The sequence below is a fragment of the Hypomesus transpacificus genome, unplaced genomic scaffold (genome assembly GCF_021917145.1).
Source record: "Hypomesus transpacificus isolate Combined female unplaced genomic scaffold, fHypTra1 scaffold_30, whole genome shotgun sequence".
In the NCBI taxonomy this organism is placed as follows: Eukaryota; Metazoa; Chordata; class Actinopteri; order Osmeriformes; family Osmeridae; genus Hypomesus; species Hypomesus transpacificus.
In genome coordinates, this window is record NW_025813826.1 from 160,069 (window position 1) to 221,016 (window position 60,948).

The window sequence follows — 60,948 nt, forward strand, 5'->3', positions numbered from 1 at the left end:
GTCTAAATGCCGAAAAACCTAGCAGCCATTTGGATATACATTGATTCCAAATAAACATTGATTAATATGACTGATATTAAATCAGCATATACACTTCTGCCATCCCTCAAAATCTCCTGCCACCCTCTTGCCACACCATGAATAATTTTCTAGATCCGCCCCTGAGACAATGTTACCCATGAATGTTATCATTCACACTTATACTTGTAGATAGTAAAAAGGTGCTATAAATTGGGATGCCCAAATGTATGCATCATATAAGATTTAATTGCTCAGAAGTCCAGTACAGACAATTAAGCCCTAGCACAGCTCTATGAAACCTGAACCAATTACCTACGTATAAAAAATGTGTACCTACCAAAGCTGGGACCAAACCTACGCCCTTGTTACAGGCGCCCAAAAAACGGGGCAATTTTACATTTAAACACAAATGGCTTGATGAAATTGTTCAAACGGACACAAGCGATGGTCTAGGTACGCTGATGAAGCTTTCTGATATATTTAGCTACGAAGAAGCTAGCGGAGTTCTTTGCAAACTTTGCTCAGAGTACTGAGGTTTGCGCTCAGACAGATTTCTATTTGCTCAGTGCGGAAATCTTTGGGGGGAACATTGCTCAAGACTTGGATATACATTGATTCCAAATAAACATTGATTAATATGACTGATATTAAATCAGCATATGCACTTCTGCCACCCCTCAAAATCTCCTGCCACCCTCTTACCACACCATGAATAATTTTCTAGATCCGCCCTTGAGACAATGTTACCCATGAATGTTATCATTCACACTTATACTTGTAGATAGTAAAAAGGTGCTATAAATTGGGATGCCCAAATGTATGCATCATATAAGATTTAATTGCTCAGAAGTCCAGTACAGACAATTAAGCCCTAGCACAGCTCTATGAAACCTGAACCAATTACCTACGTATAAAAAATGTGTACCTACCAAAGCTGGGACCAAACCTACGCCCTTGTTACAGGCGCCCAAAAAACGGGGCAATTTTACATTTAAACACAAATGGCTTGATGAAATTGTTCAAACGGACACAAGCGATGGTCTAGGTACGCTGATGAAGCTTTCTGATATATTTAGCTACGAAGAAGCTAGCGGAGTTCTTTGCAAACTTTGCTCAGAGTACTGAGGTTTGTGCTCAGACAGATTTCTACTTGCTCAGTGCGGAAATCTTTGGGGGGAACATTGCTCAAGACTAGTAGCTAAAGATCCCCAGACCCTGAGTGACACTGACGCCGATTAAAGGTTGTCGTTGCCATTGTTGCCGACACAAGCAGCCACGACTTGACTTTCAACAGCAGGTTACCAAAAAGAGATAAGCAGGCTTGTAGGAGCATACATAGTAGAGAAAATTTTACTATTTAAAGTTTTAAGCATCATTTTATTTTGAGACATTTTGCTTATTGCCAGTACTGTAGCCTTGTTATGCTTGACAACTTTAAGGTTGATGTTCACAACTTTTTTGTCAGCCTAGTGGTATTAAAAAGCATAAGAGATATCTTGTGTATGTCCTCATTATAATAAGATTGATTGATTTGGAATATATATGGTACATATATTGTTATTTGGCAAGTGCATCTCAGTAGTAATCCAAAAGTAATGTAACTAGTAGTACAAGTAGTTACTATCAGAAGTAAGTAATCTAGTATAGTAAAGCATTACTTTAAAGAAAACAACAACACATTCTTCTGTGGTGTGATGAACTTAAAACTCTTTTTCAATTCCACTTCACAGCATCTTTAAAACAGCGCCTTGTAAATTTGAGAATATCTCCGCGGTGCATTATGGGATACAAAATGGCTATTTCACTAATAAACAGAAGAGTGGAGTGTGCAAGCTAATCCTCATAGCTTCAATAATCTAAAGGCTGAAGTCCACGATATATTGTAAAATGATGAAAGTGTTTCTACTTAGCATAATAACTAATGGATACGAGTCGGTAACGTTATTTTATGTTGAGTAATAAAATCAACAAATAGCTACCATGGTAAGTTGCTACTACTAGCCACTTCTATCGCTAGTTTAGCTAGTTCTAGTTAGCCTATATTTTGCCAGCTCACACTAGGAAGATCAAAAATGTAGTAACTTGCTCTGTTTAGCCATGCGACTTCGTGGTGGTTAATTCCCCATACGTGCATGGGTTGTAAAGTTTCGAACGCGTTTTGTCACCTTAGGTTGGCTAACTAATTAATCTATCCAATCATTGCCCATGTAGCCAACCTAGCTACCTACTATTTTAGCAGAGCTAGCCTCTGTTCAGTAGGCTACGGCAAGCGCTAACGGGATATATCATATTATCTAGATTGACCCAGGTAGTAGTTCCTGAACTAGCCAGTGTTAGGTAAATACATTTATCTAATGTCTTAACTGATACACTTAGTTCTATATTAACTAGCCTACAGTGCCAGTTAGGTCATTGCAATGCAATTCATATGTTGACAGTCTCCAGAAAAAAAGACCCGGTGCAAAAACATCGTGCTACATTGTAATGTGTGTCAATTAAATCAATTCATTTTAATTTGCTAATCACAAAATAAGTTGTAGAGATCACTGTAATCGTAAAAGTGGTTTATTTTATTACTAGTCAGCACAATTGGAGTCTACAATGAGGAATGAATCCAGCGCGAAAGGGGACGAAGGTAGAGGATCAAGAAGCAGAGGTAAAGTTAGCACTCAAGCAGGGTCGGTCGACCAAACTAAATAGTTGTTTGATTGGTTCTTGCAAAACAAATTGGTCACATTATTATTTATTTACTAATCGGAGGGTCCCCAACACTAATTTTGTTAGAGTCCCAAAACCTTAGGGCCGGCCCTGCACTCAAGATACTCCAAATTTAAAAGCTAACTTCACCTAGTGTCCAGAAGCGAAACTCTTCAGGTGACTATACCCGCTGCTTCATGCTGTTTTCTTTTAACTGTCCTTTTGACCCAGGGAAAGAAAAGCGAAAACGAAAGCGCAGCCGCAGTCGATCATCGTCATCCTCTTCCAGCTCATCTTCCTCATCCTCTTCTCCATCCTCCTCTCACTCTTCTCACAGTAGGAGCAGCAGCAGCGGTCAGTACTCTGTAATTATGTTTTCCCATTGGGTTGGCTCTGAGTCATCTGTAGATAAATGCTAAATGTGTATATATATTCAATGAACTATCAACAAATGACAAATAACTATTAATTAACACAAAACATTACCAGGTACTGAATATCAGCGGAGCATTGTGGACATTATGTTAGTCGTACAGGAACCTCTCAAAACTCATTTTCAAAGTATTTTGTATAAATGGTAAAAGACCCCATAGAGTTCATCTCAGTTGAAAATAAATTGTAATTGTTTCTCCTCTTTAGATTCAAACAGCAAGTCCAGAAAGCATTCCAAAAAAAGGAAAAAGGAAAAAACGCACAAAAAGGTTATCTAACAAAGTCTGTTGTACAGGTTGTGAAATGTTTTTAAAGATGTACCGATACTCAGGGAGGCTTGGTGCTGAACAGATGTGTGACCAGTGTGAAATGTTTTTAATAGAAGGGGAAGAAAGAAAAGAAACGTAAGCGAAAAAAGGACAAGAAAATTAAAGGAGAGGAGGAGACCTCGGGACCTGTACAGATTTCGAAGGTATAATGAGTTTGTTTGTGTGATCTAAAAGTGTACTTTATCTTTATCTTTTACATATGTCTTATCTGTCTTTCAGTACTTGAAGGAGCGAAAGAGAAGTGGCAAGTACAGCATGATCTCAGGGAAGAAAATTAAACTGAAAGTGAAGAAATCAAAGAAAGACAAACAGGTGATTCTCTTCATATTTCATTCAGGTGACATGATTATGAGTTGTGTTGGTATTTGTGAACAGGAGTCTGTTTTCCTTTTTGTTTTCATCAGAGAGACAAAAACCGTGCAGAACTGCTTGAGTTCCTCAACTCTACACTTTGATGTGAATGCCCTCACCATTAGTTTTGTTCCGGGCTCTTCCAGACTATCCTGAACAGTCTTGTTTTGTTTTATAGAAAGTAATATCACAATTTTATTAGAAGGTTTATTGCATTTAAGACTGTCACTGTTTCCCCATATATTACTGCTGCACTGTGTGTGGCCCAGCAAATGAGTACAAAAACCTGTTAAGCAATCGTGGATTCAACGGCTAACATGATTAACAGGATGTCTATTCAGATTATTCAAATTTAATTCCAGTTTCTATATTGCATTGCTAGACTTCTTGTTTTAAGAAAGATGTTATATTCAATTGACTTGTGTAAAATTATGCTATGGAAATCTTTGCAAGATGATGATGAATAATTTAAAGTCAGAAAATATAGCATGTACACTTTTCAAACCTCAAACTGTATGTCATTCCCATGTAACACCAACTTTCCTTGGATAACAGCATGGGTATTTTATATTGTGGATTTTTAGGTGGTAAATTGATGCAGCTTAACCAGTTAGAAATGTTTTTTCTCCCAACAGCAATGAACTGCTGGAAATACGGAAACTGTAATGTGTAATGTTCCACTGTTCAATAAAACATCACTGTCCTTTGAGAGTTCTTTATTGCTGTCATTGAAAAAAAAAAGATGAGTCAGTGATCCCTGAATGAAGTACTCTGACTGTAACTTAAAAGAGAACCTCCTGTTCCACAAGTAAACAGGATTACATTAACGTGAACCATTTTATAGAATACCATGAAATATAACACATTACCAGTACTGACTTGCCAGAAGGATGACAATAAAGCCTGTTTACTGCCCAAGGGGAGTGTCATAATTATAGTAGTGTGTATTGTTGGGTATCCCTCCTGGAACTGATTAGAACATGACTGTTATGTAATAAAGAAAATGGCTTTGTAAAAATAATCTGATGCCCTCAAAAATAGCATTGCAAAGGTACCAATAAATAAGTGCAATACAAAGCATAGCAAAAAAAGTAAAAGTATTGATGAAAAATGACCAATATTGGATCAAGTGTTATTTGACCATGCTTCATGATAGAGGCTGAGAGGCAGCATTCTGCTGATCAGTCTGGTCAGATTCTAGAGATGTGTCCTGCATCCCTGACCAGATAGTTGCCTACTGCACGACACCTTTCTGAACTGGACCAACACACTGTCCTGGGGGAGTCGCCATCCATCAGACCACTTTACCACTGAGGCCTTTGTGTCTAAAATCAGGCATGCTCCATACTCTCTGGGCCTTTTCTGGTCCCTCCTGGCCCTTCTCTACGTCCTCCGACACTGTCTTCAGGTCACCGAAACCAGTCCCCTGGTTGGCAGCGGAGGAGGTCAGGCCCATGGTGCTGCCGAAGGGGTTGATCCTGACGCGGGACTTGAAGCTCATGAGGGACATGCTGCTCATAGCCCGTCTGCTGCTCCACTGGCGGGCCAGGCGCTGACCCTCCTCCTCCTCCCGCATGCGCTCCAGGGCCTCCAGGAGGACGGAGCGAAGCAGGCCTGCCATCTCCTGTACCTCCGGCTCATTCTCTACCACAGCCTGGCGGAACCTGGGCAGAGGAGACAAACGAGAGCTTTCACTAAATACAGAACTGGTTTAATAAGACCTGCATTGATGTCAAACTTCAACCTCTCCCATGACAGTGAACAGTATTCTTTTGAAATGCCGTAAAATAATTTAAAAAATCTTACCAACACCTGTAGTTGGTTTTGATAAAGTCTTTACTTTGCTAAAAATTACAGATTGGGAGAAAAACCATGTGTTGCTAATTTCTGAAGATAACCTCTCAAATGGGTCAGAAAGTGAACGATTCAGGAGAGACAGCTCTAACATCGCCCAACATGACACCACAACTGCACTCTGAAAAGCTTTTCTCCAAAATGTCTCCTAGAGTTTCATACTAGATTTTTTCTGAGCCTGTGTGACATTATTGGGGCTCCTAAAATGCCCTTGTTCATCAGTGGCCGGTGGATAATGGTAGGACTTCAAGCTAGTGGTCTTGAGAAGCAGGCGTTCCAACCAAAGCCACTTACCCCCCTCCCTCTGCCTCCTTTCCTCCAAGCAGCCGATAAGTCTCATTGTCTTAAAATAGACAACACACATTGGACTTCATTTGTTGATGTGGCCAATTTGCCCCCTGCTCTCCTTCCTTGCCCGACCTTACAGTTTGTATTTTTCTCTTCTACTGATTATCAGATCTGCTGTGATGGTTGCCTACAATATTTTTTTTTTTGTATTTAAAGCATAATCCAAGCATCCTCATGAGTCTCTAACCCTTTGCAACCCTACTGCCAAATGTTTATATTTTCATGTCCAATTGAGAGGACATCTTGGGCTTTCTAATGATGTCACAGATTTGAATTACCTCAGGAATCACTGTATGATTCTAGGTAATTAAGTTATAGATGCATAGCTATAACAAATAAGAAAACCATGTTCCAACATTTATTTTCCTCAGAATATTTTATAACCCAAATGTTTATGGTGTGTAAAATATGAAATAAAAAATATACTGGGTCTCAGGAGGATATATCACAAGTAATCAAGCTAAACTTTCACTACATTTCTTGTGACATTTCCTATTTCTAACCATTCAAAAATAATGATCAAGTCAAGTGTGTTTGGGCAAACACCCATTATCACAGATTTGTTAAGGACGTCAAAGGTGCAGAGCCTTTTGTAATCCCATCTGGCTTGTGCACTTGAGTGTGGTTTTCAGTTAGCGCACAGTCACAACTCCATATCCCTCAGGCTCCACAGCCAGGCATGTAATTACTGAGAGAAGCAATCAACAGCACCACATTTCACAACAGGTGCCTAATTTGCTGGTTAGAGAAGCAGGGACCATGGTTTGAGGGTGAGGATGCACCATGGGATCAAGACTGATCAAAGCCAGCTGAGTGAAGTTGAGGCTTTTAAGAGGATACATTTTTCTGACTTGGTAAGTTGGATGGAGAGAGGTCAGGATCATTCCTACTGATTACCTCAGTATGATGGCTCCGCAGTAGGGAGGGTGTATTTTGGAGCAGAGGTCCTCCAGGCCCAACCTCTCTCCTGCAGAGATGTCGAAGGTGCCGCGGGGGGTGTTGACCAGCCAGCTGTAGTCCACTCCTGTCTGCATCCGCCGGTACTCGTTCTCCCTCTCCCGCTGCTGCCTCCCGGCCTCCTTCAGCTGCCAGCTCAGCTCCAGCATCAATGTGTCGGTCACCACGTCAGCCGGGTCCCTCCGGGGGGTCCGGTAGTGGGGCTCACTCCAGTTAAACCACGAGGCCATCTACTAGTCTACCTTACTGCCTGGGCTGGGAGGAAGCAGTTAAAAAGGACTTTACTTCACTTAGACACACAGAGGTATGATTCTGACCTCAAGGAAGACATTTGTTTTCAAGTAGAGAATGCAACTCAGGGCTTATAAAGACTCCAGTACAGTGTTTGAAAGTCTACTAATAACAACAGGTATATATCAAGAACTCAGTCTGCCAAGTTGGCTGGAACAGCGTGAAGCCTGATATACCTTAACCAAACTCAGAACCTCAGATCTAAAAATACAGCAAGTACTAAAACAAAAAGGTGTTTACACCCACACGCCTGTTATTCAGCTGTTAGTAGTGGTCCTTCACACAGTGCTGTCATCCATGTGTAACTTCCACAAACTGTCACCCATGGATGATTCTTGAATGTTTAGTCGGAACAGCAGAATACATCGATGTCTGGAGTGTTTCCTTAGTTTGGATGGCTTTTACTTTTGAGGCAAGGGCAGGTAGATACTCTCACAGCTCGTCCTACATAGCTTTATGCCAGAGAGAGACAGACAGAGAGAGAGACAGAGAGACAGGAAGAGAGACAGAGAAAGAGACAGAGAGACCATGACTAGTCCCAGCACTGCCCAGAATGTTAGATGAGTCTTTAAACGAGTACATCCTACCTGACTAGTATGTTGTCATTGATGCCACAGCAGAGGCTGACTTAGTTTTAAAGTTAGGTAAAAACTGGTAAGAATTTCCCTCCCCCAAAAAACATGTACACATGTTGTGTAAGCTCATGTGTAAGCTCCTCGTTCTCAGTGCCAGTGGAATGTGAAATTGTAATCTTTGAAACGGTCTGCTATTTTCCTGCCAATTAGGTTCCAGCAATCCTGTTCCAGCTAATCCCCTGGCGAGGGTGGCCTTCTTCCTGCTCTTATTTTGTGAAATCACTGTAAATCAAACTCCAGCTGGAGGAAAGAACCGAAGTTCAGACAACAATTGGGGGCACCGTTTCCCATATTACAATTTATTTTACAATGCCACCTTTTGAAGCTTAAAAAAAGAAAATAAATACATATATATATATACCTCTGTTTGTTTGCCTTTGTGTTGTTAAATGCTGTCATCGATTTACATAAACAATTAGGTGTCCAGTAGCTCAGAAATATACACAAATTATTTCATCATGTCAATCTAATAAAACATTTTAAACTGAAATTCTAATACCATTAAATGTGAATTCAGATTGTGTAACTTAATTTGCTTACCAAAATGTTTCTTTTAGTTCTTAGTCCTTGAAAAAGGGATGTGAAAAACAGTTACAAAAAATGTTTGAACATGAGAATAAAAAGGTATCAGGAATCATTTAAGGAGGTTTTTCATTTACTGAAACCATGTTTTGTGAATAAATGCACTACTGCCCTATATCCAACTCTCTTCCTATTCTCAACTGGCGCTTTCTCCCTTAGGTTGCTTGCATTTGCATAGGAACCAGTGAATTTTCACAAGGCACCTGGTGTGCCCTACTCTTATTTGTACTTGTGGTCCCAGTTATGCTTTAATTACACTAAAGAAACTCCCAGACTACCACTAACACATTGTCTTAAATAGTCTAAAGCGGCTTTGTTTTGGCTATTTATGAGGCAGCAATTTCACCCATAAAATGAAGGCAGGTTTTACAATTTGAAGTAGTTTATTTCTATAGCTTTGACTAATCAAACTGTTCTTACCCCAAATTCACAATAATCTATTCTACATTTCCCATATCAACCAAAAAAGTACTGGTTAAATTAAATCTGCTTACCTTAACCCTTGTTTGTTTAGGACTCAGTAAGTAAATGTACCAAACTGGTGGTTTGTTATGTTAGTCAGATCCGAGTCAGATGAGTTGATGTGCTGCCGGTGTCTTCAGATGGTTCCCTGCTTGCTAGTGAAGTATTTGAGCACACTCTCTCCCCCCTTATAATTTAAACTGCTTTGACACACTGCACACACACACACACATACACATATACACAAACACACACACATACTGCACACACAGTCCCCTCCTCCTCCCAGTGGATATCTGGCCTGTTGTTGCTTGCTCCTAGAGGTTGGCGGCAGTGTCTCAGAGGGGACAGTTGGATCTCAGCCCCTGCTAAAGTAGTCACGTAACCCTTGTGGTTCACTGTTGCCATAGTGATGCTCCTAAGCCTATTTGGCCACAATAAGCTCCATCAGCTGAGAGGGAGGCAGAGTGATAGAGAGGGAGATAAAGAGGTGGGGGGTTGAAGGTAAGAGAGAGCGAAAGAGAGATGATGAGAGTGATTGTGTAACATGGCTGCTTCATAGGACCGCTGTATTAGAGGTGGGTGGTCTTGTTACACTTTCAAAGGTTAGCATGTAATATTCTCCTAAACCTAATGAGTTCTACTATCAGAGCACTTCTTCATGTGCTGCATCAATGAAGGATAATAACAGACACATATGAGCATTTATTTGCACGTGTGTGTGTGAGAGAGGGTGTTAGTGTTTGTGTGTAAATGTGTGTGCAAGCATGGATTCATACAAACCTCTACTGTGTGTACATATCTTGTGTGGGTGGCTTTTTAAATGTGTGTGAGTCTGTGTATGGCTGCTTGGTTTATTGTGTAGGAGGTGAGCCTGCCCATGAGGGAGCACCAACAGTATATAATCTACACAGAGGCCTCTTTCACTCTCTCTCCCTCGACCCCCATCCTGACCCAGCAGCGCTTCTACTAAACCATCCTGTCAGCCAGGCAGCATGTCCACGTCTGTGATGGCGCCATACCTCAGGACCAATCCAGACAGATTTCTATGTGGGTAATCCTCAGGAACAGCTTTCATACTCCGCCCCTCCTCCTCCTAGCTGAGCTTACCTCACTCTGGACTCAGTAAACATATGCCTCACGTATGGCTGCAGGTGGTGGATGTCCAGGTGGTAGTCTGTGGACTGCACCTGAGGAGGCAGGGTGTTTCAGGTGTAGCTCCCCAGATTACATGCCATCTCTTGTGTCATCCTTAGTTGGACCATTTCTGGCAGTCAGAGAAATGTAGAGACAAGAATGTCAAATTCTACATTGTTGTAAAAAAAAAATATAAGAATAATAATTATCATGGGTTTGCTTTTTTTGAGTGGCTTGTTTCAGGATCAATTTGTATTTGATGTCAAATAAACCAAACTAGAAACATAAATGATCATCCACCCAGGAATACTGGGAGCTAAGCACATTCTTCAACCTAATAACTAGTGCTGTCAGTTTAACGCGTTATTAACGGCGTTAACGCAAACCCAAATTAACGGCGTCAATTTTTTTATCGTGCGATTAACGCTCTTTTTGGCCTAGCAAACTTTGTAGTTTTTTTCACATGCTGTTGCAACAATTACCGACGTTAGAAAGACTACAACACCACACCGGATCTATCTAGACCGGAAATAAAACAACAGGCACGCCACACACACTTGTTTGGCTTGCGAGCCGGCTAAAGAGTAGTAGCAGAGCCCTTTTACGGATATTAGACATTCTCTGGTAGTAGGCTAACGTTACGTTTTGAGTGGATGGCGAGCGCGAGACGCCGGAATGGATGCCAATAAGATTCTGAATGGAAAGTTTACTTTTAAAAAGTTGCCAAATGGTTCCATTGACAAGACCAAAGTAATCTGTGTGTTTTGTCGTTGTTAACTGAGCTATCATCGCAGCACGTCCAGTCTGAAATACCACTTGATGGCCAAGCACACAGCTGATGCATTCATGCGAATTCTCCGCCCCTTCGTCAAAACCAGGCGATTGCAATGTTGTTTTCAATAAAAAAAATATTTGCACGTAGCAATCCGAACCACTTTTCCATGTTGATAAGAGCTTTAAAATTTGAAAAAAGAATGGGACAAAAAGAAATCAAGGGACATTTAGAATAGATAAAAATGTGCGATTAATTGATTAATCGCGAGTTAACTATGACATTAATGCGATTAATCGCAATTAAATATTTTAATCGTTTGACAGCACTACTAATAACACATGAAACAAGTCCCATGTATTCCTAAAGACGTTGTCTCAAGTCCACCACTAGAGAGAGCTCTCTCACCACTTTTGAATCTTCAACAGGGAGTCAAATGATTTGCCAGAAGTTGTAATGTCAAGTTGTCAACTTAACCTCAACACTTGGTTTTGACAAATTGATCAACATTAATTGTTGTGTGTGAGGTTAAGTTATGTGGATGTTATTAGGCTGAACATGAACAAGAAAATTACAGCAATTTGAGATATCACTCTATCACTCAAGAATAACTCAGCTGAATTAAGCCACACGCCAACCCCTTAATCAAACAATTTGTCTGTGTTCATACCCATCCCTTGGTCAATAGGCACGCAAAGAAAACAGCTGAGTATCTAACTGTATACTGCAAGAGCCTAACAGATCATTCAGTACAGTTAACGGGAATTACGTGTCTCCTCCACAAACTTCTCTCCTCCCTCACTTTCCCTTCAAAGGCTTGCACATTATAAAACAATCAGTCATTCTCTCAATCACTGGACAGACAAAGTAACACACTACGCCACACAGTTGGGGAGAGAGTAGTGGAGTACTGTGGACACAAGCAGACTGAATAAAACCATTGTTCCATTGTCTGTCTGATCCTCATACAGCGTCTATACCCGCATCTGAACATTGCGTCACTGTCCACTGGCTTGCACACTATACTGAACGGTGCAGTCACATGTTGAGCCCATCGCCACCATGAGTCAGCTACTTGTGTCCATATTGGAGTCACATTTCGTGTGGTGGGGAGAGGAATAAATAAAGAGAGATCATGAAAGAGAGGGTAGAAAGAGAAGATAAAAGGAGAAGGTAGGGGGGTGGCAAGAAATGTGAACCTAGACTTGAGTGAGTGTACGGAGGATGGGTGTGTGGTTCTGCCCAGTGCTGTGTCTATGACATGAGTGCAAAAGAAGCACCTGACTGATGTCCTGATGACTGTTGACACCAAAGCCTTTCCATCTTGATAGGCTGTTGTCATTTGAGAAAACTGAGGGAAATCTTAAGACATGAAATGTATTCGTCATGCATGGTCTTTTTCATAATGTTAATTTCTTATCCAATTATTTCTTATCAACAAAAAAAAGTCTGACACGACAGTGAGTAGGACAAATTAGACCATACGAGAAGGAAAACTTTAAAAGAAAAACGTCTTTAGGCACAAGTATACCAATCAATAAAAGCAGCTCAGGGTAGAATCTCTTGACTCATCTCTTACCAAGCTCCATGTTTGTAGTCATCCAACTCTAAGGATACTCACCACTGCTAAACATGGCTGATGTGAGAACGGGAAGGAAGCCTGATAGTCTGATCACATGAGGCCCAGAGAAAAAACCCACGTTTGCTGACATCTGCTTTTTTTTCATTGGCCTTTGCCCAAGGTGACGTTTCAAAATTTGGATCCTCCATGGATTAAGATCTAAGGTCAGTATTTCTGTTAACTCACTCCATATTAATGCACAGTTCAATGTTGTTGAAGAAGTCTGATAAGATACGTAGGAATGTTACAAATTTAAAAACGAAGGTCACACTTGGGAAGTTAGTGTTATATAAATTCAAGGCTAATAGATAAAAGCACAAATCTGATTTATATTGATTAACAAGGTCAGTGGGGGGAAAAATTAAGACATTTGAAAGAAAGAACACTAACGTTTTAACAGTTTTAAAATCTAATCCTCGACAGTGACTCAAACAATATACAAACTGACACACTTATGAGGCAGATTACTTTTCATGCAAAGCTGTGGGTTTGTTTGATTAATATATTTTTCTAATATATATAAGTCCAGTGAGTGGAGAAAAACATGATACAGTCACAGAAGATGTGTTCCCTGAGGCCAAACTCAGCAGATGGCTTTCACATGCTATTACATACAATTCTACAATAAAGTGGCATACAATTCAATAAAGTAGACAACATGCTATACACAACAAGTACAAGTATAACATGTATACAAAAAGTATACAACATGTTGTACATTTTGAAAGCAATGATCATGGAGAGCCAATGACCTTGGGGTAAAAATGATCTCACTGTTGGATCGAGCACTTCTGCCCAAACTAGGCGGTGTGTCATTCTTGCCTGCAGGCACAATGTTGTTTTCCTCCAGTGTCCAAATAACTGTGTTACACTGCCAAAGGTGCTTCATTATTTCTTCTAACGCTTTCTTTTTCTGTGGGACACAGTTGCAACATCATTGTGTGATTTAACATTGAGTCACTCAAGGCAGCATTTATCCCGTAGCCTTTGGCTTGTAACCTGAAAACATTGTCTCAGTAAATTACTATACTTTATTTAAATGAAAAGGTTGAATGGGCCATTAACAGAATGGGAATGAATGGGATTAACTGATAAAGGGAGTTAAAGCCGAATTAAGCCCAATTTATACTTCTGCGTTTTTACGGACACACACACAGGGAACGCCCTCTCCGTCAAGGAACTCCCTCTCCGTGCCCTCTACGAACCCCTCGGAGAGCTCTGCGTGCACCTCCTGATTTTCCTGACTATCCGTCCGTCAGTCCGTAATTTTACAGATACCCCTTGGCTGTGATTGGTCCGTATTAGGAACCGCTTGCGTCAGGGGCAGGGGCGGGGTTGCCGTAACCAACAAGACGAACAGAATCCTTCAAGAGTGTATGGCTGCAGCCTGCAGCCTCCCGCTTCATGCCCTCCCGTCTCATGCCCTCCCGTCTCATGCCTCTACTTTTCAAAATAAAAGCTTGTCTGGTCTGCTATTTCTCCTTCCTACTTTGGTGTTCGTGTTTTTTTTTGCTAGACTACAAACTAAAATCCATTCTACGGCTGCAGCCTGGGAGGCCCGGTTGAGTTTAGGCGTCACAACGACGGTTGAGGTTAGGATTAGTTTAAGGCCAGGAGTCGTAGCAGAGGTCGAGATTAAGGTTAGGCACAACCACGACGGTTGGGGGACAATGATGGTCGGTACAGCACACCGCGCATTTTGTCACCTGCGGTGTGTTCTTTTTTTGAAAGACACTGATGTGTACCTTAAAGAAAATCACAAAAAGAAACCATCAAAGTCTGCAAACATAAATTGCTGTAGGTAACGTTAGCTAATGTCAACATAAAACGCTGATGCAGTTTTAAATGAAGGTCATCGCAGGTTTCATCAAATATACGTTAACATCAGGGACAGAACAATAACATCCAAAAATCAGTAAATAATATATTGATAAAAAAAAATCAATTTCAAGTTTTTCAATTTATTGCAACAAACGTGCTCATGAACTTACCTTTAACTCCATCCGTAAAATAATTCGCGATTTAGTATTTTTGACCCTCTGAATTTACCGTTGGAGAGCTTGGGCATGAGACGGGAGGGCATGAGACGGGAGGCTGCAGGCTGCAGCCATACCCATCTCGAATCCTTTGACCGCCATTGCTTTAAGTTTACAATTCATATTTCAGCTAAACAGTACATGTAAATCAACGTCTGTCCGTAACGGAGTTGGAAAAGTATAATTCGGCCTTTATACTTCTCCGACTCCGTTACGCACGCACGGAGTCGGACGGATAGGTTGAATTTATACTACTCCAGAACAGTAGATGGCGCTGCACTGCGATGCTAGCTAGGTTTACATTTACATTTAGTTATTTAGCAGACGCTCTTATCCAGAGCGACTTACAGTAAGTACAGGGACATTCCCCCGAGGCAAGTAGGGTGAAGTGCCTTGCCCAAGGACTCGTCATTTTGCTCAGCCGGGATTCAAACTGGCGACCTTCAGATTACTAGCCCGATTCCCTAACCGCTCAGCCACCTGACTCCCCGAGGTTATTGAAAAGTTAGAGCAAATGTACAAATTAGTCGTTTCATCAATAAAATAAGCACATTTTCAGCAACTACACTGCCCATTTCTCGTCACATTTTAATTCAGATGCTGATTTACATGTACTCTATAGATGAAATATGAATTGTAAAAACTTACAACAATGGCGGTCAAAGGATTCTGTTCTCTTGTTGGTCATGGCAACCCCGCCCCTGACGCAAGTGGTTCTTAATACGGACCAATCACAGCCAAGGGGTATTGTCAGGCCAAATAGTGTCCTAGGGCCAAATTGTCACGACGTGAGGTGGGGTTGGACCCAAATGCAGGGGAGTACCGAGGCATAGCGAGGAACACCGGTTTAATTCTCAAAAACGGAACACAGACAGGGTACACTCAGGGACAAAGGACAATCTAAGACAAAGACTGGACACAAAGCAGGAACCTAAATACACAGAAACAAACAAGACACAGGTGAACACAATGAAACTAACGACAACTGAACGAGACAGGTGACGACAATGACAGGGAAACACTAGGGCAGGGCAAAACCAAAAACAATAGGGGGGCACGGCTGTGGCCGTGACAGTACCCCCCTCTCAAGGGACGTCACCCGACGACCCATTAGGCAGGGCAGGGGGTCAGGGCAGGTCCGGGGGACGACCTGGAGGCAGGGCAGAGGGTCGGGGCAGGTCCGGGGGGCGGCCCGGAGGCAGGGCAGAGGGTAGAGGCAGGTCCGGGGGGCGGCCCGGACGCCGGAGCACGGGCACGGGGGCACCTGGGAGCGTGGACGAGGAGGCGCCTGGGAGCGCAGACGAGGAGGCGCCCGGGAGCGCGGGCACCGGGGCGCATGGGAGAGCGGGCACCGGGGCGCATGGGAGCGCGGGCACCGCGGCAGGCAGCAGCCAGAAGTCCTCGGGCGGAGGAGGAGGCCAGAAGTCCTCGGGCGGAGGAGGCGGCGACCAGGAGTCCTCGGGCGGAGGAGGAGGCGGCCAGGAGTCCTCGGGCGGAGGAGGAGGCGACCAGGAGTCCTCGGGCGGAGGAGGAGGCGGCCAGGAGTCCTCGGATGGCCTGGCACTGGGCGGCACAACCTCGGGGCGAGGCAGGGGCTCAGGGCAGGAACGAGGCTGGGGCACAGGGCAGGAACGAGGCTGGGGCACAGGGCAGGAACGAGGCTAGGGTACAGGGTAGGAACGAGGCTGGGGCACCGGGCAGGAACGAGGCTGGGGTACTGGGCAGGAACGAGGCTGGGGTACAGGGTAGGAACGAGGCTGGGGCACCGGGCAGGAACGAGGCTGGGGTACTGGGCAGGAACGAGGCTGGGGCACAGGGCAGGAACGAGGCTGGGCTACAGGACAGGAACGAGGCTGGGGCACAGGGCAGGAACGAGGCTGGGGCACAGGGAAGGAACGAGGCTGGGGCACAGGGAAGGAACGAGGCTGGGGCACAGGGAAGGAACGAGGCAGGGGTACAGGGCAGGAATGAGGCTGGGCTACAGGACAGGAACGAGGCTGGGGCACAGGGCAGGAACGAGGCAGGGGTACAGGGCAGGAACGAGGCAGGGGTACAGGGCAAGAAACGAGGCAGGGGTACAGGGCAGGAACGGGGCTGGGTTCTGGCGGCAGGCGGCCGAAACTCCCTGGCAGGAACAGCCTTGGTGGTCTTGGTGCTGGGCGGCTCAACCTTCTTCGTCCGGGCGCAGGGCGGCACAACCTCAGGATGAGGCAGGGGCACAGGGCAGGATCGAGGCAGGGGCCCAGGGCAGGACCGAGGCTGGAGTCGGGGTTCCGGCTGGGGCTGGAACCAGGACTTGGGGTGGGCCTTGAGCTGCAGGCTTCGGGGTCCACCAAAGGCCAGGCGGGTCCCTAGGAAAGGGTTGGGTGAACTCTCTGCTGGGTCCCATCTTGGTCTTAGCATTCTGTCACGACGTGAGGTGGGGTTGGACCCAAATGCAGGGGAGTACCGAGGCATAGCGAGGAACACAGGTTTAATTCTCAAAAACGGAACACAGACAGGGTACACTCAGGGACAAAGGACAATGCTAAGACAAAGACTGGACACAAAGCAGGAACCTAAATACACAGAAACAAACAAGACACAGGTGAACACAATGAAACTAACGACAACTGAACGAGACAGGTGACGACAATGACAGGGAAACACTAGGGCAGGGCAAAACCAAAAACAATAGGGGGGCACGGCTGTGGCCGTGACACAAATAGTGTCCTACCTGACGTCACAATGCCGTTCCGAAGCAAGTACGCGTCCGTCGCTATGCCGACCTTAAATTCCTGAGATATTTACGCGTGCTAGCAGGAAACTGTCATGGTTGCTATACTGGTTACTAGGTAGGAAGTTTTGTATTTAGGCTTATGTAAACCAGTTTATTCTACTCTACTATTTAAAGTTTTCACTCGTTTGATAGCTAGTGCTAGCTGGCTAATTGTTTTCGTCAAAAGAATTCACTTATTTAGCATCAATTTTAACAGACCGGGAAGGCAACACGTATAGTATTCTACCTGCGCGCGTTGCTGTCTCAGGAATGTCGAACGAGTGAAAACTTTAAATAGTAGAGTAGAATAAACTGGTTTAAATAAGCCTAAATACAAAACTAGTAACCAGTATAGCAGCCATGACAGTTTCCTGCTAGCACGCGTAAATATCTCAGGAATTTAAGGTCGGCATAGCGACGGACGCGTACTTGCTTCGGAACGGCATTGTGACGTCAGGTAGGACACTATTTGGCCCTAGGACACTATTTGGCCTGACAGCATCCCTAAAATGACGGACTGACGGACGGATAGCCAGGAAAATCAGGAGGTGCACGTAGAGCTCTCCGAGGGGTTCGGGGAGGGCATGGAGAGGGAGTTCCTTGACGGAGAGGGCGTTCCCTGTGTGCGTGTCCGTAAAAACGCAGTATTTTTAAATTTACACCAGTATAAATTGGCCTTTACACCAGAATGATTTACTTCACACCAAAGCTCATTCAACAAACTCAGCTTTGGTAAGTAAGTAAGTAAGTAAGACTTTATTTATATAGCACATTTCATACAAGAATTGTAGCTCAAGGTGCTTTACATAAAATCAATAAAAACAATAATACAAGTGATAAAAGTAATAATTAAAATACCAACAATAATATAATTAATAAAAGTAGTAAAGCCCTTCTGAGATAAAATTACTTAAATGCTTCGGTAAAAAGGTAGATTTTAAGCTGTCTTTTAAAAATGTCTAGCGTGTTTGCTTCCCTAATATTTATGGGTAATTTGTTCCATAGTTTTTTAGGGAAGACCAGTGAAAAGTGCGTTACAGTAGTCCAGCCGGCTGGATATAAAAGCATGAATTACTTCTCTGCATCATTTTGGTTCATGAATGGTCGTACCTTTGCTATATACCTCAGGTGAAAGAATGCTGTTTTGGTCACTTTATGTGAAAGTTGAAATTCAAATCTGAGTCCAGGATTACACCGAGACTTGTCACCTCTGGTTTAAGACAGGGGGTTAAGCCTCCTAGATTCTTAGTAATAAGCATCTCTCTTTTGGATTTGGGGCCACATAGTAGGACTTCGGTCTCTTAGCATTTTAGCTGTCATTATTGTGTCATTTTATGGTTTACTTGTAGAAAATATAAATAAAGCATTACAGAAATTAGTAAAATTAGATGTCTGAGATGCATTAACTCATTGGCTGAGCCACTACTACTGTGCAATATTGTAAATGACTGTATACATGTCAAGACATTACAGACACTGTGGAGCTGAGATAGAACTATGTGCTTGGTATTTCCTTCTTTTTACATTGTTTGCCTAGCACTAACTTCTGCTCATCCTCGTGATATAGAAAATGGAAGTGTATGTGTGTGTGTGTATCTGTGTGTGTTTACGAGCACTTAAATGGATTTGAGCTTGCATTTTTCAGATAAAAGAAAACACATTTCTTCCTAGGTTTCCAACTTACACAGAGAGCATAGAAAGAAATGGGGGGAGCAAATTTGTAGTCTGGTATATCTGTATTTTTCAGCAATCAAAAAGTCACAATGTCAAATGTATCACTAAGTACTTTGATGTAGTTTAGGTATTTTCCCCTTCTGCTATTGCGTGGAATGGGAAGTATCAAAAGTAGCATGGCAGTTCTGCCCTCCCCTGCCACCCAGTACGTCGCCAGCTCTTTTCAACCTGGGTTTAATGGGTCTGTCAGAGCACACAGTGGGGTCGTGGAATGCAGTCAGCAATACGCCAGTCCAGCAGTTTGAACAGCCTGACAAACAACACATCCTAGATTTTGTGTGCAGTGATATGGTATGAGTAGTTCAATACCGTGGTCTAATCCTCTTTGTTTAATTCCTGGAACACATGTGGTGGTATTCCGAACATTGGTCTATGGGAAAAACTGAAAACTTGAATAAAATGTCTTCAATGAAAATGAAAAAGTTTTTAACTTTTGTTCATTTTTGCTGACTGGTTAGCAATCAATTTAACAAAGCAATTGTGTATTGTGATCAGTCTGCTACCCTTGCTCGCAAGGTAACAAAACATGTAGTCTTGTTTAAGTCTTGGAGTTGATGTTGTGATGAAGTGGCTGCTAAGTTGTCTTTCAAATGGACCAATGGAGAACACCATCTCCAAGACGTCTTTATCTTTATAGTGTGCTAATAACATCGATGGAAAGAGAGAGAGTAAGCTTGTGTGAGGTTTATTTCTTCTGTCTTTGAGCTGGCAGTTGGTTTATCAGTGAGACATTCGTTATGGCAGGCTGACCCCACTCAACTACGTGATCAAAGTCTGAAAGATTGTTGAGTGAGGCATAAGCCATCCTGTACTCTCAGCCAGTGAAAACATTAACCCCTTCTGTCCTACACCGGTTCCCATTTCCGGTCTGTCCTACAGTTGCAATATGAAGTGGGTCTTCAATTATTTGTTTTTCTTTTGAGTGGACAAGGACATATCTGCCAGGAAACTGTCGAGAGGAACAGGAACAAGAATTACAATGTGCCTATACTGGTTGCAAATGGCAAATAAACGTATGATGGAATTGACAGGTTAAGTATGAAAGGGGCCCTCATAATTGAAGAAGGGGCCTGAGGGGGGGGGGGACCATTTTTCAATTAATAATTTAATTAATTACAGAAATAATATAAATAATATAATCAGATATATTTCACATGCAAAATACATAAATAATACAATGAGGCCCAGTAGCAAACTTTACCATAGGGCCCCATCAGTGTAACAATGGATTCACATTTTATTTAGCTTTATTGTGTCATAATTGGCAACAATTAACTTTTATCTTATCAGTTAACCTAACATAAAAGGGTACATATATAGAGAAAAAAAGAAGTTGACCGTGCAGCCTAACTTATTGACTATCTTGCAAAAACACAGAAAATATGTGTTAGGGAGCCATACAATATGTTTTGAATGTAATCAGGATTTGAGAAATCAATTCAAAATTGTATTTGGCGGCACCCCTTTTGTAATTACTTAAAGCATGGCCTAGAAGGTACATTTTATGGGAGACTGTAGGGCACAGCATTTCATTTTCTTCACTGGGATTTTTTTCTCTGCAAGGGCACTTCATGTTTTTTTTCACTTGGAAGGGCATCTAATTTATGTGTTTTTTTTTTCATCAGAAAGGAACCTCAAGTTTATGCCATTGTAAGGGCACATATATTGCACCACATCACATTTTATCCACTGTTGGGGCATGTTTTCTCACCAGTAGGAGTACCCTATACAGCACTGCATCACATTTTCTCTCCAGGAAAGGGCACCCTTTGGGACACTGTCATCAAGGGGCAGCATAAATGGCATTTCACAACAACACCCTTTTCCACTGGAAGGGCACGGAGAGGACACTTCATCACGTTTTCTACATTGTAAGGGCACCCTAGAAGGCATTATGTCACATTTTCTTGCACACTGGGCCCCATAGAGGGCCCTTCATCATGTTTAATCTGCCACCGAGGCATCCAAGAGGGCACTTCTGCTGCATTGTTTCCTAACGTGGGAGCCTCAGGGGGCACGATAGCCCCCCCTGCCCCGAGTCCATCACTTGTGAAGCTCTCTGAGAGTTGTTTAGCAACCCAGACAGCTTGGTGTCAGTGGATTGTCAATTAATAATTTTTAGTGTGTTACTGCTTTCCAGGCCAAATTAACCCTATGTTCCAGCAATCCTGTTTTAGTCAAATGTCTTTGAGTAGGCATGCCTTCCTCCTTAGTTTACTTTGTAAAACCACTGTCAATCAAACTCAAACTGGAGGAAATAGCTGGACTTCGAAAAAGAATTTGAGGTGCTGTTTCTCATCTTTATTTTATGATGTTACTTACCTTTGCAGATTTAAAGCTAAGCAAGGTGAACTCTGGGATGACATTAACAACTGTTTCATAGTTTAAGACACAAACAATATATACTGGCTTACTTACTGACATAAAGTTATCTAGCACTAATTAATTAAAAAAAGATTGTCAGTTAGTAGTTTCAGCTCTCATTTATGAGAAACTCTCAGAAATATAACTAATGCATGCCAACCAGTCCAGCACAGCAGAAATGCCATGGCAAATCAGTGGGGTTTGATGGGTAGCCCTCTTGTATTGATGGCAAAGTGAGTGGTAAAAAATACAGATCTTCGCTTGAACCAGACAATTTATGAAATTAACTTTTTCATGTAATCACACCAGGAATCAAATGATCAAACCTAACAATTGCTAGCATAGCTAGTTGACTTTTCACCAGAAAAAAATACATATTTCCTAAACCGTGCAATAGAACCTTTCACAAACCAATTGCAACAATACTGGGAACAAGACGCATATTTTGAGACCTTTCATGTCATGAAGTGTGGGAGATGTTAGGGTGGGTATAACAATGAATAGTAGCAGTGCTTGAAGTGGGGGAAAAAAGGAAATGAAATTTGAGATTTCTACAGTGAAAAACAAAACTTGGAGATATTGCTGGTAGAACAACAACATATTGTTATTTATCAACAACATAAATGCATAGCCGCAGGAACATATTTTATCAGGGGGGTGGCTTAATGTTGCGGGGCGGCAGGGACGGACTGGGAGTAAAATAGCCCCTGGACTGATCCAGACCGGCCCACCAGAACCGGCCCCCGTATACGCCACCACACCTGCCCTGCTAATGCATGCATAGTCTGTGTTTGATGTGATGCTAGTTCGGGAGTTTTATATTTAATGCGAGGGTGCGTAGCGCGCGAGACAACTTTTTTGGCTTTTATTTGAGTGCAAAATAGTTTGAGCTTTGTGTAAAATGAACATTGCCGTAAAACCTTTGTAAAACCTTGGTAAAACCTTGTCCGGCAACCTTTTATTGCATACCGGTACGCAAGAAAAGGTGCCGGTATGCAAGAAAAGGTGCCTGTACGCTTAAGAGTAAAATGTAGAGGTGCCGGTACTGCGTACCGGTGAGTACTGGCCCACTTCCAGCCCACTTCCAGCACTGAATAGTAGTAAAAATAAGAGATAACAATAGTGTGCGTTGCTGATAGCAAGCATTCTAATGATTAGAAAATCATCCACCAACCTTTTTTTTAGGGGCTGCCATAGACCTCATTGGTAGAAGAATAATATAATTATATGCAGGGCCTGACATAAAATGTTTTGCTCACCAGCCACTGTGGCTAGTGGTTTTCCAAAGTTACTAGCCACTCAGCAATTTCACTAGCCACAATTTTGTTGTTGGGAAATTAAGTTTGATTTGATTAAAGTTGACTACGGTTTGCTACAATTTTCTTGAAAAACTAGATTTAGTCTACAATCCTTTCAAATGTAAATGACCATTTAGAACACCCAAACCAAGACAACATCAAATGTATGTGTCGCCAATTCTTCAGCTCTTATAAGTGTGTAAAGCTCCTTTTGTACGAAAATATGCAAACGATTAAGACAAAGACAAAAAGAGTTGCATATAAAGGGGTGTAAAGATGTATTGAAAATATATGAACTAAACAGAATTTATTTTTGTCCGGTTAAACATTTATGAACAACATAATTATTTTTGTCTCTTTATTTTCGATTTTACTTTCATCACAATTTTTTATCTTTTTTTGTCTCCCTTCCGGAATTGTCCAAAACCTGTTATGTAGCCTATCTCCACATCCTTGCCTTGCACTGAGCAGGGTCAAAAGTTTGATCAAAAGCCCCACGAGACGAGTTTTCGTGTGTGTTTGCGCGTCTATGTTGCTTAGCAAAGAACGGGCAGTTTAACACGGGGAAACGATACGTGCTGGTTGAAATGCGTGCGTCTCACGGTCAATGCGTGAGGCTTGAGAACCCTGCAATGAGTTTATTATTTTGTTTTGAGAAGACTACAATAAAAAATCTTATAGCGAGAGAGAATTCTACTTGCCAAAGTGGCTAGTAAGAGTGACTGCTTTACCCGCCACAGCCGAATTCTACCCGCATTTGGCGGGTGGGCGGGTGCGAATTTCATGCCCTCATTATATGTAATCTAAGGCTGTTTATCAATCAAAGTTTTTTTCCGTTCTTGTGTTCTTGCGAACTCGTTTGACGTCTTCTTTTATTGCCCAAGTACTGTTCCAATCCAAAGAACACAAGTCACCAAGAACGCCAAAAATAACCGGAAATGTTCCTGATCCGCCCCTTTTATCGAGGATGCATCGGATGGTGACTTGACCAGCGAGAACGCTTCTGATTTCCCAGAAGTCATTGCAAGATGTCAAGCGAGGCGGACAAACCTCACAACTGTAATTTTTTACTTTTCATATTTCAGCTAAACGGTACGTGTAAATTAGCATCTGAATTAAAATGTGACGAGAAATAGGCAGTTCAGTTGCTGAAAATGTTCTTATTTTATTGATGAAACGGCTAATTTGTAAATTTGCTCCGACTTGTCGATAACCTAACTAGTAGCATCTCAGTGCAGTGCAGACACTAGTTAACAGGTACTGTAAATTAGCAAGGGCTACAGAAAACGTAAAATTACAGGTAGACGGACCATTTTTTAGCTTTGTTATCTAGTTTTTGTAGTTAGTCACTGTTATCAAAATGCTGCGAGTCCAGGAAAACCCTAACCATCTCAAGTCATTCTCCGTCCTTGCGTCCTTGCAAGACCATTCTCGCAAGGAGGCTTGCCAGAACGTTCTTCAAAAGAATGTACTTGCATTCTCAGCGTTCTTCGGATTCAGCCTAAACAGCCTAATATTACTATAAAGCGAGAACTGGGTATTGCATGAAGTTGAAAATTGGACGGTGTATTGCTCGGTACCCAAGGAAGTGCATGTGACTGTGTTTGGATGAGCAGTTTGCGTTTGAGAGAAATAAATATAGCCTAAATACTGTACACGGCCATGGATCAATGAGTACAAGCTTGTTGAGCTGGATTAAGAGAAATAAATACAACCTTGTTGAGCTGGATTAAGAGAAATAAAAACAACCTGGTTGAGCTGGATTAAGAGAAATAAATACAACCTTGTTGAGCTGGATTAAATAAATACAACCTTGTTGAGCTGGATTAAATAAATACAACCTTGTTGAGCTGGATTAAATAAATACAATCTTGTTGAGCTGGATTCAGACAAATAAACAACCTATTTGAGCTGGATTAAGATAAATAAATACAACCTCATTGACCTGGTTGAAGGGAAATAAGAAGACCTTGTTGAGCTGGATTACAGTAAAATAAATAAATAAAACCTTGTTAAACTGGATTTAGAGAAATAAGAACAACCTCGTTGAGATGGATTAAGATAAATACAATCTTGTTGAGCTGGATCAAGCCATGAAGCAATTGATCTTGCAGCCACCAACGGGTACTGAACTAGTAATAATAATAAATTAATAAATTAACTAATAATTAATAAACTAATAATAATAAATAATAAAATGTAGAATCCCAATTAATCCTATGCAGTTTCGCTGCTTGGCCACCAACTAAACTACGACAATGGGTCCAAATTACTGATGTTCTGACCCCTATGTGGCAGCATATTGGGATTCCACAAACAACACTGTAACAACTTTAACTATAGGCACCACACACATTCCAAATATCTTACATCACAAATGCATTATGGTCCAAGATTGAGAGGGTGAACCAATATAAAGGATCTTTCACCCTGCCTGCAGATACAGAACAAAGAAAAAGGATTGCTCAATTTCAGTTTAACTACAGCGTCGAGTTTCACTTCACACTTTTTTACTCTGCTATCAAAAGCCTACCTGAAACAGATTAGTCAGCATTCTGCTGGCCAACCATGAAACCCTGTCACTACTCCCTCAACCAATCCGAGCCCATTCAGCGCCCCCTCCCCAGGCAGAGGTTCATTCCTGCCTTCTAAAAGAGGCGGTAGGAGGGTTGTTGCATAAATGGAGAACCAGGCCATCTGTGTGTTTTGGTTGTCTCTGGGATTCTGCCAGGCCAGACAGTAGGACAGAAGTTTAGGGAGGAGAGAGGAGGGCTTGGTTGTAGTGGAGCCTACAAACGGGGTTGGCTGAATGCTCTTTGAATGCATGCTTGAACAGATGGGCCTAAAGGTTAAAGGTCAAACTGGAGCTAAATGGATTGGTCCTACCTAGCATGTCATTTGTAAACATGCCACCATCAGCTAAACTCAAGGGTATTCAAATTGAGTATAGTGAACAGTTCTCTGAATGGTGGTCCTCACAGACATAAAACCATTGTCAGCACAATTATTTTTCAACCATTTAACCTGGATAGTCCACTTGTAACAATGCTCAAGAGACACCTTTTCATAGGAATGTTCACTAAATTCCAATGTCAATCACCCCACTCCCCTCTCCGGCCCCAGAGCTCTGCTGATGTAGATTAATCAATAGCTATTCAGCACAGAAGACCTATAAATTGTGTAGGACCAGGTAATTTAGGTCCAGCTCTAGTTTTCAATGCAGGGTATAATGACAACTATACAACTGCCCCCCAACACCAACACACATCAGGGTGGGTAATGAGTTCAGACAGAGAGCGAGCAGCATGACGGTAAAGTGGAATGCTGGGTAAAGCCCTGTGGCTTTGTGGAATTTCTTCCCTGGGGCCTCTTATATAAGTCCCTGAAGTTTGGGGGTGCTTTGTAGTTTGGGGTCAGAAGATATTGCTTAATTTACTGTACTTTCACCTTGTCTGAACCATAATAGTAGATATTATCAAGGTGTAAGGCTGGGTGTCACCCTGCCCCCACCTCTCATGCTAAAATCTGGAGTTACTGGACGGAGTCTCTACTTGATCGGTCTCACACCTCGTTGTGTAACTTACTGTCGCATTGCTAGTCATAAGAAGTAAGGTTCAAAATGTGATCTGATTGTTCTGGTTGTTCTACAGATAATATTTTGGTATAAGGGGAATTGTGAAGCATTATTCTTTGGATTCTTGATCTCCTGAGGTCTTCTCCTCAGCTCTGGCTTTTCCTACTCCTGGCTCACCTCTTACTCTTTCTCAGATTGATAGTAATCAAGGTAGTTGGTTGGTAGGTTGTAACATGTTTGTCTTGAATTGATTGAAAATAAATTAAATTCATTTGCAATGTTATTAAATATCCATTTCATTTAACCTTACTTTGACCATTCTTGCTCTGATTTAACCCCTAGTCAAATAACTGCAATTCCATTGGTATTGGCATAATTTGGTGAATGTTATTACACTGTTCAGTTAACCCCTCTTCCTTTAAACATAGGGGAATCGTTTTGGTTATTTGGCCAACTATTAAATCCCCGATAATATAAAGGCAGTGTTTCCGCTATGTTGATTTTGCCGTGGCGGCCTGCCACGCCTAAATTTCTGCCGCCACTGTATCAGAAATAGGGCTGTCCAAAATTTTAGGCCGTCTATCTGCCGCGATTGTTAGAGTGCAATGTCGGAGAATAGCACGGACACGCACTTCACAGCGCAGTTGAGATTGCGTGTGTGCGTCCTTGAGAACTGTAAATCGTATAACCCAGTGCCGGTCCTAGCTCATTGGGCGCCCCGGGCGAGTTTACCCCCCCCCCCCCATCTTGTGCCGCCCCCTACCCCGCCAACAGTACATGGAACGAGGACCGCTACTACATGGCGGCACAAACGACGGAAAATGTTGCACGGCACCGTCTCAGCAAGCAGGGGTGCATGAAAAAATGCCGCCCCGGGCGGCTGCCCGTGCCTAAAACCGCCCCTGGTATAACTTATATTGTCAGTTCATTTAAACCTGTTATTGTATTAGTCTATAGTTCTCGCAAATTTAAATTAAGTTAACTGGTAATTTATGTTGTTTGTTTTCTTCCCCCGCTAGCAAATTGCACGTCTGTTGCATGTCGGGTTTGGACAGACCTGCCCCCACTGCTAAAAAACATCCTAGAGGAAACACTGAAAGGTCATCATAAAGACATAAATCATCAGTATATACTGCAGGCCTACTGAATGCACCTTGTTAAAGATTAACAGTTTTCACCCTTGTCAAATCCCTTCATATTTTCAAAATCAGGTGAAATGTCGCTAGGGGGAGATGTTCATGAATGTTAATTTTGGGACTTACTGAAAGCTCTAAGTGACTCAAACATGGCCCATTATCATATAAACCAAAAAGGTCTCACAACAAAACAAGAACCACTGGGGATTTACCACCAACTAAACACAAATATCACTTTTGCAAAAATATTTTTTTATCAAGAGCAGGCTGTTGTTGGCAGATGTTAAGCTATGTGTGAGTATTAAACAGAGTTTATTTTTGCTCAGTTTACTATACCTATATCAGAAATAAATTAAAATCACACAAAACCCTTATTCTACTGAACCAAGCAGCAATGTTTTATTTTCACAATGACACAACAGGTATTGTGTGTGTTTGTATATATACATACATACACACGCTCAGTTGAAATGTAATACCTAAAATCCATAACACGTTTCAATTTGCACATGAAGAGCTCAAGACAAAATGAAAGTAACCATACATTTCGAAAAAAGAATCTTGCATACACATTTACTTTTAGTGGAAATCTGACCGGAAATATATTCATAAATCAACAGTCAAATGGTGCTGATGAAATAACAACAGTTAAATGGGAATGATGAGTTTGTCTACCATATAGAAGGCCACCAATATGACTTTTAAATCATCACACACAGCCGAAAGCAGAGACAAGCTTTGTCCCATTCCATTTGAAAATCTATCATTGAACTGTTGAAAAATACCAGCGTGTGTGCACTTTTGAGCTTGATGTGAAACTCTGGGGGTGTAAATTACACCCATCAGTTTGGTCATGCAACAATGCAGTGGCACAATGTCTCCTGAAAAGTAAAAATCTTCAGCATGGATTTCAACAAGGTCCCTTCCCCAACACATTCATGAGGAATAGTATTTGAAGTCAACCGCCATCCAAATGGCCACCAGCATACATTTAAACAAGAGTATTGTTCAAATATTTGTGAACAGTGCTATTTTTTATAGCTCAACACCCTCACAAGGCAGCAATGATATTTGATGTACATTAAGGTTGAATTTGCCTGAAAGGACCAACTACATCATCCTTCGTGATGTTTTTAACTGTTCTCAGTCAAATGAAAGCAGTTTAAAAGCCACGATGAAAGAGGTATAGACAAAGTTTCTGCATGTTATAACTACCATTAAAACTCTGTCAAGGCAAAGGAAAGAATAAAACAAAAATAAAAAGCGGAAAAGTTCATCATTGGAAAACATTACATTTCAGAAAGGTCCACAGCATAGATGGTTTGTCAAATAGGCAGAAAATTGCAACAAAAATGCTATCATCAAAACTAAATATTATAAAAGTTTCTACAGAGAGAAATACATAATTACTAATAACTTAAATACATAAATTATTTGTAATACAATAATTTTGTATTTGGGGCAAGTGAAAGGCAATGAAAAAACGATTCAAATGCCAATTTGGGAAAACTAAACGACAACCTACTACTGTACTTGTAAAGCCCGGTGTGCATTGACTTGCATGTATTGTAATTGTTTCCTTGCTGTCCGTGTGAAGCAGTGTCTCCTGTCCCTTTGGTCCTGCAGTGAGAAGCTTTGGCACAGATTCATCATGGGACGGAGAGCTGCATCACGGTGTGAATGAGGGACATGCATGCAGCGGACAGCACTCGAGTGACTTAGCAACACTGACGCTGCCTGGGCACTAGTGAGGAAGGAGCGCCAGCGTGGTTGAGGAGTGAGTGTGTGTGTGTCTGAGGTGGGTGGGGACTGACTGCTCCTGCCATTAAGGGGGCAGTAGAAGTGGGGGGGTGGGGCTCAGGAAAAGAAGGCTTCTTCATCCGAGCATCTTGAAGTCATTCTCTGACCAATGCCCCTCAAGACAACAGAAGACAAGCCCGTCTGTGGCTGAGCGCCAACCCATTTGAAACATCTGCCTAGTGATTCTAGCCCTCTACAGTCTTTCCATTTGACTCACAGAGATGACTCCACCTCTCTGGTGATGATGACCTCTTGTTCCGTCCGGGGCCCCACCCTGACAGCTGACGCCTGCTCCTGGCTCTCACTGATCACCTCCAGGGCCAAGGCAGGCGCTGTGTCACCCTCCATGTTGGCCGTCTTCTCCAGGCCCGCCACGGCAGCGGCGGCGCCCGGCTTCTCACCAGCGCCACAGCACAGCTTGGGCGCGCACTGAGTCCGGCAGGAAAGCTCACACAGGGAGGCGCGCGACTCTGAGTTGAAGGTGACAAACTCAGGCTGGATGGTGGTGGCGTGGATGCCCTCATCGTGGAAGAAGTCCTTGATGCGCTTGGCCACATCCATGTAGGAGGTGGGGTCCTGGCACTTGATGTGGGCGGTGGCGATGATGCGGCTGCCGGCCAGCTGCCAGATGTGCAGCTCGTGGATGGCCAGCACGCCCTCCAGGCTGAGCAGGCGCTCGTTGAGCCGATGCATGTTGATCTGCTTGGGCACGGTCTGAAGCAGGATCAGGGCCGACTCTTTCAGCAGGGGGTATGTGGTGTACAGCAGGATGCACACCATGATGATGCAGAGAGTAGGGTCCAGGTAGAGCACCCAGCAGGGCCCGGCCTCCATGTGTGCCACACCCGTCCCGTTGGCCCCGTGGAGCAGGTCCACCAGGGTGTGGTTGACGTGCTGGTGGTCTGTAGTGTGGGTGTTGATGCAGGGGTTGTAGCAGGCCTCCCCGGTGCGACACGGCTTCCAGACAAAGGTGAAGATAAGGGCGTTGACCACCACAATGACGGAGCCCAGTGCGTCGCCCAGCACGTGTAGGAACACGCCGCGCATATTGAGGGAGCCAGTGTCATGGTCCAGCTCCTCGTATGCAGCCATGCCATTCATCTGGCTCTCGCTGTAGTTGGTCTCTGCCAAACACAGGGACATGAAGAGCTTGCAGGTTAGAAGAGGTAAGACAATGAACAAAGATGAAAAGGGTACCAGCAAGAAACCTCTACAGGGGTAATGGGAGATGGGAAGGAATGACCTGAGAAAGTCTACCACGAGAAAACCAAGCTGCCACGTGTGAGTGGTCAGCTGTCCAAACAGGTTAGAATGGTAAACCAGTGGTATGGGGGAGGTTGTTGGTGCTACCTAGCTAGGATTCCCCTAATAGGCTACCTAGGGCTGTCCCCGACTAAGATTTCCTTTGGTCGACCAAGACTCGACTAAACACTTCTGAAAATTGACTACCGTATTTTTTGGAAAATAAGCCGCATTTTCAATAAACTGCACCCCACCAGAATGAGAGCTTTGTGTTTGTAAATCTGAGTACAAACCGCATTTTTTCAAAAGCTTATGTGATTTCTAGGGCTGTCCCTGACTAAGATTTTCTTTGGTCGACCAAGAATCGACTGAAACGTCTGAAAATCGAGTAATCGAAATTTGAAACGCTTTTTTTTCTTAAAAAAAAAAAAAAAAAAACCTTAGCACCATTTTCGCATCTGACTCAATGTCTGCTGGAAATTGCAGATTCAGCCGCTAATAGCCTACTAATAATAAGACTCGTATCACCTGTCCAGTTGTAACCGAATGCCAATGGTATTTAGTATCTCTTACAATGTAGGCCTACTACAAATTGAAAAATATTGTTTAACATGCGAATCATCAGAGCACGCCTATCACTGCCTGAACTTGCAGCATGCGAACTTACGTAGAAGCTGAGTGGGGAACGGTGCAAAAGATAAATGTTTTGTTGTCTTGGCCGGAGAAGATAATGTCATTTGATTTGGATGTGATTCTTATAATAGGCATGTTCATTTTTCAACCCAGCGCGTTAACATGAGCGAAGTAGTGCTAGGCCAATTTACGTTATTCAGTTGGTAGGCTACATCATATTCGACGTCGAACTATGAAAAATACAGTTCTTGGCAGAGTTTGCATTCAATGTTTTTCGAGTCACCCGGTACTTAGTAAATTTACTTTAATGAAATGCTGCCATACCACAGATTTATTTTCCATTTTGACTAAACACCGACAAAGTAGGCTATGGCAGAGTTTGTAGTTCTGCAGCCAATTGTGCTCGTGCCGTGTGCAAAATACCAAACCAAAACAAACCGCAGATTAACGAAATGGAAAATAGTAGCACCTTTTCTTTTAAATTAGATATTTTTAGATTTGCTTTATTTGTCTTAAATAATATAATCTACAATTTCTGTAGAACATTTCGTTAATTCAGCAATGATGACACAAGCGGGAATCAGATCTCACACTGCCATACGGCAGCTCGACAAAAAAAAATTTTAGTCGACCAAGAGCATATCGACCAGAAAATCGACTAGTCGACTGAGTGGGGACAGCCCTAGTGATTTCATGGTTTTATTTATTAGTTAGAATAAGTAAAACTCAATGTTTTAACAAATTGCAAAAGCTGAATAATCGTTCAAAGCATTCTGATTAATCAATGAAAAAATTTATAGTCGACTAATCGATCTAATTGCAAATTGGTGTAGTAAACAAACAGGTGGCTACCAAGTCTGGTAATACGACAAACTGCAAATGTGGACTTCTTGTTGACCTCGACCTACGGTCTCGGTTAACAAACGTTTTAACAAATCTCTGCTTACAAAGGTATTGGTAGTCCATATTTGTTTTTTTATATATTACAACACGTAGGAAAATCCCAAATCAAACATGACAAATCTGAAGCAGACGCCATGTTGTCAACATTTCCAAGGCAACCGCTTGCTAGGTCGGTAAATCGTTTGCGGACCTCTGTGGAGAGTTCTGCAAACGGTTTTGCGGATTTCTTAAAACGTCTCTGGGCCATTAAGAACAGCGTATTGATCCAATTATAATACTAATATATAAGAAACCTTTTTTACCACCTGAAGCAAAATCACTTGTTGGAACATGCAGAAAGTGTGAATTTGCACCAAGGTATTGATAGGTAGGCTATTGATAAAAAACAAAGTTTTATAAAGCTTAAGTTACTTGACCCCAGGTATGCAAACATTTCTCTCAGACCGCTCTGCCTAAACTTTATGCCGAGTGTAGGGAAAAAGTTGAGGAGGAAACTTATTTAGCTACTACTACAGATCTGTGGTCTATCGTTTAATTATCGTTATCGAATGTAAATATGAACATCTATATCGATAATTTTTTACCCATATCGCCCAGCCCTACCCCAAAGCGCAAGTTACAAACGGTAGCTAGCTAGCTTTAGTTACGTCCAGGCTAAGTTAGCTAGGATTATACTCGTAGCAATGCTACTACCATGCTAGCAGACATCCCAACCTGCTAAAACTAATTTCAGGGAGGTGGCTTCATCGGCTACGCACATGTGACGTTACGCTGTGAGACCCGCATTTGAACGATCACATATGTGCGAAGCTACTCCTAAACGGGTTGAATAGGATTCATTTTTCAATTTTAAAAAGCATTGAATACTTAATATTGAAATTTTAACAGACCGAATTCTCATATATATTAATGTAAAATAATATTCAGGTTGCTCGAATTCTAGCCTAAAAAATTTGAGTTTAAAAATGTCAAGCCCAAAACAAATCTAGTCTAAAAATAATTACATCTGGGATACCAAGCATAGGTAGAGCAATGGAGCAATAGAGAAGAAAAAACTCATGATGACTGCCAGGGAAAACAACCATGCTTCGGTGAGTCCGATGTGATTAAATCTTGCATTAAGACTCGATTGCTCTACCTATCCCTTTGTATCCTGGATGTTACAATCAGAATTCTAGAATTTGATAGGCTTGAATTTTTAAGGCTCCAATTATTTTGTCTGGAAATTTGAGCAACCTGAATTTTATTTTACATTAAAATATAGGAGAATTCGGTCTTGTTTGAATTTCAATATAAAGTATTAAATGCCTTTTAAAATTCAAAACATTATGTCACTGATTTGCTTCCATACAACATAGCTGCGGGACATTCCAGATTCAGCCGTTATCAAATTTGCTATTAGGCTACTAATAATAACCCTCGTGTCACCAGTCCTGTTGTTACCGAATGCCGATATTAAATGGCAGATTGGTTAATATCTCTTACAATGTACTACAAATAAAAAATATTGTTTGTTTAACATGCAAATCATCAGAGCGCGCTGATCACTGTCTGAAAAAGTGCAGCATTCGAACTTACGTAGAACCCGAGTGGGGAACGGTGCAACATCAGAGAAAGATTTTGTTGTCTGGGCCGGAGAAGATAATGTTGTTCGATTTGGATGTGATATCTTTAACCTAGATTATTCAAATTGTAAATTGACAAGCTTTCATGGGTGTTTGTTACTATGTTACTTCACTCAGTGTGCCTGAGCCTCGTCCATTAGCCTACTGTTTACAACGAAGGACTACTTGGTTGGCGTTGCCTTCTGTGCACGAGAAATACAAGGTGTGGTGTGAGAGCATGTGAACTGGTTGAAATGCATGTGTCTCACGGCCAATGCGTGAGAGTTGGCAGCCCTGACACGCATACAGAACTAGCTATTTGACTAGTACAACCAGTAGTCTAACAACCAGTGGCGGCTGGTGAAAATTATTCTAGGTGGGGCTATGAAATATTCAGTCAATTCAGTAAACATCCTAATTCAATTAAACACAAACTGCATAATACAAGTTCTCTGTGAAATAATAATTATTTAATTAATGCACACAGCTATAGGCAAATGTTCACATTTGTGGACAATAAATATCATTACACTCAATTCTGCCGGCCACTTGAGCCACTCTCCCTGACCTTATCATTAGGAAACACAACACAAATATAGCTGCAAGCAGCAATTGCCGATCTATCCAAACTTTGCGAACCATTGAAAAATGTATATTCTTGGCAAATTGTCACTGTATAGAAAAATCTGCGCTGCAGACATGCCAATGGGATACCAAATCTGAAATGCAACACCATCAAGTTCCACCAGGGCCTTTATTTCAAGCCAATGAGTGAAGGGAGGGGGCTTGGGTGAGCCTACCCATTCCAGAAAGCCTTGTAGGTTTGTGCACCTGGGCGTGGCCTGTAGCACCACCTATGGGTAATGGTGGGCCATTTGTGGTGTGGTAGTTATTCTTGGCCTATGCCATCAATGTTTCATGATTTTGAGAATGTTTTACCATTGCATACAAAATTGGAAAATGCAATACCATCAAGATCCACATGGGCTTGGTCAGCCCACAAGCTCCTCAAATGTGGTGTGTGCGTCTCACCAAGCTTGCACGTGTGGCAAGGGGAAAGGCTGAAGGCCGATTTATACTTCTGCGTCTCCGTTAACGGACAGACGCACGCACGGAGTCGGACGGATTGGTTGAATTTAGGGGTGGGCGATATGGCCAAAATCTTCTATCACGGTATGAGTAATTTTATATCACGGTTACGGTATATATCATGGTATAGTAATTGTTCTGTAAATTCAATTAGGAAATGGTACAAAATAACCATACCGTACATCATCACACTATTATTTATTTATTACAAACAAAAACAACTGCCTCACATGAGATAACACTTGAGTTAAAAACAAAAGACTCAAACTGTACTGTAGCTACAATATCCAACTTATCGATTAAAGATTTTCTGGACTGCGTGAGCTGTCTAGCTATCTGTCTACCTGGTCACAATAATTTGCGTTCGGGGGTTAATAAAGTACCTATCTATCTTATCGACTATGGAAACTTTATCATATGGCTTCAAATTTTACAATGAGGAGGCTAACAAGTAACACTAGCAGGAAGTAGCATTGCTACGAGTGTTATGCTAGGTTGCTAGGTAACGGCTTTAAAAAAAGCTTTTTTAATGAATGCTCATTATGTATTTGTAGCCTACTTATCATTTTGATAATAGGCTAATATGGCTAATATGTAAGGGATAATGCCCGACGAGGTGTCCAATATCATCTGATAACGGACGATGCGGAGGCGTGAACCGTCCGACGCGCAGCGGAGTCCCGCTTATACCATGGTCACTTGCCAACGATTTTTTTTTACAAACATTAATTTATGTTTTAAGGCGTTTTGCAATAGAAATCTAACGTTTTTCAACGTTGGCCAACTCTGATATTTATAGTCCGCTCAGCTCATAGAACAAACACCAGCTTTCCTTTGGCTGAGCTATTAGCCCAAAAGCTAACGTTATGCTAGCAGGATTCAAAGCCAATAACATTGTGTACGGTTGACAAACAGTAAATATAATTTTAAAGTATGTTTGACAATAAGATTTTCTAGCTAACCAGCCATGTCACTGTCCCAAAATCAATATCAAGATTTTCACTAACAATATCGGCCATATACTAGTACTAGGGCTACAGTATGGCCGCAGCCTGTGGTGTGGAGCGAGTTGAATAGCAAATGGGTGTGAGATTATCGCATCAAAGTTGACATTTTCTCCAATCAGTGATTATAATTTGACAGTATGTTTAACACCAAGACTAGCCAGCTATCAAGCCATGTTATTGTCCCCAAATAAAATCAAGATTTTTAAGAAGAAAATAATCGGCCATGTGTAGAGTTGCTGCTAGCCGCAGACTGTCTGAAGTAGATTGACTAGCGAGATGAATAGCGAATGGGATGTGAGATGAGCGGTTACGTGACACTGACACACTACATTCAGAAAAGAAACATTTTTCAAATAGGTTAAAATAAATATTGAAGTCACTCATTGTTGTAAATACAAGTTAGCTTGTTAAAGTCTTTCACTTATTGTAAATGGAGGCTTTGACTACGTCACTGTTGTTATGGTTACATATTTAAGATATTTTGTACAGGCTCCTGTGTAGCCAGCGGAATAATTTAGAACGGTGAAAAGACAGTTTTTCTGCAATGACGCAGTAGGTGTCCGTTATCACCCTATAATGTACACCCCTGCAGCCAATCAGAATTGAGTATTCACCCAGACCATGGTATAAAGACACTTATAGCATGTGTTGCCTTCATTATAAGGCCTATATTAGGCTTTTAACTTGTTTGCGGCTCCAGACAGAATTGTTTTTTAGTTTTTTTGGTCCAATATGGCTCTTTCAACATTTTGAGTTGCCGACCCCTGTCCTAGATCAAGAATGCGAGCAACGCCACAAGTGTAATTTTACAACAAGAATTTTGCAGCGCGAGACATAAAACTTGAACAACAAATCGAATTGGTTACCTGCAGAATGGGACATCAAATATATAAGTAATTAGCATTAGCATCGGCATGAATGTGGTCCGCTTAGACAAAATACACTCCACATCAAAAATTCCGTCAGACCAACGCAAATGTGCTTCAGGTCAAACAAAAATAGCAAATCAAATAGAAGTTAAACTACAATTGTAAATATCGCAAGAATGCGATTTATATGATGGCTTATATACAATAACAATAACAATAACAACAATCAGACATTTAATTGACACGTGTAATACAAAAATATAGTATAAAGTATACCGCGGTTGAAACGGTATAGCCAAATCTCTCCCGGTAGACACATTTCTACCGTTGCACGGTATATACCGTCATACCGCCCAGCCCTAGTTGAATTTATACTACTCCGACGGCTCTGCGTGCTGAAAGCAATTCACCGCCAGAACAGTAGATGGCGCTGTACTCCGATGTTAGCTAGGTTATCGAAAAGTCGGAGCAAATTTACAAATGAACCGTTTGATCAATGAAATAAGCACATTTTCAGCAACTACACTGCCCAATTCTCGTTACATTTTTATTCAGATGCTGAATTACATGTACTGGTTAGCTTAAATATGAATTGTAAAAACTTACAACAACGGCGGTCAAAGGATTCTGTTCTCTTGTTGGTCACGGCAACCCCGCCCCCACCTCTGACGCAAGCGGTTCTTAATACGGACCAATCACAGCCAAGGTGTATCCGTAAAATGACGGACGGACATACGGATAGTCAGGAAAATCAGGAGGTGCACGCAGAGCTCTGCAAGGGGCTCGGAGAGGACACGCAGAGGGCGTTTCTTGACGGAGAGGGCGTTCCCCGTGTGCGTGTGCGTAAAAACGCAGAAGTATAAATCGGCCTCGAGTCCGAATCCCAATACTCCCCCTTACCCCTAGCCCCTAGTTTACCCCTTGCCCTTGGCCCTCCAAACTGAGGGGTAAGGGCTACATATCCCTAAGAAATGGGACGCCACTTGGTTACAGGTACGTCATCTAGCACGTATCGATATCTCCAAAGCAAGTAGTGTAATGCACTGATATTAAACGAAATTTGCTGCTAATGGAGTTTACGTAAAACTGTAGACATGCTAGTAAAAGAAATGCAGGGCTGTTGTGCAATTCAGCACTGTAACATTAGTGTACCAAACTAGCGATTTTTAGAAACCTTTCAATAAGGAAAATGGTTGCAAATATATATGTTCAGGACTGTGTATAACAAAACAAGTCTGTCAATTTTTTTTCAATTAATTAAGCCGAAAATATTACATTTATCGGACTCTCTGGATGATCTGGCATAGTTGCCGGTCGCGCAGTATTCACATAGCCCTAGGTTTCAAGTAAACTCCTGATCTTACTTGGTTTTAAGGGGTGTATACCCCTTAGTCTTAGCCCTACCCCTAGCTCAAAAAGAGTTTTGGGACACCACTAGCTCTCACGGGAACGCGCACAACTAAGGGGAAGGGGGAAGGAAAACTGGGAGTATTGGGATTCGGTGTGAGAATGTGGAGCGCGCACGCTGAGGAGCAGGGGAGACGTTAGGCTACATTGGAAATGTCCTTAGCAATTAGCCAAGCATGCATGTTTCAAATATTCACCAAAAATCGACTTTTCATCTTTGTCAGCTTTCTCTCAGATTTGCGTATTAAACATTCTCAAGTCTTCATATGAACTTGTGATTGAATCAGAGTATCCGTTTTTAACCAGCGGATATGTAGTCCAACAGCATTATTTCAGCGTTAGCGATACATTTGATTTGCTTTATATCAATCATTTTTGGAGATATGAAGTTGCCTTTGAACATTATAACCAGGGTTCTAAATTAACACCCGCCAAATGCGGGTTAAAATTCATTTTGGCGGGTGTAAATAAAAACTCACTAGCCAGTTTGGCCGGTGATACATGAGGCATTACATGAATGATACATAAGGCTCTGTTTTCGGCATGGTTCTCGGTCATTTATCCCCCTGGCAGTATTTCCTGAGTTTCCCATGAACACTGCCGTAATGCTACGTGATAACATTTTATACGCCCATTGGCTGCGCGCAGTTGAAGTGAAACCAGCGCGAGAAACCGTGGAAACGAACATAGTTTCCACCAGAAAACACAAGGAAGAAGTCAAACGAAGCATAGCGGATCATAGGAGGTAATAAGAGCTAGCTAGAGTAGTAAAGTAAAAGGTTAACTTAATGCGGCGGTTGTTAGGACAAAGTTCTGGGGGCGAGAAGAGGAACGAGGCAGGGGATGAGGATATTGATAGCACTAGAGAAACGAAGAAAAGAAAATTTAATGCCAAATGTCTGACTGGTCGGGAATGGCTTGTGTTTGACAATGAAAATGTTGTCATGTTTTGTAAGGATTGCCGCATGTAGTCTACGCATAAGAAAATTATGTTGCTTACTGACACAGTCTAGTGTAATGTATATACACTGTTCCTAATAAAGAGTATATTGGGTCAGTTTAATTAAAGCCTGCTTAGGACAAAACGTTACTGTAAATGCATGGGCAGGAGTCAATCTCATCATGATGCAAATTGACGTTTTAGCCATTTATACGTGGCCGACATGTGCAAACGTGCTGCAAATATAGACAAAGTACACGCAAATTGACAAACACAAGCAAATTAAGAAAACATCTTCATGTATTTGACAACATATGCGCAGCATTCAGCAAAACGCGCTGCGAATATAGAAACGCGCTGCAAATACATATAACACAACCAAATGGGCTACATAAACACGCTGCAAATATAGAAATGCGCTGCAAAAAGGAAAGCACGCAAACCCCGAAAACAAATGCAAACAGAAAAAAGCTGCATCCAGATAACACAACGGAAGAGCTCCAGGCCTCTAGTAGGAGCGCTAAGTGGAAGAGCGTGATTTTCGAACCAGAGAGGGCAGATGAGAAGTTTGTTTTGAATAAGGGGACCAAAATCGAAGTAAAGAGTCAAAATAAAAAGATTAGTATTCATTTTTACACGTGCCCCTCCTCTTTTACAGTTTTTCAAAAGACTTACTTCGATGCTGGTCCAAACTTTTCATATGCTCTCTCTTTCTCTCTCGCTCCATGGGGCCGAAAATCAAGATGTTCCACTTGGATCTCCCCCTAGAGGCCTGGAAAACTTCCGTTGTGAAAACTGGATGCAGCATTTTTGGTTTGCGTGCTTTCGTTTTGGCAACGCGTTTATGTACTGCAGCGTTCTTGGTTTGCGTGCTTTCGTTTTTGCAACGCGTATTTGCAGCGTGTTTATGTATTTGTGTTGTGCGTATTTGTAGCGCGTTTGCTGAATGCTACGCATGTGTTGTCAAATTAATGAAGATGTTTTCTTAATTTGCTTGTGTTTTGTCTGTATGCATGTGTTTTCTTAGTTTGCAGCGCGTTTGCACATGTCGGCCACCGTACATTTACAATAAATCGTGTCCTTACTTAGTCACGTGTTGGTGATTTCACATACCCTTGCATCATATTTCTGTGCTTCATTTTACTTCATTTTCTGTGTTTTTCATGCCAACAATGTTATAAAATGATCAAATGCATTCAGTGAAACTCATAATTGTTCTTATTTTCACCGGAAAGAATTTGGCTAGTGGAAATTCTGTTTGGCTGGTAACTTTAGAAAGTTACCAGCCAAATTGGCTCGTGATCAAAAAAGTTAATTTAGAACCCTGATTATAACATGTTGCAGTGTCTGCCACCGATGTACCAAGTTAGGTGTTGATATGTCAATTGTTGAAAGCGTGCAGTCTCTCAAATCAACTTTTTGGGAAACTAGGCTGTTGTTCAAAATAAAATGCAGACGGTTAGACCAACAGCAGCACAGCATAAGCATACATACCCTAAAACTTTCGTTCCCGAAACATAAAAATCCTGGGCGTTATACACACTAAAATAATGATCGGATGGCCAATTTACGGTTTTCAAGTGGTAGGCTACGTCACATTCAACGTTGAACTATGGAATATAAACCGTTGTTGGCAGTGTGCATTCAACATGTTTTGAGTCACCCGGTAATTTGATAAAATGCTTCCATATCACAGAATTCTTTGCCATTTTGCCTAAAGGATTAATAACACCAATTGTAAACAAAGTGTGGTCGAGTTTAGGCAAACAGCTACTATTGTGCTCATGTGTCGTGTGCAAAAAAAAAAACCGCAGATTAACGAAAACGGTAGCACCAGCATCTTGACTAAAGAAAACCTTAGTCGACCAAGACCATATCGACCAAACAATCAACTAGTCGACTGAGTGGGGACAGCCCTAAGGCTACCCCAACTGGAGACAATGGTAATGTCTTGACACACAAGTTTAAAGTGAATTGGATCATATTATTATAGAAAGCCCTAGAGATTCTGTTGAAATGTTAGCAAAATTAAGTAATAACAGGAGGAGCCACACGGTCTTTTTTTTAAATATATATATTTGTTTTTACTTCAAACCTCATGCCAAAGCCACGACACATGCCATTTATCCACCTTCATGCACTTGTATGTCGCTGTGCCTACAATATAAATGAAACCCAAACCCCAATTTCGGTCTCTCGAAATAAGTTTTCATGTTGTCTGAATGCAACAAATAAAACTTGAATTTCCAGACAAACTGGTTTGTATTGTACGGTTTCATATTACCTAGTAGTGGTATGGTTTAAAGAAATGACAGAAAAAACGATGTACAGTGGAACCACAAATGTTAATTATTGATGAGGCTGTGAATATTACGATTGTTGGGGTGTGATGATGGCTTTATTACAACAGTAGCTTGAAATAACAAGTATACGACTACTTTCTAGAACATTTATAAAGCGTCTGTTTAATGAATAAAATGTAAATGTAATATTTACGTACCATGTCTACGTATGTCGGTATTCATGCCATTGGGACTGTTATGATGTCCCACCAGGTTGTTGGTCTCCTCGCCCGAAGGTCTTTCAGACTTGCATATTTTACCCCTTTTGTTTTTCTTACTTCCGTGGGAATGACCTCCGTGAGAATGGCCATGTCCACCGCCCGCGTGTCCGTGGAACAAGCAGAGCCCAAGAAGATTCACCAGGAGACCTGCGGCCCCAACACCGATGACTACCTCGGGCTTCTCAATTTCATGTGGCTCTGTGAAACGCTCGATAGCCTCTAAGATTATTGTGAAACAAAGAGCTGTGAGGAAGACGGCGTTGACCAAAGCCCCCATCACTTCTGCCCGGATCCATCCGAATGTGTTCTTATTCGTCGCTTGAGTTTTCTCGGCAAAACGCACAGCAATCAAAGCCACGAGCAGCGCTATGACATCGGATAGCATATGAAACGAGTCCGAAAGCATGGCCAGAGATGCAGTGATCCGGCTTACGACCACTTCCACAATGAAAAATCCAAAAGTCAATGAAAGCATGCATAGGAGCCGAACACGGTTAGGCTCACAAGCCATTTCCCCCATCGTACTGATATGTCTCTCTGAAACTCGTCTGCTGCTAGCTCTCAGCCCTAGTAAACAGCTAACAGGCTTTCTTGAAGAACACAATGCGCGTCAATGAAGCGGTTAGCTAGTCTAGCTAGCTGGCTAAATCACTGTGATTCCAGCACGTATCGAGTCCACGTCGTTATTGATCAACGGTATACTCACAATTCGTCATCTAGCTGACAATATTTCGACTTTCCTTGTCACAGGTACGACACGGTCAGACTGTGATTCACCTATTATAAGAGCACAGCAGCATTTTCCTAATACGTTGACTATACACTTCGATTTGCAGACGGCTGAAACTTTGCACCCGAGCCGGTAAAGTTTCCACACGGAACACGGAATCGCCAGACACGCCCCGGTATTATAGGATTGGACGTTAGCAGACTTAGTCCAATTTGGTTGGTCATTTTTATAACTATCTCGCAACTAGGCGGAGCCCCACGGCCTAACAACGGCGTTGCTATGTAGGCATGTTGCGTAATGTAAACGTACGGAGAGCATCTCTTGAATGCACTACAGGCGAGCCATCCTGTTGAATTTTAGGAAGGTGTGCACAAACAAAAGAAACGTCCCCTTTATCAACGACTATCTCATATTTTCAAGAAAAACTTTAAGTTTAAAGAGTATAAGAGAGCAAGCCAACATGTTTTCGAAACGTGTTAAAATCGTAGCACTGTTTGTAAACGATTATTGTGGGTTGTCTTTTAGAAGATGAGTCAAGAAAAGGACTGTAGGCCTACTGTACTTCACGACAGAAGAAAATGATCTACTTCTCAAGAGTGACTTGTCTGCTTATCTACAGGATGGACTAAAATGCAGCGAAACGCTGATAGCAGTAACACATAACATCACATTAAAGACAATTGATGACCTCTTGTGGGAGGTACTCCAAACTGCATTAGCGTTCAATTTATCGTTTGACTACAGCCAGTCAATCAACTCGATCTGAGTAAATCAGAAAAACGATTAGATGGATTGGAATGATTGGAAATTCAAAGACAGCAAGTAGAGCATCAGAGTAATCAGCTGCTTTTAATGTTCCCAAACCAACAAACATAGGTGCGTATTGACATCTGGTCCGTTAAAACTACACTTTCACAGTCATTATGTTACCTAAATATAATAAAGCAACCTCAACATTTGAAATGAACCATAACCACAGTTAACATGACCCAGTACAACATTAATACATTAAAAGTAATATTTTAACTAAAGGGCAACAAACGGACAAGCCATCGGAAATGTTGATTCTAATTCAGTCAGAGCTGAATACATCAGTACTGTAAGACACAGAAGTAAGGCCTGGACCAGGCAGAGCTAGCGGATTCCCAGGATCTGCCTGCTTTTGCGATGGTAGTTTCTCTCCACCTCCCCCAGGGCCTGAGCACGTAAGTTGGCTGTCTGTAGCCTCTTGTGCAGCAGCAGCTCTTGGGTCTTCAGGGTCTGAGGACAGCCAGCCTGCTGGTTCTCCTTGCCATCTCCAGCAAAGTGAACCTTCTTTCCTGGGGACACATTCTCCTCTCCCTCATCTAAAGACCAGGTGTCAAAAACAGGCATAAACTGTAGAGATTCATATTATATATTGCATCAATATCTCTGAAATAAGCTAGCTATAACCCCCTATAACCTATAACCCCCCCCCCCACACACACACACACAAAAAAAGGAATATTGTGTGAGATGACCCAAGAGTGACTTTAACGTGCATCCTCCCTTTTATTGCATCTCTAAGAACATAACAGTGAAACATGCTTTTGTTGCCTTGCCCCCATATTTTTGTGCTTTAAGATAAACTTTTATTTACAACGTTAAATACATAAATAATACACTTAAACTGAAATAAAATCAATTTCTCCCCAATTTGAGGAATACAACATGTGATTGTCAATTCTTGTCTATATTCAGTGGCTCAAAGGGATTTCCTCTGACTCCCATACCTATGTTATTAGTATAAAGTTGTGCCAGGGTCTTTTGTTGTTTCAGGATGTTGTAATTCTTCAGCAAACTCTCAGCTCTGGGGGGTAAAAAACTACAATTATATTGCATAGGAATTATGATGCCAAATCAAGGACAACAATACATCTGTATGGTGGAGGGATAAAATGCTAATATTCTGCTAATTTGTGGTCGCAGTGTGCTATATTTGTAGTGCTGAAATAGGAAGTTGTTTTAAGCTACCTGGCGAGTCTCTCATTGGACTTTCTTTCTCGAAGGCAGAGCTCCTGCTCTCTCTCTGTCAGTATCAGACACACAATCCAGAAGATCAGTGCATGACCAAGCACATTAAGTGGAAGGTGTTCCAGCTACTACATGACTAGGGGCTTACGTTCAAGTCTCTCCTCACGGTCCTTCAGAGCCTTCTCCCTGTCCTGCAGCACCTTCTCCTTCAGCCTCAACTCTGCAGCCAGCGTGGGGGCAGGCTCTGCTGCTTTAGGAACTTCTGGATCAGCTGACCTCTGTTGTCGCCCCTGTACCTTCCTCTGCTCCACGGCAACTATGTCTGCCAGCAGGCTGCTCTGGAGTATGGACTCCACAGAGGGCCTCAGGTAGTCCTAGCAACAGGGCCCGGCTTTGTTGAGTCAACAAAACAACAGCCTACAAAGACCTAAACAAGCATTTAACCTGAAGAAACTGATATATCACCTGTACTATGCCATTGCTTGCATCTTTTTAAAGTATAAAAAGCTATAAAAAATAATGTATATATATACACACACACAATATAATGTATAATACATAAGTCATTATTACAAACCTTTAAGTGGAGCATTCTGGCCAGGAGTGCATTCAACTCTTCAGAGTATCTATAGGGAATCCTTCTAAACTTGCCCTCTCTTATTTTCTCTGCCAGTTCTTTTTGGTTATATGCTGTAAAAGGGGGCCTGCATGGGATGCACAGAAACGTCACACTCCAACTAGTATTGGCAGAAGAAGCATTATAGAAAATATATATTTAGAGGACAGTGGAAAAGATAATCAGGTCTTCACTGTCTTCCATCCAGGACCTAATGTCTAATTTGGGCCCAAAATATAACCAAAGATCCCACCCATTCACATCAAGAACTGTTTTCACTGCTGCCCTCTGGCAAGAGGTTCTGCAGCATTCGGGCCAGAACAGCCAGATTCTGAAACAGCTTCTTTTCACAAGCTATCAGACTTCTGAATTCTAAATAACCCGTAAACACTACATCTTCATGTGCTTCATGTGGATTGGTCTTATATACCGCTGTTTGCAAGGGAGTTTTGTATTTATATGCTGTCCCATATTTATTATGTGCAATATTTATATTTGATATGGTATCTATCTACCTTTATTTTTATTCACTCCGCACAGGAGTACTGTTTGTTTTTATTTTTAGTTAGAGCACTACTTAGGAGCCAGTAGAACAAGATGTTGTTCTTATGTGCACTTTAGCTGTACTGTTGAATGACAATAAAAACGATCTATCTATATTACAACTTACGATAGGGCACACAGTTCATACAGCATGCATCCCAAAGACCAGATATCTGATTTTTCGTTGTAGGACATCCGATTCATTTGCTCCTGAAACAAAGCAACAGTGTGAGTCCAACCTAGTAAGTAACTAGTGTAACCCAATTGGGTTTCCCCTTTCCATATCCTGAGATGAAAAATGACTCACTGGAGACATGTAGTAAGGGGTCCCAACAAAAGTCTTTGCAAAACTGGTGTCGTGGTTAAGGATGCGAGCTAGGCCAAAGTCTCCGAGCTTGATGTTCTGCTTTACATCAAGGAAGATATTAGCAGGTTTCAGGTCTCTGTGTAATACAGTGGCACCTCCATCACTTCTCCTGTGGCACTCTTTCAGTGCCAACGCAAGCTGTGCCATGACACGCATGATGAACTGTTCCTCAAGGTAACGCCTGCCAAGTATAAAGAAGACAGTTATAAAACACAACCCCCCTGATAAGTAGCACAACATCATAATACCATCCGTTACCAATGAATGTATTCATTATACAGTTCCGACATTGTGTCAGCCTTGCAAAGTTAGAAGGCCTCAAGGTTGTAAAATCTCACAGTACAAACACAAAATGTAAAAAAGAAAGAACAAACCTTTCTTTGACACATCTTGTGATGAGGGTAGCGAGGTCTCCGCCCTCACAGTGTTCCATGACAATGTACAGGGTTGTGTTAGTTCGGTCTATGATGCGGTCATAGTATCTGACGATGTTTGGGTGCTTGAGCTCCCGTAGGAGGTTCACCTCGGACACCAGCATCTGCTTCTCACCCTCGGCCATGGTACCATAGTCCAACTCCTTCCAAACTAAAATCTATGCAAATGGTGTGTCCGTCTATTATTAGACATGCTTCAATTCTATTAGAGTGGATTTCATATGCTATTGCTAGCCTACTACTTCCAACTGTACTGTAACAGTAAAACATGTAGCTAGCCTATAATGGATGTCACGTGACTTGCTCAGCTAGTCAAATAGCTAGAGGCTAGCTAGTCAAACTAGCTACATTACCTGAAACACTTACTTTTCCGTCAGACTTCCTCCGTATTTTCTGACATTTGCCGTACGAGCCGGTGCCTATAGTATACAAAACTTCATAATCCTCAACATGGGACGGCATTTTCCAGCAAAGCGGTTATGACCAATGAATTAGCTTCGTGTCCGCTACAGTAGTTAAACAACGGTTCAAACCATCAGCTTTACAAGATTGTGTCAGCAAGTAAAATAATTATTCTGTAAAAATCTGTATATGCAGCGGATTATTTTACTTAATCTAGATAACATCTAGGTATTACATATAATAGATCCAGCTGGTTATTTTGCTCGTTGCTGCGTAAACAACGCGTTAACGTTGACAAAAACAAGTAGGAAGACCAGCTAAGATTGTTTCAAATTGGTACCTAAATACTTGTATGCGATTGGTCTTCCCATGTCACTCGGGCATTCTGATTGGCTTTCATGAAGAGGCAAGCTTGGGTTGCTACTAAGGTTGCTACGCATATGAAACCGGCGAGCGTAACGCGGGTGTGAAAATTGCTTTTTTTTCACCACAAGGTGGCGGTAAAGACACACAAACGTCAAGGGTAGAAAACGTACCCCTTTTTTGACAACCAGTCTCATACTTATGACCCTATTGTAATTGTTGGTATTATTATTAGGATTCCTCCGTCAGGACAATTTTTTGTCAATTATTTTGTCAAATCTTCTTCAAAATGACCAGATATGCTCTTCAGACCAAGCCGCACAAAAGTTATGGTAGAGCATTTTGATCCCCATAACCGTTTGTCCGTGACAGCCAATCAAAATCAGCAGAATAGCGACCAAACAGGAAATGAAGTCATATCTCAGCAGTTCTTTGAGGCAGTGACACCAAATTTGATATGCCTACTCGGAACCTTATTTTGAGTATGTCCTCCAAAAATTGTGTCATGTGAGTTAAAGGGGGCGTGGCCGGAAGCATAAACGTGTTTTGGCTAATAACTGTTGAAGTGTTTACCTTAATAAAGTAATTTCTTTGTCTGTTGATGTCTTGTGAGATATCAAGCTTGACCATCGATAATGTTTCATAACAACCGAATTGACGCGGCCGCCATTTTGGATTTGATGGAAAAGTGTAAAAACCTTTTACACGCCCCAAATGTTGTACAATGTTTACTAAATTTGGCACAGATGATCTTCAGACCAAGCTTCACAAATGTGTCAGATGGATTTTCCATTTTCAAAACCGTTTGTTCGGTAGAGACAATCAAAGGCGGCGGCGAAGCCGCAAAAGACACGTGAGAGCGTAACTCAGCAACCATTTGTGCGATTGTCACCAAACTTGGGTTCCATCGTTCCCACGTGGAGCAGAAGAGGCCTGCGGTGTTATACCAGAAAAAAAACACTTTGAACACTCACTACTTTGGAACGCAAACAGATATTTCAATCAAACTTGGCGTGTTGCATGAGTAAAACAGGTTGTTGTGACTTAATTGTTGCGCAAGTGCTATGGAGGCCATGTCCTGCTCTGGACTGCTTGGCCCCTCCATTGCTGCTTGCAGCTATATTTATTATTATTAGGGGCCAAGCAGCGAAGCTGCGAGGCACCTATTGTTATTGTTAGTATTATTAGGGGCCAAGCAGCGAAGCTGCGAGGCACCTATTGTTATTAGGGGCCAAGCAGCGAAGCTGCGAGGCACCTATTGTTATTGTTAGTATTATTATTAGGGGCCAAGCAGCGAATTAGGGGCCAAGCAGCGAAGCTGCGAGGCACCTATTGTTATTAGGGGCCAAGCAGCAAAGCTGCGAGGCACCTATTGTTATTGTTAGTATTATTATTATTATTCTTCTTAGGACTGGGTGTCTATGGCAGCCCCCATAAGCGCTTGGTCGAAAGTTGTGAAATTTGGCACACTCATTGGGGACAGTCCCATGGTCCAATTCACAAAGTTTCATGTCCCATACTATGGCACTCTAGCGCCACCAATGGGTCAAAGTTGGAGTTGTGTTTACACACGCAACTTTTGAACCGTATGTCCTATTTTCAAAAAATGAAGTACCATTGGATTCCCTGGATCAAGCCGAGTGCAATGCACACCATGGCGTCAATTTCCGGTTATATAGATTTTCCGCTATTTCCGGTTTTATCAAAAACCTCTGAAAGCCTACTCCTCCTACAATTTTTGTCAAATCTTCTTCAAAATTACCAGATATGCTCTTCAGACCAAGCCGCACAAAAGTTATGGTAGAGCATTTTGATCCCCACAACCGTTTGTCCGTGAGAGCCAATCAAAATCAGCAGAACAGACACCAAACAGGAAATTAAGTCTTATCTCAGCAGTTCTTTGAGGCAGTGACACCAAATTTGATATGCCTACTCGGAACCTTATTCTGAGTATGTCCTCCAAAAATGGTGTCATGTGACTAAAAGGGGGCGTGGCCGGAAGCATAAACGTGTTTTGGCTAATAACTGTTGAAGTGTTTACCTTAATGTCAGCATAGGCCCCTTGAGGACCTTGGTGTCCTTACGTTTCCGATTTTGTATGCAATGGTAAAAAGTTATCCAAATCCTGAAACATTGATAGTAAAGGCCAAGAGTAACAACCACACTTTAACCAAAGCCCGTGTGGATCTTGTTGGTATTGCATTTCAGATTTTGTATGCAATGGTAAAAAGTTCTAAAAATCCTGAAACATTGATAGTATAGGCCAAGAGTAACTACCACACCACAAATGGCCCACCATTACCCATAGGTGGTGCTACATGCCACGCCCTAAAGCACAAAGATACAAGGCTTTCTGGAATGGATAGGCTCACCAAGCCCCCTCCCTTCACTTTTTGGCTTGAAATAAAGGCCCTTGTGGATCTTGATGGTATTGCATTTCAGATTTGGTATTCCATTGGTAATTCTGCAGCATAGATTTTTCTATACAGTTACAATTTGTCAAGAATACACATTTTTCAATGGTATCGCAATGTTTGGAGGAATCCGCCATTACTGCTTGCAGTTATATTTATTATTATTATTGTAGGGAGGGTACATGGGAGTTCGCCCAACCAGTCTACACATGTTTTGTGGATTTGGAAAAGGCGTTCGACCGTGTCCCTCGGGGGCTCATGTGGGGGGTGCTCCGAGAGTACGGGGTACCGGATTTCCTGATCGGGGCTGTCCGGTCCCTGTACGACCGGTGCCAGAGTTTGGTCCGCATTGCCGGTAGTAAGTTGAACTTGTTTCCGGTGAGGGTTGGACTCCGCCAGGGCTGCCCTATGTCACCGATTCTGTTCATTACCTATATGGACAGAATTTCTAGGCGCAGCCAGGGTGTTGAGGGGGTCCAGTTTGGTGACCTCAGGATCGGGTCGCTGCTTTTTGCGGATGATGTGGTCCTGTTGGCTTCATCGGGCCGTGACCTTCAGAACCGGAAAAGGGTGGAGTGCCATCTCCGGGTCGGGGAGGAGATCCTGAACCAAGCGGAGGAGTTCAAGTATCTCGGGGTCTTGTTCACGAGTGAGGGAAGAATGGAGCGCGAGGTCGACAGGCGGATCGGTGCGGCGTCCGCAGTGATGCGAGCTCTGCATCGGTCCGTCGTGGTGAAGAAGGAGCTGAGTCGAAAGGCGAAGCTCTCTATTTACCAGTCGATCTACGTTCCTACCCTCACCTATGGTCACGAACTATGGGTAGTGACCGAAAGAACGAGATCGCGAATACAAGCGGCCGAAATGAGCTTTCTCCGCAGGGTGTCCGGGCTCTCCCTTAGAGATAGGGTGAGAAGCTCGGTCATCCGGGAGGGGCTCAGAGTAGAACCGCTGCTCCTCCGCGTCGAGAGGAGCCAGCTGAGGTGGCTCGGGCATCTGATTAGGATGCCTCCTGGACGCCTCTCTGGTGAGGTGTTCCGGGCACGTCCCACTGGGAAGAGGCCCCGGGGAAGACCCAGGACACGCTGGAGGGACTATGTCTCTCGGCTGGCCTGGGAACGCCTCGGGGTCCCCCAGGAAGAGCTGGTGGAAGTGGCCGGGGGGAGGGAAGTCTGGGCCTCCCTGCTTAGGTCGCTGCCCCCGCGACCCGATCCCCGGACAAGCGGCAGATGACGGACGGACGGATTATTATTGTAATTTATCTCATGAACACCAGACGCTCCCATGTTACCCCGCTCCTCATCTCTCTCCACTGGCTACCCATCAACGCCCGTATCAGATTCAAGACCCTGTTACTGACCTTCTGAGCAGTGAACGGGACTGCACCCGACTACATCAAGTCTCTCCTGCAACCTTACACCCCCACCCGTCACCTACGGTCTTCCTCAGACAACCGCCTGGTGGTCCCACCGCTCAAGACTGCCAGGTCCCAACACAAGCTCTTCTCCTGCCTGGCCCCCCAATGGTGGAACCAGCTCCCCACCTCCATCAGGGACACCGACTGTCTCCCCACCTTAAAGAAAAGGCTCAAGACACACTTGTTCCGGGAGTACAACGGCACTTAGGAATGCTTGGCTAGACCTGTTGCTAGTTTCCTCCAGGATCACAATGACTCTTATTGAGTGACTTGTTGCTCTTGTAGGTTAGTTATAACGAAGTTAAGTCTTGTACTCGCTGTGAAATATTTTACTATTGATTGTTCTTCCACAGGTACAGTCCTGCACTTTTTGTGGTTCATGTTGTTTTAATTTGTAAACTTATATAACTGCATGCTCTTATGGGTCTTCCCTTTTGGCACTTGTTTAGTTTTCCACAATGTATGCTTCATGTTTTGGCTGCTTGCAATGTTTGGGACTACCTCGTTGTTATGATCAGTGACCTATGCTCTTTTGTAAAGCTCTCTCTTGGAAGTCGCTTTGGATAAAAGCGTCTGCTAAATGCATAAATGTAAATGTAACACATTGGTAAAAAGTTTTGAAATTTGGCATATTGATACAACATGCCACAACTATGGCCCAAACACAGACTGGCCCACATCAGACCATAGGGGAAGCCACAGGCCAATAGTATGAACCTGCAGAGCCGGAGGCCCTGGAGAGCCGGAGAGCTGCAGTTGCAGGACCGCAGTTCTAGGACCCTGACAACGCCACCTAGCGAATTGAAAGGCAGTGTCACTAGTGTGCAAAAAATGTGCATATTTCATAGATGTCAAGATCCAGTGTAATTTGATAAAACTAAGTAAGCAAATGAAGGAAGATAAAATAGTCTGAAGAAAAGGTGGAAAAATATTAATGTGATAAAATGAAGTAGGCCTAAGCAAATGAAGGAAGCTAAAATAGCCTAAGAAAAGGTGGAAAATATATCAATGTGGACAGATGTGTGATGTCTGGAGTGGCCTTAAACGTTTTCTGGGACTACAGAGAACCAATGTACACCCTGCAACATGAGCCTTAAGGATTGTTGCACATTTGCAGATACTCTGAACTCGTTCTAGAGGGCTTAACTTCACCAAATAGCCAAAGTCAACAAAGCATTATGTCCTGATAACATCAGTAATAACAAGCTCATGGAGACCTGCTAAAAACAACTGGCCCTGTCTTCTGTGAACTGTTCAACTGGTCCTTGGAGGAGCTGGAACACACAGTTCCAGCTCTTTGGAAGACCTCTGCCATCTGCCTTGTTCCAAAGAAGAACAGACCCAGGCTTCCCAATTACTTCCAACATGTAGCTCTTACATCAGTGGCAATGAAGAGTTTTGAATGTCTGATACTTTTGTAACTACAAGAGACAATCCAGAATCTGGCAGATCAACTTCAGTTTGCCTACATGAAGTGTAGAAGTCTCGATGATGCTGCCCTTACTTTCCTGCATCATGCACTCCCATCTGGAAAAACTAAAAGCACATGCTAGGCTTGTGTTTGTGGAATATCTCTAGTACCTTTAACAGAATGTAACCACACCTGTTGGGAATACAACTACTAAACATGAGTAAATCCTTGATTCATTCTGCAGATAATTAAATTACACACACAGGGTTCTGTCAAAATACTTATGCAATGTACGTATTCTGTGATTCGTTTCATAATTTTATTTTATGCTCTATTATTCATAAATATCAAGGTTGTCTGAGGAAATACAAGTTTAACTCTAATCTGTTATACTTTAATTTATTTAACGTCATCATCACAAAAAAATTGAGTAATGTGGGATGGTGGTGCTGCACAGGATCCACCGCTTCCTTCTCTGCTGCTGGTGGTAAACCTCTACGGTGGATGGGGCTGCATGAGGATGCTTCCTATCGTGTGGATGGGCATACTAGATGGTGTTTTGTATTGGACATGACTCAAAACATTGATCACATCAGTGGATCAGATCATCTTTCATATTCCTGTAAATACTGCACATGCCTGTGTGCATGCTACATTTTGGATGTGTCTGACACCACAAAGTTCTGGAAAAGTGAAGTTCTATTCTATGTGCTATGGCTTTTGCAGTCGCTCAATCTCAGCCACAAATGTGTAATGTTAGAGAGTTGGCTTTTTTTAAAGAAATGGAAAGAGCAAACATACACTTTCTTTGGAGGGTGTTTTAGTTTCAAAGCTGCAAGCCACGCTGTTTTGCGTTCCTTATTCCTTGGCAAGGAGTGTGTAACAGACGTGGTCTTGCAAGTTCCGTCAGAAGTATACGGGCATCCATCCGCTCCAAACGGGAGTCGAACTCACCACCTCTGACATCCCAAGCCCCACCACTACCAACTACGCCAACGAAAAGCTAGCAAATCATGGACGCGGGTGGCCTGTTACATACTTGAGGAGTGAGTTTCACCACACACCGGCTACAAGTGCAAAGCGGGCAATGGACACTGACAATTTCTTAGAAGTTGTTGATGTTCGAAGCAAGACGTTTCCAACGAAAATCTTCAATGTTATGGAATTGTTATGGCAACCGACAAAGGCACAAGTGTAACCTGAGCTCATGTTAGCAACATTTAATTAAACACAACTTATTCTAATCAATGTAATGTTGCCTTCTCTGTCGATATCATGGTACGCTAGTAGAGGTTAGACCATAGAGTTAATGTAACTAGAGTAAGCTACTTTTGTCTTCCAAGATGGCGTCCCCATTAATTTCTATGAAAGTGCTCAGTGGCGCAGTGAGGCAAACGAGATCGCGAGACTGGACGCGGCCATCTTTCCACTTCCGTGTCTTCCTGTCTAACTTTAAACAGTGGCTCTTTTTTTCCATAGCTCCGAGAGCTCATGTAAATCGGCTATCGGCCAATGTGAACTTTAGTGCTCGTGCCCTGTTAGTATCCGCCAGCACATTTGCAGGCAACTTTCATTGACTAAGCAAATAAATGGGTTGCTAGTTTACCCATTTCAGATTGGTTTCAAACTTAGCAAAAATCGGGAAAAATTCTTCTATGAAAAAGCTAGTAGTATGAGCCAGGTTCGAGAATCAAACAAAAATTATTGGGGGAGATAGTTTTGTAAATGTTGAATGGAGTTAATAGAATAAAAACGACCGGAAGAGTCGGAAACCTAACCGTACATGCAATACCACCTACATCCACCGGGGCCGTTGCTTAAAGCCGAGGGGCGAGGGGTGGGGGCTTGGGTTAGACGCTAAACAGGAAACACAAAACCGGAAAGCGGAAGTAGTTCAGTACCCATTGGTTGCTGGAGAAACAGGTGGATATTAGACATGGTATTAGCAGAGCCTGTTTTAGGAGAGCCTGCCCACTCCCTCTTAAGCCCCATTGTACCGAATTTTGTTGCAGTTCCACCAGAGTTCCACTGGGAGTGATCGCGGTCGAGTGCAAAATGTATGGGAGTCTATGGAGCTAAACTGCTAAATTTGTCTCTTTCGCCTGATTGTCGTTGATAAATCTCAGATTTGATTATTGTTTTTGCATGTTCAACATTGATTAAAGGTCAAAAGTTGAATGAACGAGTACTTATGTCCTTTCGATTTCTTACAGGGTAAGTCGTTGTTGCCCATAACAAGCTAGCATTCTGCTAACGAATGTTGATTGGTTAGTGAAGGACTGACTACGACCAGAGATCCCTCTTGATTCCATCCGAAGCAGAACCAGAATGTCACAGCATTAGCAACATTAGCAACAACATTAGCAAGCCAAAACTCTTTCTAGCATGTGTATTGACAGGGAGAGCCTGACCTGTCAGCTGTGTTGTCGATGCGTCGAGAGTAAAGTGGAAGTAACCAGTAACCTTTCGATTTCAGAATTCAAATTACTAGACAAAAAATGATATCCTGAGAAAAGTGGATTTTGAGGGGTATAGCTCCATAGACCTCCATTCATTCTGCAATTCGACCGTTAGCGCCCTCATATGGAACTTGAGTGGAACTGCAACCAGTTCAGAACCCGGAAGTTTCCCGAGAGTGGGAGTTCTCTCTTATTAGTTAGAATACGGGGTAGGAACCTTCTGTATGTAACCTGTGTGACCGGTAGGGGGGGTCAATAAAGGAACACAGTTCCGAGGATGCAGTCACGTCTCTGCGAGTCTCCCTTAATTAATATTAGTTAATACTGCAAGGCTAACTGAACATGGTGTCAGAATTTAAGACAGTAAGAGGCACGGTAATGGTGTAGGGTCAACTGCATAGTGCACAAGTTTAGAGCGCATTGTTTGCGAGCATATTCGTCGAGTGAAATTTGTTAAGCTAGTCAGATAGTTCGGCTAGCGCTAGCATCACCAAGACGGGAGCAACAATGGCTCATTACCAAGTTAAGCCTCCAGAAAAGTTTTCGTTCAAGTCGGAAGAGTGGACGAAATGGATTAAACGATTCGAAAGGTTTCGCATCGCTTCTGGGTTGGACCTACAGGATGAGGAAAACCAGGTGAATGCGTTGATTTACTCAATGGGAGAAGAGGCAGAAGACATTAGTTTCCCTGCATTTAAACGAGGAAGAAGCGGGTGAATATGCAACAGTGAAAGATAAACTGGATGGGCATTTCATAGCGCGCAGGAACATTCTATTTGAAAGGGCTAAATTCAACCAAAGACAGCAAGAAGTCGGCGAGTCAGCAGTTTCCACACCGCGCTGCATTGCCTAGCGGAGTTCTGCGGAAACGGTGCTCTGCACGACGACATGGTGAGAGATCGTTTAGTTGTAGGCCTGAGAGATAAACGCCTATCAGAACAGTTGCAGATGGACCCTGAACTGACATTGGAGAAGGCAATTAACAGGGCACAAACAAGCGAACAGGTAAAGAAGCAACTTGAAATGCTGAAAACAAACTTTAAAGCAGAAGCTAGTAGCACTCAGCTAGACAGTATGCACACGTGGCAGCGGGGCAGCACAGCAAAGCGATCAGCAAAGTAAACAGAAATTTCATAAAAGGACACGGGATAGACAAACACAATGCAACAGATGCGGAGACACAAGAGGGCATCATCCGCAGCAGTGTCCAGCTAGAGAAGCTGTGTGCCACGAGTGCGGACAGAAAGGACATTATGTAGGGTGACCAGACGTCCTCTTTTACCCGGACATGTCCTCTTTTCGAGACCTATAAAATGCGTCCGGCAGGGATTCCAAAATTGTCCGGGATTTTGCCTCGTCAGATATTTGTGTTTCTCTGTGTCTTTCACAGACTAGTTATTACGCCTACAAGTTTTGGAAAGGGTATCTCTGTTACATTCCACCTTTTGCGCGAGCTCTGACTGTAGAGAGAACTGTCATTGGTCAACCGCCTTCTCAATGTTGCCAGATGCATAATAATTATCCTCTCAATACGATCATTTTGAGCCTTTGGTTTGATACTTCGCCATTTCCAATCTGGCAACACTGTGAGCACCTTGTCGCCTTTGTTATCATTATTGCTTCAATATACTGTATGAGGACTGAAAATTGTCTTTATTTTCTAATTTTAATATGTGGCCATTTACAAAATGTATTATTTAATTATTTAAAATGTGTTATTTGTTATCATTATTGCTTTAATATATGAACAAGACACATTAAAGACATTAAACAACCACTGAAAGCCACATAAGCACTGGACTAAATGCAAAACAAAAGGATTTGTTTTACATTTGCAATTTGCAATTTTGTTAAGGTTCAATAAATAAATGATCATATAGCATATTGCATTTGGCTATATGACCCCCCCCCCCCCCCCCCCCCCCCCCCCCCTGTGTGACGAAGTGTCCTCTTTTTCACAAACTCAAATCTGGTCACCCTACATTATGCTAGAGTCTGCAAATCTAAAATGAAACTGGGAGCTAATGTAGCTGCAGTGAGTGAGGGAACAGCGATGAGGATGCAGTATTCTTAGGCTCTGTGGAGTCCACAGGGGCCAGTCCATGGATGACAGAGGTAAAAGTGGACAATCACAGAGCAGTGTTTAAGATAGACACTCGAGCCGATGTCACTGCAATCCCATCAAAACTCTACACGCAGGGCCAGTTCGGTAAACTGTCCAGAGCCACTAAGATTCTTTATGGGCCAGGAGGGATGGCATTAAAGGTAAATGGAAAATTCACAGCTACTCTCATACCCCTTTTCCACCAACGCATTTTGGGAGCCGGTTCGGAGCCAGTGCCTAATCGCGAACCAGTTCTTCCTCTTTCACAGACTGGGAACCGGAAAAGTGGTTCGTACGTGGTTCGTAAGTGGTTCGCAACGAGCACCACTTCGGAGCTGGTCTAGTTTACGAACCAACAAAGAACCGCTTGGGGCAGGGTTACCGTGACCAACAAAACGCTTTGGCCGCCATTGCAAAGTTTTTACAATTCATATTTCAGCTAAACGGTACTTGTAAATCAGAATCTGAATGAAAATGTATCGAGAAGTGAGGGGTGTAGTTGCTGAAAATGTGCTTATTTTATTGATTAAACTGCTAATTTGGGTCACGAAAGTCTTGAAATTTGAGTGAGAATGTTGCCCGGTACAGACCGCATAGTCGAGTGGCAACCATGTCTTCGTCATGTCATTAAGTTCATAATTTAACAGTTCATAATTTTACAGTTTTACACTGAATTTTACATTTTAAAAGTCGAGAAGGATAGCTTTCAAGAGATATGGGAATTCTGCTTTTAGCCAGCTGGGCCGATTGTTTTTCTGATTTGTTCAAACTGGCCATGAGTGAGACTGCGTCCCCGTTACACTGTTTTGACGTTAGCCTCAGTCAGACTCGCTCACTGGCAGTCTGCACAATGTTGTGATTCACTCAATTTTATACCAGAAACGTCAGGGAGGACTGCCTAATGTAGATACGAGCCTGATGAAGATAGCCAGCATCTCGGATTTCTTTAACCAAGCCTGTTTAATTCGTCATTTGCCTGAGAAAGCGACCTCCGTTAGCCAGGCTAGTTTTGGCTGATCACTTGGTCAGGCTATTTAAGGGTATCGGGGTCAAGTTAATTTTGTGCATAGACAAGTGAAACGTAAATGTATTTGTCCAAAGGCCAAGAGCCTCAAAGTTAATATCAAGCCCTGCAATCCAGTGGCCAGAGATATATGATGACCTGATCGACACTCCAAGTGTAATAGACCGGGGAGAAGTTCGTCTTTTACAACCGAAATGCGCAGTTGAGACTGCTTGACAGTTGTGTGACGTAGGGTGATAATTAGTCTATACAAATGGCGAGTTGAACAGACACGTCAGATGCGCCGTGTTTGGATGCCGATGTAGGTTCGCAAAACCATGAGCAACAACAGCAACGTCCGCCATTGTTGATGTTGTGTTTGGCGCTACCGCGCTAGCGTTGCTGGGAAATATGAGACGTATACAGTGACGTAATGACGTGGCTCTGTGGTGGCTCTCGCCCGTGGAAAAGCAAACCGGTTCTTAGTAAGCTCCGTTCATGAACCAGCTCCGAACTGGCTCTAGCACCAGCTCCGAACTAGCTCCCGGTTCACTTTGGTGGAAAGGGGGTACCTGCAAGGTCAATAACAGCACACAAGAGGAAGTTTATATTGTTGATGGACTACGTACGCCACTACTGGGTGGACTAGCCGCCGTGACACTCAAACTGGTTGCTCGATTGAATAATATTATCCTGAATACCAAAGAGATTGTAAAAAGAGAGTTTCCAAAGCTTTTGTCTGGAGCGAGGTGAAGTTAGTTTCATATTCGACATTCAACATTCGTCTCACATTCGGAAGACGCTACTTTGCAGCGCCGAGTTAGGGACCGGGTGAAAATTACCCATACAATTTTGAAAAATGATGACATTTATAATATTTGTATGACTATAAAACCTCAAACAAACAGCAGAGCATTCCAACAATGTCTGACCTACTTCCACACCCTTTACTTTTTCAATAAAACTTTTTAAATGATAGAAAATTGCTTATCTCTGAAAATAGCATGAAATCCTTGCTAATCTCAATATATTTTCCAGACTTGGGTCAAAAAATCTCAAATATACACCAGATTATTCTAATATGTCTGGCCTACTTCCACACCCTTTACTTTTTCAATCATGTTTTTAAAAAAAATGATAGAAAATCGCTTATCTCTGAAAATAGCATGAAATCCTTGCTAATCTCAATATCTTTTCCAGACTTGTTTCAAAAAATCTCAAATGTACACCAGATTATTCTAATAGTGTCTGGCCTTCTTTCACACTCTTTACTTTTTAAATAATGTTTTTAAAAAATGATAAAAAAATTGCTTATCTCTGAAAATAGCATGAAATCCTTGCTAATCTCAATATCTTTTCCAGATTTGGGTCAAAAAATCTCAAATATACACCAGATTATTCTAATAGTGTCTGGCCTACTTCCACACCTTTTACTTTTTCAATGAAACATGTAAAAAAATGATAGAAAATCGCTAATCTCTGAAAATAGCATGAAATCCTTGCTAATCTCAATAATCTTTCCAGACTTGGGTCAAAAAATTTCGAATATACACCATATTATTCTAATAATGTCTGGCCTACTTCCACACCCTTTACCTTTTCAATAATGTTTTTTTTTAAATGATAGAAAATCGCTTATCTCTGAAAATAGCATGAAATCCTTGCTAATCTCAATATCTTTTCCAGATTTGTTTAAAAAAATCTCAAATGTACACCAGATTAATCTAATAGTGTCTGGCCTTCTTTCACACCTCTTTACTTTTTCAATAATGTTTTTAAAAAATGATAAAAAATTGCTTATCTCTGAAAATAGCATGAAATCCTTGCTAATCTCAATATCTTTTCCAGATTTGGGTCACACAATCTCGAATATACACCTGATTATTCTAATAGTGTCTGGCCTACTTCCACACCCTTTAGTTTTTTAATAAAACCTTTTAAAAAATGATAGAAAAATCGCTTATCTCTGAAAATAGCATGAAATCTTCACTAATCTCAATAACTTTTCCAGACTTGTGTCAAAAAAAATCTCAAATACACACCAGATTATTCTAATAGTGTCTGGCCTACTTCCATACCCTTTACTTTTTCAAAAATGTTTTTTTTTTAAATGATAGAAAAATCGCTAGTCTCTGAAAAATAGCATGAAATTATTGATAATCTCAATAACTTTTACAAACTTGTTTAAAAAAAATCTCTAATATACACCTGATTATTATAATAGTGTCTGGCCTACTTCCACACCCTTTACTTTTTCAATAATGTTTTTAAAAAAATGATAAAAAATCGCTAATCTCTGAAAATAGCATGAAATCATTGATAATCTCAATAACCTTTTCAAACTTGTTTCAAAAAAATCTAGAATATACACCTGATTATTCTAATAGTGTCTGGCCTACTTCCACACCCTTTACTTTTTCAATAAAACATTTAAAAAAAATAATAGAAATCGCTAATCTCTGAAAATAGCATGAAATCCTTGCAAATCTCAATAACTTTTCCAGACTTGTTGAGAAAAATCTCAAATACACACCAGATTATTTTCTTATAGTGTCTGGCCTACTACCACACTCTTTACTTTTTCAATAATGTGTTTTTAAAAAATGATAGAAAATCGCTAAACTCTGAAAATAGCATGAAATCCTTGCAAATCTCAATAACTTTTCCAGACTTGTTGAGAAAAATCTCAAATACACACCAGATTATTCTAATAGTGTCTGGCCTACTTCCACACCCTTTACTTTTTCAATAATGTGTTTTAAAAATCATAGAAAATCGCTAAACTCTGAAAATAGCATGAAATCCCTCTGAGAATGTTATAGAAGACGAGTAATCATGTCATACAGGAAGACAGGATCACAATCCCACCACAACGGATCAATTGACAGTCTCAGCTGTCAAGTCTTAGGTAAAACACTTTATATATAAGGAATATTTTGAATCCAGTCGACACTGACCAGAGAGAGAGAGAGAGAGAGAGAGAGAGAGAGAGAGAGAGAGAGAGAGAGAGAGAGAGAGAGAGAGAGAGAGAGAGAGAGAGAGAGAGAGAGAGAGAGAGAGAGAGAGAGAGAGAGAGAGGAGGACAGACAGACAGACAGACAGACAGACAGACAGACAGACAGACAGACAGACAGACAGACAGACAGACAGACGATTACTCTAGATGTAACCCCTTGACACACCCCCATCACTTGGAGTGTCTGCCTGTCAGAAAAATTGAAGATGTATCTTTTTTTTATTCTGTATA

General features: G+C 42.2%; 4 protein-coding genes across 7 annotated transcripts; 1 reads left to right on the forward strand and 3 right to left on the reverse strand.

Annotated features, from left to right (window-relative positions):
• Positions 1–1,772: 1,772 nt before the first annotated feature.
• On the forward strand, positions 1,773–4,541 carry si:ch211-22i13.2 (uncharacterized protein LOC553945 homolog). The gene is made up of 7 exons (XM_047015508.1): positions 1,773–2,004; positions 2,602–2,677; positions 2,950–3,072; positions 3,358–3,419; positions 3,533–3,622; positions 3,699–3,791; positions 3,884–4,541. The coding sequence occupies exons 1-7, from the start codon at positions 2,002–2,004 to the stop codon at positions 3,932–3,934; spliced, it is 498 nt and encodes a 165-aa protein (XP_046871464.1). The 5' UTR covers positions 1,773–2,001; the 3' UTR covers positions 3,935–4,541.
• Positions 4,534–8,446, reverse strand: rd3 (retinal degeneration 3, GUCY2D regulator). The gene is made up of 3 exons (XM_047015507.1): positions 7,527–8,446; positions 6,930–7,244; positions 4,534–5,494 (listed from the first exon to the last, which is right to left on the reverse strand). Exons 2-3 carry the CDS (start codon positions 7,217–7,219, stop codon positions 5,125–5,127), a joined length of 660 nt encoding a protein of 219 aa, XP_046871463.1. The 5' UTR covers positions 7,220–7,244; positions 7,527–8,446; the 3' UTR covers positions 4,534–5,124.
• A 19,300-nt stretch (positions 8,447–27,746) lies between these two features.
• On the reverse strand, positions 27,747–42,326 carry slc30a1a (solute carrier family 30 member 1a). Of its 2 annotated transcripts, XM_047015506.1 has the most exons (3): positions 41,384–42,326; positions 29,587–30,313; positions 27,747–29,138 (listed from the first exon to the last, which is right to left on the reverse strand). In XM_047015506.1, exons 1-3 carry the CDS (start codon positions 41,964–41,966, stop codon positions 29,108–29,110), a joined length of 1,341 nt encoding a protein of 446 aa, XP_046871462.1. In that variant the 5' UTR covers positions 41,967–42,326; the 3' UTR covers positions 27,747–29,107. The 2 variants fall into 2 exon arrangements, with proteins under 2 accessions (XP_046871462.1, XP_046871461.1); XM_047015505.1 differs by having other exon boundaries at positions 27,747–30,313.
• A 681-nt stretch (positions 42,327–43,007) lies between these two features.
• Positions 43,008–54,564, reverse strand: nek2 (NIMA-related kinase 2). Of its 3 annotated transcripts, XM_047015498.1 has the most exons (10): positions 54,547–54,564; positions 46,498–46,637; positions 46,072–46,289; positions 45,638–45,878; positions 45,458–45,540; positions 44,749–44,875; positions 44,320–44,545; positions 44,172–44,226; positions 43,931–44,007; positions 43,014–43,522 (listed from the first exon to the last, which is right to left on the reverse strand). In XM_047015498.1, the coding sequence occupies exons 2-10, from the start codon at positions 46,591–46,593 to the stop codon at positions 43,311–43,313; spliced, it is 1,335 nt and encodes a 444-aa protein (XP_046871454.1). In that variant the 5' UTR covers positions 46,594–46,637; positions 54,547–54,564; the 3' UTR covers positions 43,014–43,310. The 3 variants fall into 3 exon arrangements, with proteins under 3 accessions (XP_046871453.1, XP_046871454.1, XP_046871455.1); XM_047015497.1 differs by lacking the exon at positions 54,547–54,564 and having other exon boundaries at positions 43,008–43,522; positions 46,498–47,169; XM_047015499.1 differs by lacking the exon at positions 54,547–54,564 and having other exon boundaries at positions 46,485–47,169.
• Between the last annotated feature and the right edge of the window lie 6,384 nt (positions 54,565–60,948).

What these genes read in the sequence shown, in the direction of transcription:
- slc30a1a (XM_047015505.1), bottom strand. Translation starts at nt 41,966, where the DNA reads ATGGGGGAAATGGCTTGTGAGCCTAACCGTGTTCGGCTCCTATGCATG. An exon ending in TACCGACATACGTAGACATG is followed by an intron (nt 30,314 to 41,383) that starts GTACGTAAATAT and finishes TGTGTTTGGCAG; the next exon opens with AGACCAACTACAGCGAGAGC.
- rd3 (XM_047015507.1), bottom strand. Translation starts at nt 7,219, where the DNA reads ATGGCCTCGTGGTTTAACTGGAGTGAGCCCCACTACCGGACCCCCCGG. An exon ending in TGCGGAGCCATCATACTGAG is followed by an intron (nt 5,495 to 6,929) that starts GTAATCAGTAGG and finishes TCCTCTGCCCAG; the next exon opens with GTTCCGCCAGGCTGTGGTAG.
- si:ch211-22i13.2 (XM_047015508.1), top strand. An exon ending in GACCTGTACAGATTTCGAAG is followed by an intron (nt 3,623 to 3,698) that starts GTATAATGAGTT and finishes TCTGTCTTTCAG; the next exon opens with TACTTGAAGGAGCGAAAGAG. An exon ending in AATCAAAGAAAGACAAACAG is followed by an intron (nt 3,792 to 3,883) that starts GTGATTCTCTTC and finishes TGTTTTCATCAG; the next exon opens with AGAGACAAAAACCGTGCAGA.
- nek2 (XM_047015497.1), bottom strand. Translation starts at nt 46,593, where the DNA reads ATGCCGTCCCATGTTGAGGATTATGAAGTTTTGTATACTATAGGCACC. An exon ending in CCCCTTACTACATGTCTCCA is followed by an intron (nt 45,541 to 45,637) that starts GTGAGTCATTTT and finishes GCTTTGTTTCAG; the next exon opens with GAGCAAATGAATCGGATGTC. An exon ending in TATGAACTGTGTGCCCTATC is followed by an intron (nt 44,876 to 45,457) that starts GTAAGTTGTAAT and finishes CATCCCATGCAG; the next exon opens with GCCCCCTTTTACAGCATATA.